Source organism: Gadus macrocephalus, chromosome 22, assembly GCF_031168955.1.
Source record: "Gadus macrocephalus chromosome 22, ASM3116895v1".
NCBI lineage: Eukaryota > Metazoa > Chordata > Actinopteri > Gadiformes > Gadidae > Gadus > Gadus macrocephalus.
In genome coordinates, this window is record NC_082403.1 from 3,975,321 (window position 1) to 4,038,329 (window position 63,009).

Sequence of the window (63,009 nt, forward strand, 5' to 3'; positions counted from 1 at the left end):
CGGGAGAATCATTGTTGTCGAGTGCCCTGCCAGAGTACTTGGTGCTGTTGCAGTTAAAATAAAAAAAATGCAGGAAAATGCAGGAAAAAAAAATGATGTTTTTGGACTACCAACTCTCCTCCTTTGCCTGTTTTGTGGTGTTCTCCTTAAAAGTTGAATAAAAAGGGTTTAATTGAAGGATGACATTGTGATATTGTTGTCTTGTACTGAATGTACAAATGATCCCTCTCATTCCTCTGATATCACAGTGTAAAAATTGGCTTTTTCCCCATTTCAACTTTTAAAATTTACTTTAAACATGCTTCAAATGGTAATATGTGCTGCTGGTGCGGTGTTTCACTCATTCCATGACTTTTTAATTATTGTCAACAGCAGGATATCTACTTAGTTTCTAGAACGGGAGAAACTTATCACACAGGATGCACAGCATTAAAAGACGCCTAATGGCCTACGTCACCGTAATGTGGGCGCTGATTAGGATGTTCCAGAACAATCTAGATGACCAAGGTTTAGTATAAAAGAACCAACAGTCCTGTCAGTTGACAATATAAATGATCAAGAACAAACAAATTTTTAATGGTAAGTACACCCTGATTTCGATATTCTATGTTTCGTTAAACAAGCCTAATTCCATAGGTTATTCATTCACTTGAGATTAGAGCTATGCGATTTTAATTATATTCACTAAACTTACATTTAATTTAGAATATTGGAGGGATTTGTTTTGCTATAGCCCCTTTTATGCACACCGTCTTCCGATGTGGCCGAGTTCTCTGGTTATGGATCGTCTTTGTAAATAATGCCGCAAGCTCAGGAATCAATGTGACATGAGGCAGTGCCACTCTAAAATATTCCAAATGTATTTAGATACATTAAGCATATAATAATAATACATTTAATTTAGAGGCGCCTCTCAAGGCACCCATGGTCACCTTACAGAGCATAAAAACATCATAAATTGTTTAAAAACAAGACATTGTGGAAAAACAAAAACAAAACAAACAAACAAACAAGACAGTGATCAGTTAGACGTTGTGTGCGAGTTTGAACAGGTGAGTTTGTTAACTATATATATAGTTTGTATATATACAGTTTGTTCAAGGGAAGATCATGCCCCTGGCATGAGGAGTCTAAACAGTTATCGTCCACAGCTTTAGAACAGGCACTGAGAGTTTCAGTGCCAACAAATAAGGGTGAAGTAAAATGGACATGTACTCAGAAGCGAGGAAATATACTAGCATACACTGTCTTGGAAGAGATGACACATAAGTGAGGTACAGAAGTTGAGAATGTCCGGACAAGGACATTGATAAGTTAGATTTTTTAAGAAAATTATTTGTAAACAATTTTTCAGTACCGTTTCTTCTCTACTTCGATTGACTTAACTCAAAATGGGATTTAATAAAACATGTCAAAAATCCTCAAGAATTATATAAGAAGTCAGTAAATAAAGTCAATCATATCTGTTTCCATGGTAGGCATATACAAACAATGAACATAATAGCGAATATATTAAAGATAGATAAAATATGCAAGATTGGCCCTATAGATTTTAACATACTTCTTTGCAGATTACATTATTATTGAAATGTCTTCACTATTGGAACAATCAACATTATTTGAATTTCTTAATAAGTGTTGCTATTATGGAAACATAATCTTATCTTATCTTTGCTTATCTTTTAGATGTAGACGCCAATAATGCGGTATCTACCCAGGGAAATGTTAAATCCGCCTCGACAAAGCCACGTGTGACAAAGTTGAGGTTGATTCCCGAAACAAAAAAGAATGCAGGGAAGGGGCCGGAGAGCGCGGACCAACCGAAAACCATCACCATAGACAACAGCAAGAGGAAGGGGCCGGAGAACGCCAAGAACGCATCAGAGCCAGACAAATATGGACTTCTGAATATTAACAACATTAAGCTTAACGCGGATCATTTGAGGAAATTGATTTCTGTCAATGGTCTTGGCTTTATGTTAATAACTGAAACCTGGCTTGACGGCACCAATGATGATGTTTTGACCGATTCTTGTCCTGGAGGTTTCAAAGAAATTCATGTTAATAGATTAGGAAAAAAAGGGGGTGGAGTCGCCTTAATTTATTCAGAGAGATATTCAGTCTCCCAACAATCATTTGAGTTTATTTCAGTGTTTGAATACTTAGCATTTACGATCAATGAGCCAAACAAAGCAGACATCCTAGTTGTTATTGTCTATCGGCCGCCCCTAAGTAAGACAAATAAGTCTACAAAAACACTCTTCCATAGTCAATTTAGAGTAATGATGTCCGATATACATCGCGATTATCGTAATATCATTATAGCTGGGGATTTTAATTTTTCTAAACTAACAAAACCTTTCATGTTACATTTCCACAAATTTGTTCAGCATGTGAAAAAACCCACCCACAAGAAAGGAAATATACTGGATCTAATATTTGCTAAGGGTATTGAGGTTATAATTAAATCCAATAAATTAATTGAATTTTCGGACCATCGTTTTATCAGTTTTATCTCCGTTTTATCTCCACCGGCCCTCACCACCGGCTTAGAAGATCGATTTCAAAGACTTGGGATAAAGGAAAAGTAAACAGTCACTTTTCTTCTGACAAATACAAGTCCCTTAGAATAAAAGAGTCTGCTAAATGCCCTGAAAGTAAATGTGAACCAAATGTTCATCATACATTTTTAACCTGTAAAGTAGGACCTGGCAAGCAGCTCAGAAGAAATAATTGTTCCGAACATACACGCATGTTTTGCCTGTTTGTAGTAACCAAATGTTATTTTTCCCCAAACAAAAATAAAACTTTTTAAATTGAATACGTTTTGTACACATCTTTTACCATAACTCCAAAACATTTCTAGTTCATACTTTACCAAAGCACCGTTCTGTGAAGCACATTCTCTTCAACAAATTAACCAGGGTAAACGTAAAAAAATACAAGCATTAAAAAACCATTCAAACATTACAAGCATTTTATGTTTTAAAGTTGGAACGTATTTTAAATCACGTACGTTTTAAATATTCTATACTTTGTCTAGCATGTTTTAGACTCACTTCATGAAGATGGTGATGGATGATGCCCATGTAGTTAGAAACAGTCCTATTTAGGAACATGCTTTAACAACCCAGCTTCACACCAGAATGTAGTACAACTTAGTAGTTTTACAATAACGGCTCTAGAAATTTGAGATGGGATGAGATTTTGGCTTGTAACAGCTATTCACACGTGATGGTATAATATGGGACCATTAAGAGAATACACTCTTCCGTCTACTCACTCAATGTGGTAGATAAATTAGATAATTCAGGTAGATTCCACATTCCATCTTTAGAAGATAAACAACTATTGATATATGGTTCTCTATTCCTTATTCCTATAAATATGCAGCTTGATTAGAGCATGGAAACGGGTAAGGTTCGGACAAATATTTAGAACGGAAGCTCGGGTTCGGGTCGGGCTCGGTCACATCTGCACGATAAGGCGTTGAAAGTTGGCGTTGCTTTTGTGTAAACGTTAATTTTACATCGCTGGGGACGCTCGTGTTCATTTGAATTTCATAGGCTACCTGTCCTACAGAACCTCAGAACCTTTTCTATGTAATTTTATGGATTTCTTAGTTATTTTTCTGGCCGAAATGTGAATTTCAATTGGTTATGATCCTGCGCAACAAATGCACGTAAAAAATGTAATGTGAAGCCCACCTCTCCGTTGCCGATGGGAACGTTGATGACGATGTCCTGGTTGCTGGACTGTACGGGAGAGCCGTTGACTGAGATGCTGTAGATCCTCTCCTTGTGGCGGGGGACCCTCACCCCGGGGGTCTTGGGAAGCCTGCAACCACAAGCACTCATCAGACCTCCTGCTGTGCTGCTGCTGCTGCTGCTTGGTAGGGGACCGAGGACTGAGCCAATACCTTTCTAGGGCTGAACGATTTGGGGATATAACCTAATCGCGATAATTGAGACAAATATTTCAATGGCGATGTGATTTTTTTAATTTATTAAGTTCCTTATGTTCTGTATTATTCACAAAAAAGCAATAAATCATTCTTTAGTATGACCAAAAGAAAATTGAGGCTAGGCCAATGTGTTCAGATGAATTCATAATATTTATTTAACAATTGGATTGTATAAGAAAAATAAACATAGTAATAGTAATCAGTAATGTTAACAAATCACAAAAAAATATGTATTGAAAAGAAAAAACATAGTTGTTTTATTACTGCTGCCTTTGCGATTTATTACACAGAATTGTATTAATCGTTAGCGCTAAACCTTCCCCCTGGGAGTCAAACAACTCAACCACTATAATATCCTGCCCTGATTCCACATCAGTATACACAACTAAGCGACATCTGAACAGTGTGGTCTCGTCATTTATAGCTGCAGCAGTTAGTATGCTACAACATGTGAAGTTTATAAAAGCTGCGTCTCACCTGGGGTCGAAGCGGGGTGTGATGAGCGGAGTGGCGCCCATCATCATAGAAGAGTCCAGCATGCTTCTGGCAGGAGTGACCAAATTCTTCCTGGTAGACCTGAGGCACACGTCCACGTTATTGGCCTGGGTTCTCCTTGAATTCTACTTGCCCAAAGTAAATTTTCACTGGCCCCAAATATAAATAGTTTTTTTTATTAGTGGTTATCAAATGACGACAAAGATTCAGGTAAATTGTTATATTTGATAACAGGTGGAAACACATCTGCTCACATCAGTGGCAGAGTCTGCCAGACACTGAAGTTCTTCATCAACTGACTGCAGCGTGCCCGCTATCTGCCGGGAATCTCACGATCTCGATTTTGATTGGCCGAGGCCGCATTCAAATAAAATCAAAAATCAAATAGTACACCAAGCATTATCCGAAGAGTGCAAGGGGAGGGGGCAACATAATAACTTTATCGATGATCGAAAAAAAGAAAAGTTCCAATTTTTTTGCTTGAGTCCTCCGCTTGCCTGTTCGGGCAAGCGGAGGACTCAAGCAAAAAAACTAAAAAAAAATTGAACTTTTCTTTTTTTCGATCACGGTAGCCTTTCAGCTGTATGAGAGGGACGCAGACACTCTGGATCTGTACACCTGCACCCAGAGGTCTCCTGGCGCCCCGTCCATCGCTGACATGCTAGAGTGGCTGCAGAATACAGAGCTTTACTACAAACAGTATCCTTGTGTTGACGTCCGGGTTGATAGTTACTTGCCCGACGTGGCGTTTTACTTGCCCCGGGATGTCGGCGGGGTTTTTGTTTACTGATTTTCTGATTTTTCCTAAACGGTTTTGATTTACTAAACGGTTACACGTGTACACGTGCACATCCCTAGTTGCCAGTAACTACCAAATATGGCCTTACTTCCTGCCGGTCTGCCCGAGGACCGACTGGACCCTGGTCTTCTTGGAGGTGACGGGGGGCCTCTTGGACTTGCCCTGGAGGAGAGGAGGACCAGAGATCAGACGCCAACCACCTGCATCTGGTTTTTTATCATTTATAAAAACAAACATGCTGCTGGTACTAAGACAAGGTCAAACAATGTAGTCAGAAAAGGGTGACGGTACTTTGTAGCATCACTACATATAAGCATGCAAAATGTATCCGACCCATTTACACCCTTCCTTCCTGTGCAAGGTCACCCATTTCCTGTGCGGAGTGACCCAATGTGTACTACAGATCCCTGGATTAAGTGGTTTGAACCAGACTGTGGTTTCTGTTGAATGGAGGCGTCTCCTTGCTATCCAAAAGGATTGGATGTGCCCTCGCTCGAAAAATAATCGATTCTTCGATGCATCACGATTACCTCTAGAACGATTCCGTCTATTCCGTTAATAAAAAAAGAAACAAAGTTGTTGTTTTCGCCTGCAGCCACATTCTGTTCACCAGAGAGGGATAATTTTAGTAATTTTCTAATTATTAAATTTATCTTCAGTGTGTTTTGACCAATCTGATTTGTCTTGACACGATTGCGATTAATAGCATGCAAGCAAACTCACAGCCAGCCACAAGAACTCCTTCTGAACCCTATTTTTTTTTTTACATACTTCCATATTGTTTTGTAATGCAAGCAGCATTGATTATTACATTGTTCATAGAAAGTCATATTTGTGACAAAAGCTTTTTCTCTGATAAAATATTCGATAAGTTAATTCATCCGTTGATGTCTAATGATCATCACAAAAGTAGGAAGTGATTAGCAAACTGAGTAGCAAACTCATATTTTTTAAAAATCAATCATGGAAATGTACATTAAAAAAATTGTTGCATCGAGATTAATCGATAATCGTTTTAGAATCGAATCGTTGACCTCATAATCGGAATCGAATCGTGAGGTGCCAAGAGATTCCCACCCCTACTAGGAACGTGAGCAGAGGACAGGTTGAGGGAAGCTCTCTCCTTACCTTCTTGGTCTTAGGTGCCGTGTTCTCGTCTTCTGGACTAGACTTGGCGTTGCTCTCCTTCTTTGATGCTATTGGACAGATGGGGGAGATGATGTCAGCAGCATTTGTACATACATGAGCTCCACAGACATCTGAACTCGCTTGTTGTTGTTGTTTTTTTTACACGCGATTACAATTCAGTAAATTAGAAGATGCTTGTATCCAAAGAGTACAGATGTATGTCATTGAGTAGCAGGCAGCCACTTACACTTCTGGAGCGTTTTAGGAGCGGCCATGTGGTTCTCCACCAGAATGTTCTCCAGCTCAGGAACCTCTCCTCTCTGAACCCATACAGAGACACAACAATCACAGAGTTACGGGTGGCGAGAACATCAGAAGCTTCCTGAGCTGTGGTACATGCTGAAGATGTGCTGATGTTGACACAGAGGGTCATCGTACCTTTGAGTCGTCCACCGTTGGGGATTGAGGTTTCTCTGGATCTGAAGGGAGAGGAGTAGAAACACCGTACTATTATAACAGCTCATTCCCAGAGAGCACCGCACCGGGTGGGCTGATCTACCCATCATTCATCTGGGTGACACGCCCGATGTCACTAGAGGGTACATTTTGATAAAGCTTTTAAAGGCGTACATCAGACCCGTTAGTAAAATGGGGAGGGTTTGGGTTAGCCAGTGTACCCGCTATTTCAGATGTCATTGGAACACTAAGTTTTTTTTCGAGTTTCGGTAAAGAGGGTTATCCCCATGGTTACGATCTAATGCACCTTTTTGATACTTATTTAGTACCGTCGTTGTGTAAATTAATAGTGTTATAATAAGCGATGTTGTATATAAAATCTGCCCCACACCGTGACGTCAGACTACCTCGGGAAAAGTAGTTTGACGTCGATAACACCATCTACCGAACCCCCTCTTTGCCAAGCTCCTAACCCCTTTACCGTGACCCCAAAGGTCAGCAGGTACCAAGAGTGTCCTTACTGAAGTAGAGCAGCCAGTTCATCTGCCTGACGGCCTTGGGAAGCTTGATGATGGCCATGTTGTATCTGTTGTCAATCTCCGTCAGCAGTTGCATCTGCTGCTCCTTCAGATGCAGAACCCGGGACTTCACTGGAGACGTAACACAAATGCTTGGTTATGTACGGACACACACTTGTTATCAAGTATAAGAGACATGATGGTACTTTATTAATCCCGGCCGTGAGATGTGGGTGCCACAGTCGAAAGTCGAGAACCATAGTTAAAATTAAAAAAGTACAACATAAACAATTGACACAGAAAATGCATCGAATGCATACATAGGAGTAGTGGGAAAAAAAAAAGGAAAACTATTAGAGTCGCCTGTTTGGAGCAGGACGTTATAGTATGATAGTTCAAGTGTGACTATGCACTACTGAACCGGTTCAGTAGTAACATGCACTAACTTGTTCAGTACTGCATGTTCCCCAGAGGATTCGTCCATACCTGGGTAGGGTACACCTCCTACTTAACGCAGGCCAAAGTCAACCTAGCTTCCATTTCTGGACCGTTTCCCCTACGTTTGCCTTCTATGATAGAGTACTGTGCACCCCCATTTTCAACCAGAATACCCACGTTCTATGCGATACTTTAATAGGACAGCGCTACCGAAAATAGCCACGCAAAAACCAACAAGCCGACGTTACCTTCTGCGTCGAAGTCTTCGAGGAAGGCGTCGAGTTTGGCCTGCCTAGGGTTTTGCTTGGCTTGTTTCGTGGTCCTCTTCTGAGGAGCCATGTCTGCCGAGATATTAGAACCCTAAGAGGTTAAATGTTATTCTTCACCGAGCTATGTTTGCCGATAGCGTGAAGACTATCCGACTGGCTGCGGCGAACCTCTCAACTGACGCTCCACAAAGCAATTTGAAATCTCCGCGCACAGCCAGGGAGCGACGTAGAAGCGATCAGCCAATCACAAGACCTTTGCGAAACGTAATATCCGCTTCCTGTAATGGACCAATCGCGAAGGTTGTTGACATCCGGACCCCGGAAACTGGACTAGCCAGGAGAAAGCAACGTGAGCTCGTTGTGATCAATTCCTATTATACATCCAGGTAGTAGCTACGTGTTTTGCAAACTGATTATTCAGTACATAGTATCGAAAAGTATTTTTTTTTATTAAAAAGGCATAACCGTATCCCCGTAGTCTAAATAGTGTGTCTTAAAATATCACATCGGTGAATGTCCAGTGAGATGTCGATACCTTCGTCTTTGGCTCTCCAACAAGTTTTGAGGAAAAGCTTTCAGCACTTGGAAACCAATCAGAAAACATGGCACTCTGTGTTGGCCGAGTGCACCCCTTTGGTAGGGTCTGTAGGAAATCTGGCTCAGCAGCTGCGAGCTCTCTCCAACGTGAACATCTCCAACACACCACTTCAAGCCTTCCCTGACCTACAGCAACGTCTGCATTTCAAGCTTGTCCTGGCATTGGATATAGTGCTGGAGAAACTCAATGAAAAACTGTAAGAGTTGTAACATAATAAACGAAAAACGTTTTTAATTGATTTCATAGTTTAAAGTAATGTTGCCCTAATATCGAAATGTCCACCTCAACTGTCTATTGTGTATATTCTTTCTTATTCCTTCTAGCCAACTGTCAATTTCCTGTCCCAAAAGGCAAATCGGAATTTACTTCCCTGTCTTGTAATTTTCACCGTTTTCTACTACCTCAATATGCTAAACTAAGTGTACATGGTCTCTCTGTGTATTAGGGTTTTGCTGCAGTCCGTGAGGGACTCGCACAGTAACCAGCTCACGGCAGTCTTTCAGCTGTATGAGAGGGACGCAGACACTCTGGATCTGTACACCTGCACCCAGAGGTCTCCTGTCGCCCCGTCCATCGCTGACATGCTAGAGTGGCTGCAGAATGCAGAGCTTTACTACAAACAACAGTATCCTTGTGTTGACGGCCATTTTATTGAGGAATACTGCATGTGTCTCTGTGTCTTGTTTGTTTCGTTATGATAACATGTCAATTTGACTCATTGGTCAATAGCGATTCATTCATATTCATCGGCTATTATGATTCTGAGAACTATTAAATGTCATTTTTATTTTCGTTTTTTGTTGTCCCTAAATATACTATTAAACACTCTTACTGTAGACTTAGAACCACCAAACATACAATGAAATATTAAACAACTTTCAGAAGGAAAAAGAACAAGGCCTAGTGGCAAGAGCTATGGGGGGGGGGGGCATTTGGCTCAGGAGGTAGAGCGAGTTGACTGTTAACTTAAAGGTTGCTAGTTTGATCCCTGGCTCCTAGAAGTGTGTCTTAACCCTAAGTACTCCAGACGAGCTGGATGTTGCCTTGCATGGTTGACACCGCTGTCTGTGTATGAATGGGTGAATGTTAGGCAATATTGTAAAGCACTTTGAGAGGCCACTGTTAAGAAAAGTGCTGAACGCATTCCATTCTCGTTTAGCATCTAATAGGAACAGATGGGGGTTATTCAAATGAAAACAAGTCATATTTCCTAATCCGTGTTCAGATTTCTGAAAAGAAAGACTTTGTTACACAGCCTGATGCCCGACGATCTCTCACTACTGGAATCAACTCCCGAGAGATGGGACTCTCTAGATACATCTAGTGGTGAGGAATATATTACAGGTAAAAAATAAAAACTACTTGATGCACAGTTAACAGTATCACATAGTGTTGGTAATGATGTGAGTCTTTTATTGGAACCAGAAGAGTTATTAGGTGAAAATACAGCACATTAAGGATTCATTTATTGTTTGTCCTTTTTCAGATACCCTTTTCCGGGTCTCTTTCTTTGTGGAGTCAAACAAAGGAGAGTAAGAAGAATGTGTCACCTAGGATGAAAATCTATTGTTTACCCATGTTTACATTGGTCCGAATCTGATGTGAAATTGTATTCTTATCAAAGCTGGAATTTTGTATAAGGATGGACAAAAATGTAAAAGGTCATGGGGTTTTCCGGACAATGTGAAAGGAAAAGAATTACAATTTCTAAAACACTGTTCTCGTAATTCCATGGCTGGAATAAAGTTTTTCTCAGCAAAACTGTTTCATTGCATTGTTGCTTTATTGCGTTCTGTTGGAAACAGATACTTAACATCATTGTGTATTTATGTGAGGGAAATTCTAGAACACACACACGCCACACACACCAGGATTGAAGTGGAACAAATCAAGTATTGATGCATGCTCTGGGAATCCCCGTTAGTGTAATTCCCGTTCGGGTAATTGAAGTGTAATTTAATCTTAACCAAAGTTTTTAATTAGCTGAATGTGAAGGGATAAAACAGAAGACCCTTAAAACCGAGCCCAGAGACGCTGATCAGGGGAACGAGCGTTTTCTTCTCATCAAATGTTCAGAGCACAACGGTGAATATCACAGTGAAGAAAAGGGCAACAATTCGAATAAATATATAAAAGTTATGAAGCACAACATACAGAAAACCACTAACCCCTTCTTTTTTTTATTAAATTAAGAACCCTTATGTCCAGTCCCGTTGTCCCCCTCTCCCTCCCTCCTCCACTACCTCCTCCCTCCCCCCCTCCCCCCCTCCCCCCCCTCCCCCCCCCTCCCCCCCGCCCACTAGTCCCCAAAGCGTCTAGACGTACTCCTTCATCGGCAGGCTGTAGTTGTTGACGATGGGCTTCGGGGGCTCCGGCGCCATGGCGGGCGTGTTGGCGAAGCTCCGCCCCATGTAGCCGCCGCGGCGGTAGCCCACGCTCTCCTCCGCGTGCGGACACGTGAAGCTCAGCACGGCGCCGCTGACCATCAGCAGCACGGCGGAGGCCCAGCCCAGGTAGATGGCCTGGCCCAGCTCCCGCTTGTGCATGGTGGGCACGGCCGGGTTGTAGAAGTCCTGGATCACCGTGTTGGCGATCCAGGACACGGGCACCAGCACGCACAGGCCCGTGACGATGAACAGCACGCCGCCGGAGAGGGCGATGCCGGCCTTGGCGCGGCGGTCGTCGCCGGCGCAGGTGGTGCACTTCATGCCGCAGCAGGACACGGTGCAGGAGAGCCAGCCCATGAAGATGGCCACGCACATGAGGGCCCGCGCCGCCTGGATGTCGGGCGGCAGCGCCAGCATGGAGTCGTAGGTCTTGCACTGCATGTGGCCCGTGGTCTGGTACACGCAGTTCATCCAGATGCCCTCCCACTTCACCTCGGAGGTGAGGATGTTGCTGGCGATGAAGGCCGACACCTTCCACTGGGGCAGCGTCGTCACGGCGATGGCCATGATCCAGCCGGTCACGGCACAGGTGAAGCTGATCAGCTGCATGCCCGTGTTCACCATGATGGAGCAGGGCCCTCCTTCTCTCTCTGGGGCCGGTGGAGGCACTTTGACCTTTGACACGCGCTCTACGGTCGCGGCTCCGCCTCTTCTGCTGTTAAGGGTCGGGGGTTCGGGGGTTCTCTCCTGATTACCTTTGAGCACAGTAGTCTGCCGTTCCCGGTGGTCTAAAGCTGTAGTTCTTCCAGACTACAACCCGCTCTAGCGTTGTTTTCAGCGCTGACCTTTCCCTGTAGTATTTACATCAGGGGGGGGGGGTCAGCAATGTGAGGTCAGTGTTCCTATTCTGTACTTTCCCTTTGTATCGCCGCTCTTCTCTCCACAGGTCTTAATCCTCTTGTCTTCTTTTAGCACCACCCCCTCTCCCTCTGGAGGCTGGGGTCTCTCGCCCACTTTCCCCGTTCCCCTCAAAACAGTTGAGACGGATTGTACAATAACGCAGAAGTGAATTATTGATTGTAGTTAATTATTGATCAGGCGATAGCGGTTCCGCCGCAGTCCAGCACCAGTCCCCGCTGGATCGGTCCGGTCGAGGCGTCTTCGTGGTTTACCCTAGGCCCGCTGGGGTTTGCAGCTGAAATTATTCTTTTGCCGTTTGCGTCACTGAACCGGGGAGCTCCAGAACCTTCCGCCAGCCCATCACAGCCTGTGGTCACCTGCCACGCTCTGGTCCAGCTGCGGTGTAGTCTTACCAAAGGGGACAGCTCACCGCGCTGGTAACACCTGATACCGAACTCAGGCACCGCACCAGGGGACAGGCACGCTCAGAGTTCAACAGTAGTGATGCTGGACCGTCCGAACCAAAGATAAAATGTGTTAAATGCACGTGTTAAATAATAAATCACGCACGCAGGCGCCTCAAAACACAAGTTTCCCGAAGAGCCACTAAAATCATCCTCAAACACAAAGCCTGTTGCTGGATTCCTCGCCACCGTCAGTCGAAAGAGCACTCAAGCCGTAAATCAACATCGTCTGTCGCTTTTCTTTCAGTTCACTATAATCCCGGCGAGCGGTTCTTTGCTCTCGCCGTGTGTGAATGAGGAAACCACACAATCGGTCTTCCAGGGGACGATGAGCGGCATCCGCGCAGCTGCTGCTGCTGCTGCTTCACCGGCCTCTTCAAGTGTCTCCTCGCGACGACAACAACAATCAGGAATGGCGCCCCCAGCCTTGGGGGAAGGCCACTTGAGTGAGGCTCTAGCCAAGCAGTCGGCGCACACAAATCACCCCCCTTCTCTCTCTCTTTCTCTCTCTCTGTCTCTCTTCACACGACACTACACTCGGTCCAAGCAGGTCAGTCCTTCGTCCGATCCCTGAGATCCAAAGTCTGGGGACTGGAGTGGCTCTGATGGACTCGGTGGAGTAGGTGGAACCAACGTTGTATGTTGTATCTCCTTCAGAACCCCTCACGTACGTGTTTGTGTGTGTGTGTGTGTGTGTGTGTGTGTGTGTGTGTGTGGTCAATCTGTGCATTATGGCTAGGGAGAGAGGGAGGGAGGGAGAGAGACAAAGGAGGGAGGGATGGAGGTAGAGAGGAGTGTTTCAGATCTATTACCACAAAGACCGCCTACGAGAGGGCCCCAACAATGAGGCTGACACGCAGTCACCCCATTCCATACCGCCTCACGCTCTAAATGGAAAGCAAAAATCAGCTTTCAGCCACCCAGTTCGTTGTTTTGTGCGCTAAGGTTGAAAGGGAGAAGTTACATGGAAAGTGTGTGTTTGCTTGTTTTTTTTCCTTTGATTTGGTTGCAACTAACACTGGTCACACCATGGTGAAAACTAGGAGAGAAATGCACATTTCAAGAGCCTTTGTATGCCACAGAAATGTATTGTCTTAGAAACAGTGCAATGAGGCTGGGAGGTTTGACGGATGTTTGACGGATAAAGTTTGGATATAATTACTTGTTTCAGTTTGAGTTACACTTGAGAAATAAAAATGATTACACATTATAAATGTATTTAAAATAATTAATTTTAAACTTTCTAGGTTTTGGTTCTAAATGTATAGCAATTTGTTATAAACTGAATTATATTGTAAATATACTTTACAAGCTGGATTATTTTGATGGTAATTTTTGATAATATTTAGATATTTCTCAGTCTAGACTCTGCAGTGTGTGTCAGCATCCTGTTCACTTTGGCGTGGTGATGAATTAAATATTACCGCCACTAGATACATGGTTCAGCTTTCGCTTCTTAGATCGCCTCCCCTCTCCTTGGCAACGGTAGTCATGACAACAGACCGGGACACAGGAAATGGGAGAGGAGAAGGGGTGACAGATAAAGGGGACATCGAGAAGTGTCGCTTACCAAAGATGGCGGCCGTGTAAACAAATAAGCATGATTTATTCCCTGTTAATTTGGTAGCGCGAGGAAAATCTTGATTAAATATTCTATCAATTGGCCTTGTAATTTTTACATCAAGCTTTAAATAAGAATGAGGTGTATGGATATTGGGTTTTATCACGCATTTTCCATGTGACAGGTGAACTGCTAAACTTCTCATGAAAGAGGACTTCACTAACCTTCGTAATATGTTTACCCGTCTATCTAAATCTTCACATTGCAAATATTTTAATTTCATTAAAATTAAATAACAAATATTGTAATTGTGTTAGGACAATGCGATTTAGCGTTTAAACCCATACATTTGTGTAATTTGGGTCGTATTACGTGACTTGTCTTACCTCAGGACTACCACTAGAGGCCACCGTTGCTTCACTGAAGCATGTTCATGTTGTACTAGTTCTCTTGTCTAGGTGCGGTTCGGTTTGTATAAGTCTGAGTGAAGTAATGCACTGAGTAAATGGCTAAGAATACATTTACCATTTAGGTGTGTGTGTTTATTGGTTAGTAGGCCAACATGTGTTTACTTCTGTAACTGCTTTTGCAAAGTAAATCTTTATTTGCCATGTCTAAGCTCTTGATTTTAATTGAGAAAACGCAAAGGACAAAGAAGAAAAACGTCATCAAGTCGGTTTTGATATGGGCATAAAATATCAATTTATTACTTTGCACATTAACACAAGTATTCCCTGCAGGCTAAAAAAAGGAAAAAAGTATATAACATCACATAATAGCAATAACAGCAAATGATTAGGCACCCTTGTTCAGGGGCCAGAGGAAGTCCCGCCCCTTCAAACTTTTTAAAAAGGGTTCCATTCATATAGAATCAGACCAAACAGTTCCGATTCTATTGTTCTATTGCTATTGGACAATCACACAGCGAAGAGACCACTAGCTAGAAAAACAAAAAACGGTAAGCTACAACACACCCCGAATAAGGAACCAAAAATAAGAAAACAAAAAAACAAAATTAAATTACACAATACACAATGTCAACTTACAAATCCATTAAGATATAATCATATATATCAAAGTCATAGGAATTACAAAATAAACCATGCTCTCTTTCAATAAGGGCCCGAAAGAATGTATGGATCCATTTCGTGTTCTTTTTAAAAAGGTTATAAAGAGGTAATCCTGTTCCGTAGGTGCCGTTAGGTTTTGCTAAAACTCACCACCGCCACACAAAGAGTAAGTGCATTTGTGTGAGGATGGTACATAGGTGCCAAGGACACAGGATGGGGGGGTGGGGTGGGGGGCACAAAAACCAGGAAGGGAGAGGAGACCCCTTCCTGAGGGGGGGGGGGGGGGGGTGAGGAGCAGGGGCAGATCTCGACCAGGTCCGTGTTTTTTTTTTTTTTTTTAAGAAAGGGGTACCTCGTTTGAATGTGGACGCCGGGCAGAGATCGACCCCCGCCCGCCCCTCACCCCCCGGGGAGAACCGGGCGAAGCCGGCCAAAGAACCGACGGCAGGTGTGTTTGTAGGAATCTTTAAAATACGTCGGGTCGGTTTGAGACTGGACAAATTTCGCTAGCCTTAAAACAGCCTCACTTTTAAAATCGACGCTTTACCTTAGAAAAACTGTCGATGTATTTCCTCCTTGTCGTCATAATGATCATTTTTTTTCTTGTTTTTATATATATTTTTTAAAAAGGACAAAATTTATGGCATGCAGGCGGGGTGATAAAATAAAACGGAGTCAACAGAGCCATTTCACGAAATGCACGTCCCCACTGATTGATACAAGCAAGAGAAAAGATACAAATAAAAAGTACACACAAACAAACGACAATAACTGACCGAGAGAGCCACAAAGAGAGAATAATTATAGCTTGATTTCTTCGCGTCTGAAAAACTACATATTGGAATAATATTGCTTTGCAATGTCGAGTTGAAACACGGGGAGTGATTGCTGATCCTATATCATAAGAACGTTGTGGGAGCTCGAAAAAAAAAAAAAGACTTGTGCCGACGGACGAATCCTGAAGCCTTTCGAACAACATTTCATGTCAGCCCACTCGGCTGAGAAAACTAGTGCACGTTTAAAAAAAAAATTAAAAACAAAAAATAAAAAATGTAACCACCCCCGTCTGGATTAATTTATTGCATGCAATGCCAGGACAACACACCTCTTCTTCCAGAACCCAGCGAAAAACGGCTCACCGGCCCCTCCCACATTCCACTCCTGCCCTCCCATTGGCCGAGGCCGAACGCGCACGCGCCCGGCAGGCGGGTGCTCAAACTCATCCATAGTAAACCTGCTGCTTTACGGGTGGTTTATTACAAAATGGTTTCCCGCCGAGCTGCCCTCCTGGCGAGGCGTGTGCGTCGACGACTCCCCCTGGGCGCCCTGAACTCTCTCCCGCCCTCCCGTCGCACGCCGTGGAGGGGTTGGCCACCGTCAGGGTTGCCAGATTGGGCACGTTTCTTTTCCCGCCCAATCTGGCAACCCCGGCCACCGTAGTGTGGCTGTCGCTATGGCTACCACTGGTGTTCCCAGAATTAGTTGGTTAAGTGTTTGTGTTGAAGGGGGGGGGGGGTGGGGAAGATGGATGAGTCAGTGCTAATGCTTATTGTCAATTCATTAAATACAAGGGTAAAAATGCATAAATGTACAAAAGAAACGGAACAAAAAAAAAAAAAAACGTTTTAAGAGCCTTCTAGATATCCGCGTTGTCGCTCGAAGAGGACGAACGACAATAGAAAAGAACCGTTGGTTTTTCTTAGTAGGTTTGAAGTTAAAAAATAAATCCAATTCGTATCTGCCCCACGGTTATTCTTTTTTAAAAGTCCAATCCCCTGCGCTTTACCACTCAAGACGTTCGCCGTCTCCACAACACCACGGTTGAGCCTCGACCAATCGGCGTCCCGCTCATCCACACCCGAACTAACGAGCAGGGGCATCGACCAATCAGCTGCCTGCTCATCCGCACCCTATCCCTAATAAGCAGAGGCTGACTCCAATCTTTACACACAACGGTAGCTACAAAAAAGGAGTATAAAATCAGCCATCTTGCAGCCTCTCCCTCCCTCTCCTCCTTGTCGTCACTCTCCTTCTCATGGCCAGAATGCTACCATTAAGTTTTCCAACACAAAGCTCCACTGACCCACAGGCTCACTCTAAAAGTCACTATATAAAAACTACACAAGTGGCTTTGCTACCAAACCTTAAAATGTCATCACCATAGTAACAACAAGAACAACGACACGGAACAATAACAACACCGACGGTCATCTACCGATTTCTAAACGACAATATTTTCTTCAAGAGAATGTCCACCAAAACGTCTTATATTAAACTTTTACAAATCTGTTTTTGTGTCGATTTCTTATGTATAAATGCATAAAAGGTCAGGTGAGTTGTTTGAGTGCGCTCCATTTCTGTCCCCCTCTCGCCTGGGTCAGTATCAGCGATGGCCACACACACACACACACACACACACACACACACACACACACACACACACACACACACACACACACACACACACACACACACACACACACACACACACACACACACACACACAATACAGGATGGCTAGCACCTCTATTGTGGGGGAAGAGATTAAAATAAAACAACCAATCCTCTTTTGACAGTCTTTCAACATCGCCTCAATCGGGTGATTATCAGGGCTCTGTGGCTTGAAGCCCTACCGCACTCAGACAGCGCCATCTCGTGGCCAAATCTGGAGCCACAGGTGAATGAATCTAAACGCACACTAAACCGCTGCTACATGAAAAGGCCCAAGCCTGTTTCCCCTGGAAACCAATCGGGTCACTCCACACTGCTGCTGCTATGGTAACCACTCTGGGACAGTTTCAACTGTACACAGAAAACCGTTGGTGTCGCAAGTGACATTAAAAGTCACGTTTCATTTCACCAGCCAGACAGCCAACGTTAGTAGGATACAGAGTTCGCAAAAACCCAGTGAAGTAGTATTTGTTAGGACCGAAAACGCGCAGAGTGACCAAAGAGGTTCCGCTGAATAACAGACCCGGGACTACTGCCAATACCTCCCCCTGGAGGGGGGAAAAGATACGTAATCTGCTTAAAAGTTGCTCTCATAGATTTAAATATAAGTTATATATGTCCTGTATGTGTGAATATAAAAACATCAACATCTGAGGCTTTTACAGCAGTTTTCCCTTTACAATGCAGTGGCTTGCAATGAAACGCGCGCGCACACACACACACACACACACACACACACACACTTTACCGAACTGCCATACACAAAAGCAAACACACACTTATTTGTTGCTAAATTAAGGGGGGGGGGGGGGGGGGGGGGGGGAGCAGTGGATTTGACCAAGGTCACCTCGCTTTTGTAGAAGACTGTAAAGAAACGAACCGAACGTGCACGCTCATAAAAAGGAACAAAAAATATATGCATCATATATTTAGATATTTATATATAGACATATTCTGAAAAAAAAAAACTCAACTCCCCTTTCCCCCCTGTAGCCCCCCCCCCCCCCCCCCCCCCCCTCCCCTTAAAGGAAAACTCAACCCGAGACCTTGTGACAGAGTTGTGCCCGTGTGGGGCTTTGAGGTAAAGGTAGAGTCAGAGTCCTGTCGGCTGATGGGAGCTGCCATGGCAACGCGGCGCCGCCCACCAGCGAGTTCACCCAGCACATAACGGCCATGTTGTTGTTTCGTGTTTTTTTTCTTTTTCTTTTTCCCCCCCCCCCCCCCGCCCGGTTCAAAAACAAATCAAGGTTTGAGTAACGATCACTCGGTTTGGGTTAAAAAAAACAACAATGGAACCGTCACAGTAATGGCTCGTAATGGGGTCTGTGTGTGTGTCGTCTTTTTATAAAAATCGATTGTGCATCGGGTTCCACGGTTGCCACGATTTGCTGGTTGTAGAGGCGGCTCCGTACAGAACTCTTGTTGGTGTTGGTGTTTGCGTCCCCCCCCTCCCTCCCTCCCCCCCCCCCCCCCCCCACCCACCCACCCCCAGTTCGAACAGAAAGGTGCCAGGAGGGCGAAGAAAGATGGCAGAGTTGAGGCCTCGTCAGGGGAGGATCCTCAACAAAAAGAAGGGAGAGAGACATAGATAACCGACGGCGGGGAGGGAGAGAGACACAGTGATAGAGAAACAATAAAAAAAAAGGGAGGTTTAAGGTAGTGGGGGGAGGACAGACACGGAAGAGAGAGGAGAGAAAGGGGGCGGGGAAGTGGGGAAAAGGGAGCTGGTGGCGTTCAGGCGAAGTACATGGTGTGCTGGGTGTCGTAGTGGATCTGCACCGCCTTGGCCAGCGCCTGGGGGTCCCGGCCGTTGCTCTGGCCCGACACGTGGCTGCCCTCCGCACTGTGGGGGAGGGAGGGAGGGAGAGGGGGAGAGAGGGAGCAAGGGGGGTTGCGGTCATGAGACAGGAGCAATTGACATGGCGTCGCCACTTACGGGGGACCAGACCCGCTTACAGGGACCACACGCAATTATGGGGGACCGCACACACACACACACACACACACACACTTACGGGGACCTGACACACTTTTGGGAACCCCCCACACACACACTTATGGGGACCCCACACACACACACTTATGGGGACCCACACACACACACTTATGGGGATCGGACACACACACATTTAGGGGGACCGGACGCACACTTACGGGGACCGGACGCACACTTACGGGGGACCCAACACACACTTACAGGGATCTCACACACTCTTACGGGGACCTGACACACACACACCTACGGGAGACCTGACACACACACATACGGGGGACCTGACACACACATAACACTCACACAGACCCTCTCTTTATACATTTCAAACACACTTCCGGAGCCCCATGCCTATTAAAGACCCATCACGCGGTCCTACCTGTCGTGGTCTTTGTCCACCAGGTGGTAGCGCGCGCGGAAGGCCACCAGCCGGGCGTAGTAGGCGGGCGCGGGGATGGACACGGAGCGGGTGCAGCGCACGTAGGTGTGGCACAGCTGGTAGGTGAGCAGCTGCAACTCGTCCGCCGTGAAGCAGTTGTCGTCCCACAGGACGTGGTAGTGGGAGGGCCGGCTGGTGCCCTGGGGGGGGGAGAGAGAGGGGAAGCTCAGGACTTTAAACGTCACCCAAGACGCTGAGACAAAGCCTGTCAACGGTTTACTACGGTGTTGTGGTTTTACTGTTCTATTCTTTTAAATACAGTGAAACTGATTGAAAATTCACAAAAAGTACTTTCTTTGGATAAAGCATATTTGTTTGGTGTACATTTAAAATCCACAAGGTCTGGTTTTAAGACCGATATACAGCTTGAGGGATACAGAAAGAGAGGCGGAGACCCAGGGACAGAGGGAGAGGAACAGAGATGCTAAACCGGTGAACTGCAAGGTACATAGAGGAGATGGAGATTTTGAGGTGTGTGAGATTGATTGTTGGTTGGAAACTTTAGGCAGCCATCAACAGCACACTCTCCCCCAGAGAAAAAGGGAGACGGTGATACCAAGAGGAGGTTCAGAGCGAGGGCCAGTCCTCACCTGGATGCCTGCATGGCTGCACAGGTAGAAGTCAAACTCGGACGGGTGCGTGATGGTGCTGTCCACCGTGGTTCCTGCCGGGACGTTGCCGCTCTTCCCAACCTGTGGCCACAAGCCAAAAAAAGGAACATGGATCACACCACCGGAAAAACGGGCCCAGAGGGCATCATGGGAGTTTGAGTTTAAATAAGCAGTGAATCGTAAAACAATTTTTTTTTTGCACAACCCCGATCCAGGCCAAGAAAAAGCAAGATTAACTTGATCTTAGGTTTAAATAGCTTAATTATTGATAACAGAAACACTCACACTTGGTACGTTAAAGTACATGATTGTAGTCATTACATATTTTACTACAGGTTGCCCCGAGTGGGAATAAAAACCCGTGACCCTGGCGGTCTTTAACGTCACGCTCTGGTTAATTATACACGTCAGGCCCTGTGTAACTGAACGGGTAAAGAGGCACCAGGACTCGAAGGCCATGAATAATGAAGGTAAAATCCATAGGAATGCAGACGGAGGCGGTGCGCACCCTCTCGGACTTGTCGGAGCAGAAGAGGCGGGTGTGATGGCGCTTCTGGACCACGATGTAGGTGATGCCCGGCCGGTAGTCCTCCTCCAGGCTGATGCACGCCTTCCTGATGGCGATCAGCTCCGGCCACGCCACCTGGGAGACACGCACACACACACACACACACACACACACACACACACACACACACACACACACACACACACACACACACACACACACACACACACACACACACACACACACACACACACAGTCAGAGGTGCTCACCTAAAGACCCGTTACCAGCAGACCAGACATAACATGATAGAAGGACCCGACCAAACTCGGGTTAAAACCCTCACTGTCCAGGCTTACGGCCTACGGTGGCGTGGTACAACGTGGGCACAACACGTTTACATTTTAGCAACACGTGACGCTTTTATCCAAAGCGACTTACAATAAGTACATTTTTTCCGAAGTAGGAGAAACAACAATATGTCGCCGTCGGTACAGTCAGTGGTACATCCCCCCGTTGAGAAGGGACCTGCGGTTACTCCTTCGCCCGGGCTGTCTGTGTGCACGCCCCTCCCGTCGTCGGGTCAAGGTTCAAAAGGGTCAAGGTACAAAAGGTCAAGGGGTCATGGGTTCGCCGGGGGGGGGGGGGCTCACCTGCTTCATCTGGCCCTCGGACACGCCCCCCCGGTAGTAGATGATGCGGGTGGGCTTGAAGCGCGTGGACTTGTAGAACTGGATGAGGAGCTCCCGAACCATGTTGGTCAGGTCCTGGATCACCTCCTGGCTGAACAGCTGCTCCTGGTGGGGGGGGGAAGGGGAGCAGAGGGGGTTAGGAGGAGGGACTTAGTACAAGCACAACCTTATCTACTTTTTAAACCGTTAAAAACACATCTTTTTAGGTCAGCTTTCGTTTCCGCATCCTGATTTCTACCCGTTTATTTGCCCTGTTTTTACTTGTTCTCATCTCTACATCTGGTGTAGACTTTACGCCCTATGCATTGTTTGTTTTCCCCTCCGAGTGTCTCTATGGGTGTTTTTCCCTTTGTACCTTGCATCCGTTCATCCTGTGTCAAATCTCCGTCCTGTACGCTTGCTCTCTGACTGTCCCTGTCTGAGTGTATAATGCATATAGTGTCAGTGTCTGATTGCTTGACTATATGTACTTTGTATTGACTTTATGTATCTTATATGTACAGTGCCCTTGGGTACCTTGAAAGGATTATTATTATTAGTCGTAGTACCGGACCAGAGTACTGGAGGTCTGCGTTTGTTTGTTGAGTAAAACCGATATGACACTCTTGGTTTGTGTCGTGCCACACAAATGGATGCTATTCCCAGAATGTATGCTAACAGCGCCGGTCGTCAGTTCAGTTGTGAACGGCAACGACAGCTACTAAAAAACGTAGGGTCATAGTGGATATGAATACCATCCGAAATCTTCAGCTGGGGAATACATCTGGTAATGATCGCAATAAATTGTCGGATCGGTATGAATTAGGGCTTTGACTCCGAACTTCGTCATTCGAATATCAAAAAATAAATCAAAATTCGAATTAATATTAGGCAGCCCTTAATATTCGAACCTGTTATGGGCAGGCCAAGAGGGAGAGACGTCGGAGAACCCAACGCAGTCTATTCATAATATTGTAATGACCACGGAAGAGGCAGTGAATGAAGTATTGATTAGACAGCGATTTATCAGAAACCTAATAAACCGTTGGAACACGCAAGACCATAGTAACCATAGCAACGCCGGTAAACAAACCGCAAGAAGCCCAATCCATGTCTTACTGAAGGAAGTTAATGGTCAAATTATTAATAATAAATATTCGGATATATTCAAATATTAATAAACAAACAAACTTCGAATATGATTTTTGGGCAAAGGTCAAAGCCCTAGTATGAATCACAAGACACACACGCATGTCTGTTAAAGGGGCGCCATGTTGCCACCAGGTGCGAGTGTGTTTATTGCCAATTCGAAATCCCTCCTCTATTGATATCATGAGAAGCCACCCAGATGTATGATAGACAGATAAGCCTTTTCAACACCACACCTGGTGGCAACATAGAGGGCACTCTAAGAGTTTGTTTACATTGTTCGCTGTGGAAAGTTTGAAAGCAACACGCTTGCATGTTTAAAAAAAAAAAAAAAAAGTCATGGCCTCATTTTTTGAAAGGGAACGTTTTCAAAGTCAGACCTGAAAGAATAAAGCGGAAAAAAATAATCATGCGTTCATAGCACCCTTGACCCCGGCTCTACACTGGGGGGGGGGGGGGGGGGGGGGGGGGGCACGGTCCTTACTTGGGACAGGTCCTGCCGGGACGTCTGGACGCGGACGGTGGCGCAGTAGCGGCTGGGGTGCCCATCCATACTGCCCACCACCGCCGCGATGGACGGCTTCTTCCCGTCGCCCGCGGGCGGGTGCGTGACGTCCGCCCCCAGGAAGATGACTGGCTGCTGGAACACAGAGGGCCTGAGGGGGGCGGGGAGAGAGAGGGGGGAGCCAATGAGATGGTTTTATTTATTTAGCTTGTTTTTATTGAGTTAAAGCTGCACTATGTAACTTTTTTAATTGCAGCTATTTATTCCAGGACAAAATATATCCGAACTAGACTGTTTCTCAAGAATAAACCACAACCATCCCTGAGAATTACTATAATTCTCTTACTACAAATGAAGCTACAGTCAAGCTACTCGAGTTTGCTGAAGCACGCAGGTTTAATATTTTTACTAGTCTAATCTTACGAGTCAAGTCCTTCAAGAGAGGCTTTCAGAGTAGCCATAGGAACACAGATTAGTGCCATTATAAGCCGTAGCTTTTCTACTGCAGCTGTGTGTTCCACGACAATAATATCCAAACTAGACTGTTTCTCAAGAATAAAACATACCAATCCACGGGAATTGTATAACTATGAGTTGGGCTACAAGTCAAGCTACTAGAGGTTGCTAAAAGGGTAAAAAAAACAACTAAATTTACTTCCAATGTAAGTCCATAAGGATACCCCTTTCAGAGTGGCTATAGGAGCCATTGAAGGTCGCAGCGTGAGGATGCTGACCTCTGGTGCGGCACAAGGACGTTGTTGATGCCCCCCAGTTTGGCGTTGATCTTCAGGCAGAGGTTGGACAGGGTCTGGGGGGAGGTCTTCACCACGTTCTTCACCTGGACGCACTGGGTGGCCATTCCCAGCAGGGTGTCTCCCACACGCTTCACCTCCGCTGGGGGGGGGGAAACATCACGTCATTTGAGAACCAGGATCAGAAAAGGACTTTTCTGTGGTTTACTGGTGCAGAAAATAGGAAATGGATCGGAAGCGTCCGTGACTCCCAAAGGGGCCGATAATGTGAACGGGGAAGAAGCTTCTTTGTTTACAGTATATCTCAGAGCCATCACTATCCATTCGTAACCCGAGCATGAGTCTTGTGGTCGATCTATTCCACATTAGTGGAGGTATCCAATGCCAAGTGGGCAATACCAAACTCCCCAAACGCCGCTCGTACCGGACACGTTTAAAACCCCCACTCATGGGGCTGTGCAACTTTGTACTCGCATAACTCTGTCTCACACACATGGACTTGTAGTCAATAGATAGAAAACTACAAGTCCCACACACATGAACTTGTAGTCAATAGATAGAAAACTACAAGTCCAACACACATGGACTTGTAGTCAATAGATAGAAAACTACAAGTCCAACACACATGGACTTGCAGTCAATAGATAGAAAACTACAAGTCCAACACACATGGAATTGTAGTCAATAGATAGAAAACTACAAGTCCCACACACATGGACTTGCAGTCAATAGATAGAAAATTACAAGTCCCACACACATGGACTTGCAGTCAATAGATAGAAAACTACAAGTCCCACACACATGGACTTGTAGTCAATAGATAGAATACTACAAGTCCCACACATGACTTTGAGTCAAGAAAATAGAAAACTACAAATCTCACACATGGACTTTTAGTCAATAGATAAAGAACTACAAGTCCCACACATGGTCTTCTAGTTAATAAAACGGAAAACTACAAATCCCAACGGATAAAAAAACAACGACCTGTCCCTACCATAGACGGGGGTCTTGCCGGGCAGGATGACCACGATGAGCTGCAGGCCCACGTAGGACATCTTGAGGTGTTTGAACATGGGCTCCACGCTGTCCGCCCCCTGGGCGTATTTACAGAAGCAGGGCTGGCCCTGGATGGGCATCCCCGCGTCCTTGGAGATCTTCCTCAGCTGGTCCGTGAAGCTCCTGTCAGAGGGTAGAACGGCCAATCAGCATGTATGGTGTACAGAGAGTGTTAACTCAGCCAATCAGCATGTCTGGTGTACAGAGAGTGTTAACTCAGCCAATCAGCATGTCTGGTGTACAGAGAGTGTTAACTCAGTCAATCACAAGGTTCCCTAAGAGATTTACACAGCCCCGTCGGGTCATGAGTGTCGAAGTATAGGGGGGTGCTAATGGGCCCGCCTGATGTCGCAGGAGATTGCCGACATATTCAATTACGTATTTAATGATGCATTTCAGCCAAATTTAAAAAATAAAAGGTCTCATAGAGGTCTTATAAAGCAAAAACTACTGCTCATCCCTTGGTGTTTAGCAGAGCGATTTGATTATGGTTTGGAAACATTGATATCACCGGCAGATGTCGATCGGGTAAGAACTTCTTTTGCATGGATCCAGATGCACTAAAGTTAAAGTTGGGCTTTTCAGAGCTAAACATGTGTTTGACGTGGCAAAGGAGGACGGGAACCACTGGTCTAAGACCTTGGGATACAGGGGTTCAGGACACAAGGGGGTCTAGGTTTATTGGGTCAGAAGGGGGTCTAGGACAACAGGAGGTCTAGGTTCATAGGGTCATCAGAGGGGGGGGGGGGGGGGGGGTCCAGGACTCACTTCAGCAGGTCCTCCCGGCACTGTTTCTGCGGCGCGAAGCAGGCCACCGCCCACACTTTGATCTCGATGCCGGCGTAGAACTGCTTCCCCCTCATGTCCCACACGCCCTGGTTGGGCGTGGCCACAGTCTTATTCTGCGGAGAGAGTCCCTAACCCCTTAGTTATCCCCCCGGTTTGGCGAGTCGACACAGCAGGTGGTACCACAGAAACCCCAAAGCCCCCCCCCCCCCCCCCCCGTTCCCCCACCATAAAGCGTGATGTTCATTATCCAATCCAAGGCCTATCTATTAGTGATGTGAAAAACTATAGCAATTAAAGTCGTCACGAACACCACCTATTTGTGACATCAGAGAATCTAGCCATTAGTGACATCACAAAAATCTAGCCATTAGTGACATCACATAGTCAGCCCCTTAATGACATCACAAAACCGACCCCCCGATTAGTGACATCACAAACGCTTTACCCAATTAGTGACATCACAAAAGCTATCCCCCATTCGTGACGTCACAAAAACAACCCGTTAGCGACCTCACAAAACCCCGACCCCCCCATTAGTGACATCACTAAATCGACCCGTCTGCGCCCGGCGTGCTGGCCGCCCTGAGCCCGGCCCCCGGCCCCCGCGCGGTACTCACCCTGCCACAGTCCCGGCCCGAGTCGCTGCCGACGCGACCCCCGTACTGCAGCATGGGCGCGGGCAGCACCCGGCCCGTCACCTCCGTCATGTCGTTGTGCACCACGATGCCAAACTCCTTCAGGTACGGGTCGGGACCCCCCACCATGCTGTTGCTCTTCACCTGGACAACGGGGATAGAGAGAGGACGGCGTTAGAGCCAGCACGCGGTGAGCGTCGACATGTAGCTCGTTACCGTGGGGACAGTGGAACAAAGGTGGCGGCTTGCCCTCTTGAACGAGGGAGTTACACATGAACGTCGTTAGCGTACGGAAGTTATGGTACATGTTGGAAAAGGTCAAGTCTTGTAGAAACAGTCTGTTACGTTTGATTAAATGGTAAATGGACCGCATTTATACAGTGCAGTTTTAACCAGTGACTCAAAAACGCTTTACAATATTGCCTGACATTCACCCATTCGTGCACACGATCACACACCGACGGCGGCGTCAGCCACGCAAGGCGACAGCCAGCTCGTCGGGATCAGTTAGGGTGAGGTGTCTCGCTCAGGGACACCTCGACATTCAGCGAGGAGGAGCCGGGGATCGAACTAGCAACCTTCCGGTTACCAGCCAACCCGCTCTACCCCCTGAGCCACATTCCACATTCCGATTAAATAAATTGAATTTAAACTAATAAAAATACATTTCTTATACAAATAAATAGGTTGTTGGCAAAAACAAATGGCGAGTATATAAATGTATGCATGACATGTAAATACAATTGTTATTATTTATGGGAATATATACTGCAGTACCCACCCCTGTCCAGAGGAGGGCGCCGTCACTCACCAGTCGGCTGATCTCCTCCTGCCTGTCCGGGGCAGAGCGGGCGGTGGCTTTGATCATGGTGGACGTCTGGTTGTCTGTCAGCTTCTTAATGCAGCGCTGGCCGGCCACAATGTTACACACCTAACACACGCGCACACACACGCGCACGACAAATGGATCAGGCTACAATAACTGGAACCTCCAACTGGACACTCGTGGAGAACGAGTCGAGTTCAGGTTGTATCTGTGGTGCAACGGGGAGGAAGTGATTCAGGAGAATATCTTTTCAAATGAACTCCTTCTTCAAAGTTTTTATTGTTATTTTTTTTTAAGTAAATCATTATTTGTTGTTCTTGCTGCGGCGTGATAAGTGGAGAAAAGAGAAAAAAATACGGAATTATACTAAGTAAAAAAATAAATTAAATAAAAACGAGACACACTTCCCGTCATGAATCACAAAAAACTCCACAATAAAAGCCCCGGGCACTGGAGGCCTCTGTGCTCACCTCGAGGGGCAGGTAGGTGTGCTTCTGCTCCTGCCCCACCTGCAGGCAGGGCAGGTGGGGGTACTTGAGCTGCAGGCTGTACTTCTGCTTGAAGTACTGGGCCACCGTGCACTCCATGGCTTGGCCGTTCTCCAGCTGCAGGGGGAACCTGGGGGGGGGGGGCATCACCGGGGGTTCACACGCACGTCAAGCTCCCAAACGGGGGGAGGAGGGAGGATGGGTGGGGGAGGTTGGGGGTGGGGGTGTGTTCGTTGCAAGTATGGTTAAGGAGGGGGGGGCGGGGCTTACGTCTGGTGGCTGGCAGGACGGCGGGTAACGTTGCACACACGGTACTTCCTCTTCATCTGACCGCAGTGTGTGACCTCCACTTTAAGACCTGCACACACACACACACGTGTTCACACACACACACTTGTGACAAAGCCACAGCCAGTTTACCACTTTCCACTTTGAGAGAAAGTGTGCGAGAGAGAGAGAGAGAGAGAGAGAGAGAGAGAGAGAGTGTGCGAGCGAGAGAGTGTGCGAGCGAGAGTGTGCGAGCGAGCGAGCGAGCGAGCGAGCGAGAGATCGAGAGAGAGAGAGAGAGAATATATGCGTGTGAGAGTGTATGAGAGAGAGTGTGAGAAAGAGTATGCGTGTGAGAGTGTATGAGAGAGAGTGTGTGAGAGCGAGTGTGTGAGAGTGTGTGTGCGTGTGAGAGTGTATTAGAGAGAGTGTGTGAGAGCGAGTGTGTGTGTGAGTGAGTGTGTGTGTGAGAGTGTGTGAGAGTGAGGCAGACCTCGTATTTCCTTGGTGAATTTGACGCGCTGGGAGTCTGTGAGGGGCTTGGTCTGCTCGTTGATGTTCTGGATGTCCAGCACCTCACACATGAACTCTATGACCGGCTGGGCCCGGTAGAACGCAGTGGCCGACACTGGGGAGAGAGGAGAGAGGCGCCGTCAATACACCAATCGGTCAAGAGGAGAGCTGAGAAACACTTTACGTGCGCTCAGTCGGGAGGTGGGATTAGCATGAGACCGATCGAAGATGAAAGACAATTAGGCTCATTAACCGATCAATAGATTGACACTCTTGACATTGGATAGCTGCAATGTCCTGGATGATTACCAACGACAACATCCTAAGAAAATCATTCTAATTATCAACTAAAAAGGCAAAAGTGTGTGTGCTGGTGTTGGTCCAGTCATGATGCGACACAGTATAAGGCCAGCGTCGCAGTTAGCTTAAAAAAGGGCCAAACTGGTGGGTGGTCTTCAATGAGATCAGCAATCAATCTCCCAATTAATATTGATTGTATTGACGAAAGAGGCTGTGATTAAAGTGTTCTTCCAGAGGGCTTTGGCCGGCAGCACAGATTAGGGGGAGCAAGAGATCAATCACTCCGGTCACTAACGACCTCCCTACCCAATTAACATCTACTCAACAGCTCATCAGCACCACCACAAAGTCGAATTAGTGAGCTGGCGGCACACGCCGTGAAATCAGTTCAATGCCCTGAAATGTAAACGACAAGCCATCAATGGACACAACCAGTAGCTATTCATCACTTCCCGCTTCATGTAAACATTGGCTCAATACTTTCTGTAGTGTTATTGCAGTCATTATTCTACTTCCCTTAATTGTATTGTTTTTTTTACATCACTATTTCTCCGCCTCGTTATGTACGGCCAGATTGGGCCAGATTTCCCACCCAATCTGGCCGCCGGATTGGGTTTGAAATCTGGCACCACTGTCTGGCATGTAACATGTAAATAAAGTTTTCCCTGCGCGTCTCACCGTCGATGTTGAGCATCATGTTCCACATGGCAGGACGGACAGACTGATGGAAGCCGAACCACACCTCCCTCCCCCCCCCCAGGGGGTGGTAGTAGCCCTCTGGGGGGGAGAAAAACGAGCGCCCCACAGGAGTGTACCTGGAGTCCCCGGGGGGGGGGGTAAGAGGAAGACAGAACGGACCATGAGCTTCAACACAAGGTTCTAACCCAGTGCACCAAACCCAACGAAGACACAATCAAAATATTTATGGTACTTCCTCACATTCTTTCTTTACACTCCTACCAAGCATATCTTGTGCATAAAGATATATTTAAGAATATGCGTTTGGTTTTGCATATTGGTAAAGATAAAATGTTTTTGAAAAAAACATACATTTTAAGTTTTTAGATATTAAGACGTCAAATCTTGAACAAAAAGTGGTGTGATATATAGAATTAATAAATAATTTCAAATCCTAATAGTTGAATGGGACTCTCCCAAATGAGGGACGGGAGGAAGGGGGGAGGAAGGGGGGAGGAGCTGACCTCATGGAGGGCAGGTGTCGCGTGATGACGTCCAGGGCCTGCACCGAGTCTTCCGGGACCTCGTTGAGGTGCCCCGACAGCGCCTCCAGCAGCATCTGGAGACTCACCACGCACACCCACTGCAGGGACACCTTGAAGGTCTGGTCCTTCCCCTCGCCGGGCAGGGTCACCTCCAGGTCCACCTGCAGAGGGGGAGGGAGGGAGGGAGAGAGAGGGGGAGAGTGGAAGTTAGTGGGTGGGCAAGTGACCGAAATAGATAAAAAAAAAAGACAGAGAGGGAAGGTGGGAGTGGGAGGGAGTCAGAGAGAGAGGAGCGAGAGAGGAGCGAGAGAGGAGCGAGAGGAGCGAGAGACTGAAGGGAGGTGAGAGAGCCCATGAGAGACCCAGTGTTTGAGTAGGGAAAAGGGAACATTAGGGAGGAGAGATGAAGGATGAGAGAAAGAGGATAACAGAGGGTGAAAGATCAGAGGTGAAACGGATAGAGAGATTTAGAGGAAGAGACAGATGTAGAGAGAGAACGATGGACGTAGAGAGAGACGGATGTAGTGAGAGAGAGACGGATGTAGGGTGAGAGTGATAACAGTGAGGGAGATAAAGAAAAATACGAAAATAGCACCGTGAGTGGGATGAGACAAGAGAGAGAAAGGACAAAGGGAGAGAGAGGCAAGAGGACATAAGAAAAGACAGTGGGGGAGAGAGAGGAAAGAGGAGAAGAGAAATAAAGCGGGACGAGAGAGGGGAGGTGAAGGAGGCAGGGAAACTAGATGATATTATATAATTAATAGAGAGACGGGTAGGAGTGAGCGATAGAGGAAAGCAAAGGTCAAACGGACGGAGAGAGTAAGGTGTGTGTGTGTGTGTGTTTATAATAGATGAGCACAGGGGAGATGGGAAATAAATAGCAGAGGGAGAGAGTGAAAGAGAGAGTGAGGGAGACAGAGAATCATCACTCATCTACTTTCACGTGTCCTACCCTTGACATGGCCCAGACAAGCATTTTAATCATGTACCGTCTGCTAAACATGCAGCAATTTGGATTGAAGGTTCACAATGTCATTTAGCATTTAAATGTAATATTTGTCAAGTTTATGGTCCTTCACAGCAGAAGCACAACATTTATGCATAGTTTCTAGCCACGGGAGCACGGCCATATACCTGTTCTATCTAATACTTATTTAACTGAGAGCAACCCAGTATAGCCACAGCTCTTTGTGGGAATGTCAGGCACCGTCATGGGAGAAATAGTTTGCCTACAGTTCAAATATTTCACCCTTGAAAATAATAATTTTAACTTCAATCAGAAATTCAAGGGTAAACATCTATAGCTTAAAGAGGTCCCCAATCTTGGGTGACCGCCATTGATCATCAGGTGGCCCTGCATGGTCTCTCGAACCACCACTTGGGTGACCGCCATTGATCATCAGGTGGCCCTGCGTGGTCTCTCGAACCACCACTTGGGTGACCGCCATTGATCATCAGGTGGCCCTGCATGGTCTCTCGAACCACCACTTGGGTGACCGCCATTGATCATCAGGTGGCCCTGCGTGGTCTCTCGAACCACCACTTGGGGACCGCGGGGCTAAGACACAGTACTGGCTGGTGAACGGTGGGCGGTGTGGGGGGGGGGTACCGACCCGGTCTCTCCCGATGGGCAGCGGGTGGGCCGTGTACATGTTCCTCTTCCCGTCGTAGCCCGGCTGCCGGTCACCGAAGATCTGCATCTTGAAGTGGCGAACCATGGTGTCCACCACCTCCCTGGTGGATCACAGAGTGGAGCGATCAGACGGGACTAGGGGAGCGCCGATAGCGGTGTTCCACCGATCTTAACTAGCGATCAGACGGGACTAGGGGAGCGCCGATAGCGGTGTTCCACCGATCTTAACTAGCGATCAGACGGGACTAGGGGAGCGCCGATAACGGTGTTCCACCGATCTTAACTAGCGATCAGACGGGACTAGGGGAGCGCCGATAGCGGTTATCCACCGATCTTAACTAGCGATCAGACGGGACTAGGGGAGCGCCGATAGCGGTGTTCCACCGATCTTAACTAGCGATCAGACGGGACTAGGGGAGCGCCGATAGCGGTGTTCCACCGATCTTAACTAGCGATCAGACGGGACTAGGGGAGCGCCGATAGCGGTGTTCCACCGATCTTAACTAGCGATCAGACGGGACTAGGGGAGCGCCGATAGCGGTGTTCCACCGATCTTAACTAGCGATCAGACGGGACTAGGGGAGCGCCGATAGCGGTGTTCCACCGATCTTAACTAGCGATCAGACGGGACTAGGGGAGCGCCGATAGCGGTGTTCCACCGATCTTAACGAGGACAAATCGATTCTGATCACATCGCCCCGCAATGTTTTTGTAAGAACAACTAGAAGACGGTCGGTTTTAGAACAGATGTAAAATGTTTTACTGAGAGTAAATCAAAGGATAAATGGGTAGTACAACTCATGTCCATCTTTATGGTTGAGAGACCACGGACAAAGTTTGTATGATAAGTAAGACAGACACACACGTGCACACACACACACACAGTGACCCACACACACGCGCACGCACAGTGACCCACACACACACACACACACACACACAGTGACCCACACACACACACACACAGTGACCCACACACACACACACACACAGTGACCCACACACACGCGCACGCACAGTGACCCACACACACACACACAGTGACCCACACACACACACACAGTGACCCACACACACACACACACACAGTGACCCACACACACGCGCACACACACAGTGACCCACACACACACACAGTGACCCACACACACGCGCACACACACATAGTGACCCACACACACGCACACACAGTGACCCACACACACACACACACAGTGACCCACACACACACAGTGACCCACACACACACAGTGACCCAGACACACACAGTGACCCAGACACACACACACACACAGTGACCAACACACACACACACACACACTGACCAACACACACACACACACACAGTGACCAACACACACACACACACACAGTGACCAACACACACACACACACACACACGTTACCTGTTGACCCTCCGCGGCCGCTTCTCGGGCTTGATGTCGATGTCATAGTGGTACACGTCGATCTTGGGGATCTGCACCTGGAAGTGGTTGGCCAGCAGGCGGATGGGCTTCCCCACCGTGCCCAGGCCTGGCCGCCGGGGGGGCTGGAACGGAGAGGGAGCCGGGGTCGGCGGGCCTGGAGGGGGGGGCGGAGAGGGTACTACACTGTGATTTAGCAGAAGCCCGCGCGCCGAGCCGCCGCCGCGGTGGGACCCGAACCCAGAACCTCTCGGCTGGGAGTCAGGCCCACCTGCCACTACACTACCCTGACCTTCCCCACCTGCCCCAAGCCTCCGCCTCGGTGGGGATCGAACCCAGAACCGCTCGGCTGGGAGTCAGGCCCACCTGCCACTACACTACCCTGACCTGCCCCACCTGCCCCAAGCCTCCGCCTCGGCGGGGATCGAACCCAGAACCGCTCGGCTGGGAGTCAGGCCCACCTGCCACGACACTACCCTGACCTGCTCTCTCCCCCCCCCGCTCCAGGTAAGGCTAACTACCAGGAATAGTTAGGTGACAGCTCACTAATGCACGTAGGCGGTCAGGTACAGGATATATAAGCAGGAATAACAACTTGTTGGATTGAAGTGTACGGGACAAACTTGAGGCCAACAAACCATCAATGAGAACGACCCTACACACACACACACACACACACACACACACACACACACACACACACACACACACACACACACACACACACACACACACACACACACACACACACACACACACACACACACACACACACACACACACACACACACCTAGCTAATGCTTCTGGCAGAGGCCGCTGCGATACATTAGGGAGCGCCACAACAGGTGGGCAGAATTGATGACTGGTAGCAGGGTTAGCTCGTTAGCCCGGCCGCCTGCGCTGAAGTATATATAGTGTGACAAACCCCCGCCAACGCGTGAAGAGTGCTAGTGGAGAACGTTTTGTTCAGGGTGTTAGCACTCATTAAATGAATCGCCTTTAATAATAGTATAGACCATCAACAATGTCGTGTCTTTGCATAATCATTTAGGGCGTTTAGCAAACGCTTTTATCCAAAGCTTTTATCCAAAACAATATATCGCTGTCGGTACAGTAAGGGTTTTCATAGAAACAGGTGCCACGCAATAGTAATTGTTAGGTTAACCCATTCCGTATGCAACAAAGATAGCTAGGGTAAAGCTGCACAATGCTTCGTACTATTTTAAAGTGCCAAGACGTACAACATACAATAAGTGGGTACATTAAGTGCCAGGACGTGCGACATACAATAATTGCTTACATTAAGTGTAAGTTAAGTTAGGTACACTGTATGTCGACACATTCATGTTATGCTAGGGCCAACCCTTCCCCTATAAATGAACTCTGTACTCAACATTATGTACACGTTAGTAGTACACCAATTAAATTCAAGCTTTCCACGATAGCATTCAAAATGTGTTTATACAGCACGGCCACTCACTTGGCTACAGACAGACCTGGCTAATATCAAGTACATTTAAGAGTCCAAAGTAAACAAGCAGATGGCCGCTTAATGACGAACCTCGTCAAAAGCAGAACATGGATTCCCGCCACTTGTTGCCCAACACCCTCTCCTCCCAGCGCGGTCATTTCGTCTTCCTCCTCCCAATCCCTCCACCCTCCTCCTCCCAACACCAACACACGCACACCCTCCCAGTCCAAGACCCCGTCGGCCGAACACAAACCTCAGCCTGCCCGCGCCCCGCGCACCGTGATTGATCCGGGGCCCTGGCCCCTGACCTAGACGGGTCAACAAGGGCCCCTCAAGACAATGGCGCCCCCCCCCCCAATTACCCAGGGGCCCGCCCCCCCAGCTCCACCCAGACATACAGGGGCAACCCGCCCACCACACCCAGACAAAGGCTGGGGTCTGCTCCCAAAGACAGGGCTGGGGCTGGGGGGGGGGGGGGGGGGGGGGAAGGGGGGTGGGTGATGGACACACAATGCAAACAACTTGGGATTTCCGTTACGAGTGTACATAATATAAACGTCCCACCCCCACGCACACACGCGCGCACGGAGGCAACCTATGCACTGTGGCGTTGGGCCCGTGCGTGCGTTGTGGAGCCAACAGCCTGCAGGCCAAGGGGTTGGTGTTATTTTGGATTGAAAAAAAAAATGTTGTTATTAGATTAGATTAACTTTATTGTCCGCCTCAGGGATCAAAGTGTGTAACGACACGAGTGTGATCAGACGGTTAAAAGGGGAAACACACACACACACACACACACGCACACACACAAAGTGTGTGTGGGTGTATACAGCTTCATACGAGCGTTCTGCAACGACCACTCTGTTTACGTTTTCATGTGCAACCAACGACCATTTAACATTTTCCTTTGACCAAAGCAGAACAAGAACCCCGGACAGATGACCTCATCGGCCCGACTTCGGCCAAGAAAATAGCAGTGCCCGCCTGTCCCCCCTTTAACCCAAACAGCCAGCACGCACGGCTGGGTCGTAATCGCGGTTATTTACATAGCCAGCCACCTAAGGAGCCTCGTGCGTGCACACCTGAGCACCAGCATGCATTAGTCATGATGAAGCAACATAGCATGTAGGTCCGCGAGCAACGGCACACACACACACACACACACACACACACCCAAAGAGATATCCATTCACGTTCACAATCACTACGATTTGTTCCATTAGAAAAAAATGAATAAAAACAACATTTGCATATCGCAGTCGTCGCGCTATGAATATGCATGATGTTCCTGAGGCGGGTCGAAGTAAGTAAGAACCGAATTGATCATTCAGGATTCTGGCACATCCATACGCTGGCTTCGTCTTCAAGGGTCTGGAGAGCGAGGGGGGGGGGGGGGGGGGGGGGGGTCCGGGCGGGGTCAAGCCGTTTAATGCTATTGTCAACAGACAGCTAGAGGGCCATGGTGCATGAGCACGCTCCAGTTATCAAGTGAAGCGCATGAACCACAGACAATCACGACCCCCCCCCCCCCCCCCCGCCCACCCAAAGGAAAACACTGCTGTTCCTTGGACACACACACACACACACACACAACACGTATTGTAGTGCAAGCAACTTTTGCTACCGTTTGCAGATGATGACGAAGTGAGCGCCGTGGATGCGTGGTGAAGGCCACCTCCTCCGAGTGCTTCAGTCACAAGTCGCCCTCTGCGTTTGCAGTCGTCGAGTTTGTGCAACCGGTTGCGAGGGGGGAGTACAATGAGACATCACAATTTAAAGGGACCGCTCTCGTGGTTTACACATGTCGCAAGCACACAAGTTCTGTACGCCGCACTATTTCATTCATGGGTCCGTACCATCTCCATGGGTTGCATAATCTATTTCACACACACACAAGGTTTACCCGTCACAACAAAACATGCATATCACGATTCAAAAGAATCAACCTCTAGTTCAGACAAAACCATTAGACTGGCCCTTTGACGACAAACACCGATATACAGCGCCACTAGTCCTCTCACATGAAAGCAGCGATTTTTTGGTCTTAGTGCATGCACAACTTCCTGGCGTTCAGGAAGTTGTGCATGCAAACGTACAGCGCAGAGATTCCTATCGTCCCGTTCTCCACTTTCACCAAAAACAGAACGCTGCCTAAATATATCCTCTACAGCTGCCACAGCACCATCACCAGATCTCCCCATGTGTGAGTGTGTGTGTGTGTGTGTGTGTGTCTGTGCGTGTGCGTGTCTCCTACCCACTATCGCCCCACATGTCTTGACACAAACCAGGGCTTGCCTTGGACTACCTGCACCTTTCAGCGCAACCAGATATCCCGAAGCATTCGGTGCATGCTTCTTGGTGCTGGCTCTCTGCCTTTACCCACAGAGATTTGCTTTATGAACTTTGCCAAATCGTTCTAAAATATGAATTGGGACGAATACAAAACCCCCCAGAAGACAAAGCATTAAGTACAGGCATTAAACAAATGGACCAATGCCAAAGAAATTTGGGCCCAGACGGGAGATAACAAATTAACGGTCATAATTTTTGTTATTAATAAAGTGCTGTGTTATCATTGCACGTTCTACCAATTGAGACACAGACAAAACTCCCATGTTTGCAGTGCACGATCGGAAGGTAAACAACAACATGGTAGCCAAACTGTACAACCAAAACAAACAACAAAACAACTCGGGTTTGCCTTAAATCGTTAGTTTTATAGAATCAATTTTGACAACAAGACACAGAAGAACAAAGCCCCACAGCAACATAAACATTGTCAGTCACCCAACGCTACAAAATAGGCTGCAGGTCACATGGAAAGCAGCGAGGAGCCATGAAAGGCTCCGTCACTCAGACCCCGGGGCCCAAACATCAGAGGGGGGGCCCTCATGCCGAAATCCTCAAAGCTGGTCCCCCAACTCATAGAAGCTTTAAGGTGGGATGGAAGCAGCAGCCTATACGCGCATACATATAATGCAAATAAGGGGGAGCATGCAATACTTCTACACAGGGAATGGCTTTGGTATTTTCTTGCCCAGGGGCCCCAGGACTTAAGAGGGCCCCTTCATGATGCAGAGGTTTGGGGTAAGGACAAGGACGAATGCAAGGACGGGTCCATCTGTGAGGGAAAAGTGTTGCTGGCAGAGACCTAGATTGCCATCATAGTAGGCATCTTGAACATGCGTCTCATGCATCTCATTCCTCAGGGCCCTGGAGATGACGTGATGTCAACACTGTATCGGAAGGCTCTGCACATGATGCAGCCAGCAGGTGGACAATAATAAACAGACCACACTTACTCTGACTTTCAAAGAAATACACGACGCATGCAAAGTAATCCATTACCGATCCAAGAAAACTCCCAACTTCGTTGTGCCTCATCATCAATAAAGTGATCAACCCTAATCAAATCCTTTACATCGTCCTTCTAGATAAACACACTTCTGTCATGGTAGGTTCACTCTTGCCGGTGGAGGATTGGGTGCAGAACCAACCCACATCAACACATCAACACCTCAGTAGCCTCCTCCCAGAGCAGCTCCCGTCACCACCGTGGTGGTGCGGTGCGGACAGTTCCTGGAAACCATCCCCTGGTTCCTGTCCAGCCTCCGGTTCGTGGCTGGTCTCTTTTTCACAGCAGCACCGACAGCTACTGACTCAAGGGGTCCTGGGTCCGTGGTTATCATTACAGCAAAAAGGTGCTAGGTGGCTGTATTAATAGCACAACAGCAAAGCGCCCAACAACAACAATCAGAAATCCCCAATGGCAAAACGATCAAAAAAGGGGAGACCACAGCTTTCCTGGGTTCAGGAGAACCTGCATGTTGTGAGTCGCGCTGGTCTGTGACTTTAACAACAAAGGAAGTGCTCGTCACAGAAGGTTAACGTATAAATGCCAATTGCCAGACGGACAATACAGCAGGGGGGAAGAATTTATCATTTCATTGGGGGGGGGGGGGGGCGGCCATAACAAAAAAGACTGATCGTGGATACACCGCAACCTTCTCCTTTGAATGACCAGAGTACTGAGGAGGAACAGTGGGTGAGAGCCTATTCCAATACACACACACACACACACACACACACAGGTCATTAGTACACATCTTGACGTATCCCATTGTTAACACATACAGGCAATAAGGGGTAATGTTGAATGACCTGCCTAAAGAAATTAAAATGGTATAATAAAAAAGGTGTTTAGCGAAACCACTTCTTTCTCATAGTACACCAATACACAATGCAGCTCAACAACAAGCAGATTCAGATTCAGCGAACCTCAGTGTGTTGACGTTACGGTTCACACGTGCAGAACTCTCCGGGCCTAAGCCCAAGCCATGCCAGGCACACACACACACAGAGACACAGAGCTGCCAGAGGAAACTAGGAGGATTCCTCAGTACTGTGGCATTACATATTATCTTCACGACATGACAGAACAGCCACCTGTTCAGAACCAGCAAAACGATTTCGGCAGCTATGAAACATAAATGTCCAAATCAAAAACTTGAATACTCTGCTTAAAAACTGGGTGCCATACCTTATTGAGAGACGCTGAGCGTAAGCCAACCACTGGGAGAGGACGGGGTCAACCACAGTTTAAAGCATTCAGCAGTTTAGGAACTAAAGGGTGGTGTACTTAGACCCAACCACAACTGAGAATGAAATGAAGCAGTGAATACAACTGGAGTAGATGTATGTCAACCAATGACGAAAGAGACCTAATTAGTATAACCACCACATATAGGCCAACACAGCAATATCACACAGACAACATCTCACACACACACACACACACACACACACGGAGAACAATGCAATATTTTGTGAAAAATATTTAAGTTTAGGTCTACATGACACATTTCTGTTGGCGTAGGTACAATTGACCGTTTTTATTTATGGACCTTCAGATTGACATGCGAAATTACTGTAATAAAGCCCTAACCTCTATAAATATCTGTGCCAGCATGCTATTGCATGCATAAGGCCATACCAAACGAAGCTTACATCTAATAAAAATCGTTAAATAAAAATAAACGGTTAAGTCGTTGTGAACAATGCATGCAACGTGTATTTGTTGTGCATCCGCTATTCCTTGGACATCCTTATAAGACATACCTAAGGGGGCTACTACCGCTTAGCTGCATAGGTGCCTTTGTTACATTAACGGAGCACAGATCAGAATCCCCCCACCACGATTCCGATCGATGAGAGCGCCATCCCTACCGGAGCCCTCAGTCCCGTGTTCACCGGGAGGGGGGAGAGAAGAGAGGCTCGGGATGGCTTCCCGGGGAGAAGCGAGGATTGCGCGTAAAACGATGACAGAAACATGAATTATGCAAGCACACGCGATGAGTAGATTGCAAAAAAATGTGTCGCCTTCGCGTGTTCCGTGATAAGTGGGGGGGGGTTGTGCCGTGCAGGAAACCAGTGTTGGGTCGCCCACCACCATCCCTCCAGGAGCAGCACAACACGACCGAGACACCGCTCCCGATGACGAACGTTGAAATGCGCTGTAGCACACACTAGTCACACACCCGGGCGCTGATTTATCCACGGAAAATACCTGATCAAGATCGGTGTGTTTCACTGTCACACGTCGTTGGTTTCAGGTGCGAACGGCGTTCACATATATGAATGTAAACACGTCGTACGACGCGGAAGGAAGGTCCTAGTTAAATCCCCACACACACACAATGCCAGCCCCAGCGCTACGTGCTTCAGAACCATCAACAGCCGAGTGGGCAGCTATATCCGCCACACGAAATCAATTATCTACACCGCTTGCTGTACAATGTGCTATTCAAGACGAACACTAAGCTTGTGCTCGATGTAAATAATGTGTCACACATGGGGCTAGGGCCTAATCTAAAGCTTTCGTTTGTCTTTCCCCTCCACCTCCCCACCACCTCCCCCTTCTAGGTTGCTTGTCTTGTCGTTCAAGGCCTCGCTGCAGCCACGGCCCCCAGTGAAGCGATGTGTGTGCGCACACGCTCTAAACACGGGGCGCCTGCGGTCTGAGGTGTCCTCTCTTACCGGGTCCGAGCGCTTCCATGGCCGAGGGCTCTCTCTCCGTCTCTGTCCCGGCCTGGCGGCTCCGTACCGACACTGAAATTGGGGGCGGTATCGCGAAGCTTAACGTGGCTAATTTAAGAAAGAGGAATATTGATGCGTAGTTGACCAGCGAGCTCTCTCGGATGTGTTGTCTACTGACTGAGTTTGTCAGGGGGGGGGGCGGGGGGGATTTCTAATGTGAGCATGCGCCAGGCGAGAAAGCTTGGGAGTCGTCGGTGCGCCTGCGCAATTCGCTGGCGTTTTAAATTGGGGGAGATGGGTCCAACAGTTGTATTTATGTGAAAATGCTGGATGGTAATAACGTCTTTATCGTTACTCTCTCCTCAATTTGAGCGTATAGATATGATCATTTTATTTGATGATTCAGGTATTTTTCAGCCAGGGATCAGTCAATAATGTGTGTAATTTGATCCCCCACTCTTAAACAATAAAGTAGAGAAATTATTTGATTTGTGAATCATAAGGTCTAAGTATCCAGTATCAGTAACAGGAAATGAACTGAAATAAAAATACTATATTTATCAGACGTAAACAATACATACACCAGATATGCTGAGTGTATATTTTCTATTTCTCATCATATAGATACTCAAAATGTACTATTTACCAAGCATATTGAAAATAGGACATGTAAGCAGCCCTCAGAAAAAATAGCGTCCCCTATGACATAAAAAAACGAGGGAAAATGCCACAACCAAATCTATCTGTAAGAATACCTACTCACCAAGACCGCTCGTGGGATATATTAATCACTTTATCAATTATTAATTCATAATGTATCATTTCCGCCTTTTCCATCGAACCACCGGCCGTTCCCCTTGCATAAATTATCCGCCACCAAAAACGTCATAAATATGGGCCGAACCAAGTCGACCCGCCAGCCAATAGGAACGCCTGACGCAGTCGAGTGACACATCGGCAGCGGGAGGGTTGCCCCAGCTGTCACAGAGCGCGAAACATTGAAAATTCTATTCAGTGGCTAACAGGCGGGAGGAAGGAACTAACCGTCCGGGGCTCATGCACTACTCTGAACGACAATTTATCAACACAAAGTAGCTATTTTTGTTTCATAGTCACTCTGACAACTTAGTTTGTCCGCTGCTGAGGTCCATGAAGTGTCTTCTCCGTCGTGCCAGGCTTTCGTTTACCCCAGCAGTGAGCCCGGATAGAGGCGGACAAAGATGAGCCTCGTCCACTCCTCGCAGGTGAGCGCATGCTAACATGCTAAGCCAAAAATGAGGTTATTTAGGCGAAATAAGTGAATATATCAGGTAGGAATGGGTTTGTGCATCGGTGTATTTGCCAAACTACTACATTTAGAGTTAGTTGGTGATGTTATGTTGGATGTCTCGTTGTGTTGAGGTCGGCGAGGAGGCCACAGCTACAGCTACAGCTGCACACACACAACCCCTATGTCCTGAGTTTACAGAGCTCTCTTGGTCGGTTTTAACTTTATTAACGAGTGATTTAAGCTCCGTACATGGATGGATGTGATCTACAGGGACGTTTTATCCTGGTTAATGATTGTTTTACAAGACTAATAGCAACTTGCTCGCTACAAGGTACTCGCTAGCTGAGTTTGCGCCTGCGCCGATTCATTGTGTGAAGTTGGCGCTACTAGAGCCACCATTTGGCCACCTTGCTAGACTTTCAACAAAGTGTTGAATACTACAACTACTCAAAACTTGACATTATTTAGTGAAACATTATTCTAGTAACCTGCCACAACGTTAAACTACGTGGTGTAACGCCACGCCACCTACATGTAAATCACAACAAAGTATGGTTTGACTCGTCAAAGTAGCCACAGCATCCGACATAACTGAAGGAAAGCCAGGATTACTTAGAATTTAATAAAATGGCCATTATGGTTAAGATCTTGCTTAAAACATTTCTGCCTCTGATATAATCAAAGCGTTTTCCATGAATCGTTGGTTGTCTCTACAGTTGCCGTCAAATGCCAAATTCATCCTAACCACTCAGTTAGCAATGAACATTTTATTTAGAAAAAGTATTGTCAACCATTGTTTGGTAGAACATTTTTTTCAAACTAACTGGTAACTTCAGAGGATCAACAAGTCTCATTTGGAGCCCTGGGCTAAAACTCTTGTAAGGGACATGGTGTGAAAGAGCTTAGTACTTCTAGTTAAATATTAACGGTCTGTTTTGATTTGTCCACCAGGCAGAAGTGGTATCTGCAGTGCTCCAGGCGCCTGGGGAAAGTGACTCAGACAGCGGGATGGGCTCTCCAGCCGAGGAGGTGTTGACCCTGATGAGCAGCAAAGGAGAACAATGTCAAGGTAAACCACAGGTCTAGGAAATATTGGATAAACCTCAGGGAAAGATGCTGCGGAGTTTGTTCCGGCTATTGTTACTATTTCGTAATTCATCCAAAAAAAGATGTTGTTCCCTGCTAAACAACTTGGTGTAAGTTTCTTTAGATGCATGTCATTAATGAGCACCAATGTGCGGTGCCAATGTTATGCATCTTGCTGAAGCATCCCGTCAGGTATTGAGGTTTTAACCCAGGACCTTCTGCCTTGCAGCCAAACACCCTAATCCATAGTCTATCCTGCCCTTGGTTTATAGATTACTTAACAAGGGGATATTTTTTTTAATGCATGGCACTTGATGCCCTTTGTGCAAATATAAACAATGGTGTGGCCAGATCATTCATTGTTATGTTACAATGTTAATTATGTGACACAACAAGCAGGTAGAGCTGAGTGTAAACGCTCAACGGCAGTCGGCAGGCATGTCCTATTGATACTCTAAAGTGCTTTGGTATTTCAACAACCCCCTCCTACCATTCTGCTATTCACCGGTGTCTTCTTCAAAACCGTGTACCCTAGTAAAGAAAGGCAGGCTCTGTAATTTAACGGCAAGGTGCCGCTGAATACCCATCGTCCATTTTGATGTTTTTCCAGATTCTGACGGTGATGGAGATGACGAGATCGTGGTTCACAGGAAACCCCGCTGTCACAAGGCCATCCGAGACAGTGACGAAGAAGAAGAGGAGGAGATGGAGACCAGTGTGAACTTGGCGGAGGCTCTGGTCCTGTCTGAGTCAGATGGCGAGCAGCACAAGGAAGAGGAGGCCGAGTCCCAGAACATCAAAGAGGAGAGCAAGAAGAAGAAAGGCAGGAGGATATCGCGTGCACCTGTCGACAGTGAGGAGAGCGACCTCGGGGAAGGAGGCGCCGAGAAGGAAATGTTGGCGGAGGTGAAGAAGGACGTGGGATCAAAGGAAGAGAAGCGAGAGAAGAGCAAAAGGCACAAGGAGAAGAGGGAGAAGCGCAATAAAGCCATGGAGAAGGTGAAGACGACGAAGAAGAACAAGAAGGAGAGGTTTCTTGAAGTGGAGGAGGTATTTGATTTCACTAGATCCTTTGGCCGGTTCTAACTTTATTTCTCTTGTCAGTTGTAAGGGATGAGTAATCCTGACAGTACAGTACAGGGTTAACAATCAGATTTTTGTTGGAGCATCTAAAAAAAAAAACTGTACGCCGCTACACACACACACAAGTGAGTTGAAGAGAGGGTCGTTTGTGGTAGCTCTGGTTATTCTGGAGGAACAACCACGGCAGGGTGTAATGCTTCACTAATTGTGCACCAGTTGTGATTTGAATTATGGCGGGAGTGTCACCATCGCCACCCAGTTTGTAACATTCGTCATGTTATAAATACCAGTGGCCCAGGGCCTTCACCGGTGGCCCATAGGCCCAATCACCATCGTGTTGCCTCATACGGCCACAGAAAGCGAATTAACCGATTTGTTAAAGGACACATTTCAATGTGCACCACACAATCGTCTCTCCTGCCAATCAAAGTTCTATCAACAACTCTCCCCTCTGAATCTGTTTCTTTTTCCCAGGATGCACCTCCCCCTGTCCCGTTGAATGACAGCGGTTGTCTCCTTGGAGACACGGACCTGTTTGACACCGGATTGGATGGAGACAGTGAGGAGGAATCTCTGGATGCCATCAGGGCAGCTGCTAAACACAAGTTCAAAAAACACCAGGTAACCGATGGGATATGATGCAACAGATGCATGTCAATATATCTCGGGAAGGTCTACTGCGTATGTCTCCCAGTACGGGGGTTCTTGGATACAATCAACAATTTCCACCTGCAGGCATATCTAACCCTCCCTGATCAATGATGACATGAATCTGTGTGAACTAAAGTAGCGTTTGATAAAATCATCTGCTAAATTACTAAATGGTAGAGGACAAAAGGGTAAATGTGTGATCCATTGAGATTATTATATTACCGTATGTTCTTTTTCACATTTTCCTTGTATTGATACATTTAATTTAGATGGGTTACTAAAAGGCTTACTATACTTTTGTGTGCACAAGAATCTTGGATGTTTAAACAGGAGGCGGATGCTGATGTATTCTTGTAGATATTTAGTTCACCGTGTCACGTGGCATCAGATTGATCTGCGTTAGGCCGTGTCAGTGAGCTGTGTGGTTTCTCTTTCAGGAACCCCTCTTCAACGCTGAAGGTGAGGGGGAGGAAGACGAGGAGGAAGAGCCGTCGGAGAAGCCCCAGCGTGTGGTATGTGACACTTTGCAGTGAGGGGGGGGGGGGTGGTTGGGTGGAGGCACCAACCCTCCCGTGTGAATCACATCATTTGATATGCGTCTGTGGTTGGCGACACCCAGCTTACAAAACCAGAGACAAAAGTATTCGAAATTCAAAGTGTCAAAAGGCCACAGCCAGAGGAGAGTTGCTGGTTCCAAGTCTCTAGCTCCATCCTGTATTGAAGTGCCCCCCTGGAGCCAAAAAAAACGGTTCAATCTTAACAGCTCCTTAAGAGCTGGCCGTGCATGTGTTGTGGATGTAAAGGCACTCGTATTAGCATTGTGCTAACCTTTCTTACTTTGATGCGGTCCCATGTGTTATTTGAATGCAGTGTGCTGTTAGCATTTGGCCAACCCTTCTCTGTTTTGGGTACTGTCCCATGTTTTGTTTGACGCAGTGTATTGTTAGCATTCTGCTTACCCTTCTCTGTGTTGGTAGGAGAGGAAGGCTGCCCGTGCTAGCAAGGAAGCTATGAAGCAGATCCACAGTGAGACTCAGAGGCTGGTCAGAGGTGAGTTTGATTTTTATCTAACTGTTGGGTCTGTCAAGAGACCTAGAAGTTTTAGTTCTTAGTGCACATTTTGTTGATGCAGTTCGAGTTAAAAAAACGTGCATGCATACAAAATAATTCAACATTACTTTTTATAATTCTTGGTGTTCCATGTACATTGTGTCAGGGATTTATAGATGACACATTTTGAATGCCACAGCATTTCCCATAATGAAATGCTAAGATTGATGATAGATCACGAAGGTGGGGGTTGTAATTTGGTAATCAATAAACAGATACTTTTGGGGATTTCCTTCTGATTGACACGATCAATATCTGTTAACCATGGCTCTTTAAATGGTCCTCCTCTGTGCTGTGGAGGGTCGATAACTCCCCCCTCACCCTGTGACGTGTTGCCCTGCCACCCACAGAGTCCTCCCTGGGTCTGCCCTACCACATCCCCCAGCCCAAGAGCATCAACGACTTCTTCAAGAGGAGAGCCCGACCCGAGGGGCAAGCCATGGCCCTGCTCAAGTAATCCAATCATTCAGCGTCTTTTTTTTATCCCTCATTAAAGGCACCCAGTGCAACTTTAGGTAAACATTCAATGAAAAATAAACATTCAATTTCTAGTCTTTTTTACACGTAGTAAGTTTCAATAACTCCATACCATTACATACCGACATTCAAGGAGCAAAGATGAGACGTCGTTGTGTGGTGAGAACTGATAGAAAATCGTAAACAACAACAATCGCCGGTGGGGAGAAGCCATTTTTCCATTGACTGGAAGCCTGCTTTATTTATTGTAGGTTACAAAAAATAAAGAAAATGGCGGCATTGTTGTTGTTATCGATTTTGTATCAGTTCTCACCACACAACGACGTCTCATCTTTGCTGCTTAAATGTCGGTATGTAATGGTATGGAGTTATTGAAACTTACTACGTGTAAAAAAGACTAGAAATTGAATGTTTATTTTTAAGCCTCGAAAGTTGCACTGGGTGCCTTTAAGACATGTCGACACAGAGTTCCTAGACACGTTATAAAAAGTTTAACATCATGGGGGGGGGGGGGGGGGGGGGGAAAGCATTTAAGAAAAAACATTGAGACGCGGTAAATTCCTAACTTGTTTTTTTTGTCGTTGTAATTAATAGCGGTACTTGATGTATGCAGGAATGTAGAGTTTCTTCTGTGGTAGTTTCTCTGGCAGCGTCAACTGAAATCATTCAATGGTGGTGTTGAATCTGTCAATGAAGTCTCCCATCGTGTGCCAGACTGATGAGGTTTAGCGTTCTTCTTTGGCTTGATTCAGGCTGGCTGTGTGAGGCGTAGTGGCTGTTACTGACGGTTCATGTTGTGCAATGTAAACCTGTGTGACCGCGGAAAGGTTATGGAAGATGTCCTGGGATGCACCTGGTCAAAACGAGCAGGAACGTATAACCATTTCATGAACCACACTCTAACCGTCCGTCGCTGTTTCTCGGTTAGATCTTCCAAGTATCAGAAGATGATATTGGAGGCGACCCCAGCCCCACCTCGTGTCCCGGCCAGCGAGCCACAGAACCCGTCCTCTGACCAGGACCCCCCCCCTGCTCTGGACCTGGGCTCCAGCCAGCTCCAGGCCCTACCTCATCCCGCCGCCACCTCCTCCCCGCAGCAGGAGGGCCTCAGCCAGGGACCCACCGAGGCACCATCCACCCTACCTCAGGACCAGGACCAGGACTCCGGGCCCATGCTCTTCCTCTCAGAGAGCCTCCAGGAGTCACCGACCACAGACAGCCAAGACCCAGAAGCTCTGCCTTCAGAGCTGGACGGGGCCGAGGGTGGACGCGGCGCTCAGACAGGGCCGCACCAGACCCCGGCCTCGCCTGGTCCTCAACCCCAGCGAGCAGAGGCTCTCCCTGGGGCCAATGAGCCGGCTATAGCGCCCCGGTCGGATGCGTGCGTGGGTGTTGGCGAGGGCGCTGGAGTCCTCTCAGCGTCTCAGGCGCCCGCCCTCAAGCTGAAGCCCAAGAAGGACAGGCTGGCTCGGCTGAGAGAGCTGGGGATGGACCCCCCTCCTGTCCCCAAACTGTGTGCGGACAATGGGCTGTTTGTGGACCTGGAGCCCCCTGCACCCAACCCTGGTAAGGAGACCCCGACTCACGGCCACGGATGCAGGGCTATGCTAATGCTGTAGCACAGCACTGGATATAATGAAGCTGTCGTTAAGGTTACAATTTGGCGAGCCTTGCAATATTTGTGATCAAATATTTATTTTATGATTTTTGGTCGCTTGGTGAAGGAATGCCTGAGCACTCCACATTGCTAAACACAGATCCATCATTTCTTTACTGTTATGTGCAGTTGACTCATACTTAAACAGTTTTATCAATATGCAGCGATCTTCACTTCAAACCAAATGGCTCTATGCATGGAGTTATTTATAACTTAGTGAGCCATCACTCGGAGCAGAAGCTTGGTCGGTTTGTATTATATTCCAGTCAAAGGCTGCATGGGGCAAGACTCCAAGACGCTGGAAAGATTCCCATTACCATAAAGACAAAATAGTTGGGTTAGGGGTACGTTTTTAATTCATCACTTGGAAGCGAAGCTTCCTGGAAGGCCTGACTCTTCACTGCAAAAGAAAACCAAACCCTAAGACCCTTTTGAATAGCAATGTAAGTGGGATACATTATCAGTGATGTGGACCGACCCTGATCCAAACTTGATAAACTCATGATGACCGGTCGCATGAATTGCGCTGTTACCGGCCATCGTCATCATGCAATACAATGCGCTTAAACTGTAAAGGGCTATTTGAGTTCATGTTATCATTATCCTACATTTTAAACATGCATGGTTACCGGCCAATAGGGGGGTTATCGAGTTAATGTCTTTCAAACGTTCATCTTTGTCACTGATATAGCCCCGCCTCTGAACGGCGGCAAAAAAATGTGCCGTGATTTTTTGTCGGTAGTGGGCGGCGACTAGCGCTTGTGAAAGTGTTTTCAACAAACCCGTGGTCCTCCTCCGTCAGGTGTGGAGGCCCTGAAGGAGCGCTACCTCCGCCACATGAAGCCTGTGCTGCGGCCGCAGGGCGAGAGCAGCGTGCAGCTCAACATCGTCCGCAAGGGCAGCGCCCCCTCTGGCCAGGAGGAGCTACAGGCCGAGTCCATCACCGTCACCATCAAGGAGGGGTCCGAGGAGCCCAAGGCGGCTAAACCCGGTAAGCAGAGCTAACCTGTTAGCTCGCTAACCGCTAACCTGTTAGCTCGCTAACCGCTAACCTGTTGGCTCGCTAACCGCTAACCTGTTAGCTCACTAACCGCTAACCTGTTAGCTCGCTAACCGCTAACCTGTTGGCTCGCTAACCGCTAACCTGTTGGCTCGCTAACCGCTAACCTGTTAGCTCGCTAACCGCTAACCTGTTGGCTCGCTAACCGCTAACCTGTTGGCTCGCTAACATGTAAGCTAACCGCTGCCACAGGCATAATGTCACGTGTTTTCTGTAGCTGTTTGGGACGGGAATCGGCAGGGACCTAACGGTACGATAGGTTTTTTTTGAGCAGCAATACGATATGTATTGTGTTTCTGTAAGTATCCATAGGTCGATAAATACAGTTGACCGCTAAGGATGCAATCAGAGAACTGTGTTGAGAAACGTAGATAGTGTCCACGGTGACAATGACGAAGATGTACAATTGTGATTGGTTAGAGTGATTTATTCTCAAGCTAACGACGTCGGAAAACTACCTTGGTGAAATAGAAAATGACTCATTTGTTTAACCACAAAACGGAAATTTTGGCGTTGGCTATGACCTGTAACCAAACCCATGAGCTGCTACTTAATTCTCCTCCCTGGTCCTTTACAAATGGTTGGCCGATCTCGACACACACTGAGGGTGTTTTTGAGTAATGTGGTTTCAGTGTTTCCCCCAGCACTGTATGGTTAAGGCATACGGCTTAACAATAGCCCCACCCCCCTGCTCGCTCCTTGACTAAGACGTTATCTTGGGACAACACTGGGTTTCACTTTCCACCTGTTGAGTAATTACATTAATTTTCCAGTGACTCGTTTAGCAACACTTTTCTTTGTCAGTGGGCAGAAGGGAATAGTGTAATGACTCCCAACGCTTCTATTGAGTAGCAACATGTTACTATGTTGAGTAGCAACATGTTACTATGTTGAGTACCAACATCTTTCTCTGTTGAGTAGCAGCAGATGTTGCTGTGGTAAGCACTCGCATGTTGCTGTGGTAAGCACTCGCATGTTGCTATTAAGAAGTAACATGTTACAGTAAGAAGCAGGCAGTAACATGTGACTCTTTGAAGCAGCTACATGTTCCTGTTATAAGGAGTAACATGTTGGTGCTCCCCCCCCCCCCACCCCCACTCTGCAGGAGAGAGGCTGAGCGGTCTGAAGCAGCGACTGCAGCAGGCCATGGCACTGCGCCGACAGGAAGAGAGGGTCCGCAAGGCCGCCCTCCATCGCCTTGACAACGAGGAGTGTGGAGAGGGAGACGAAGAGGAGGAGGAGGAAGAGGAGATGACTGACGACTCAGAGGCAGAGGTGAGTGTTGAGTGGGATCCTTTTCATAAGTTGAGGTTCAATGTACCATTATTATGATATTGACATTTACATTTATTATTTTTTGCGATATCCACCTCCTAAAATGGGAAGCGTAGAGGAAATACCATGTATGTAACAATGCATTGTTTTAATTCTTTGTTAGTTGGAAGGTTGCATTTCGGCTTTTTAACTAAAATTAAAAAAATCGAATAAATAATCTTGGTACAGAATGCTCAAGCTCAGATTGGTGTCAGCAATACGACAACATAAGATGGCAATTTATCGACGTACGTACATGCAGCCAAATGTAGGATACAACAGGGATCGAGGCATGGGAAGTCTTCCCATTTTAAAAAAACGGCCGCTGACAGCACTGGCAGAAAGTGATTGAGTGCGGATGTAACATAATCAAATGTCAATTACATTACCACGATAGCCTCAGTGTCAACGTTGGTTAGCTCCCCCATCCTTCGGTACGACCGCTACTCTCCCCAGTGTGTTCAACCACCTGTATCTCCCCAGGGTGTGGACGACCTGCTCGGAGGGGGAGGGGACGAGGACGAGGACGAGGATGATGGCAGCGTGGCTCCCAGCATCAGAAGCCCGTCGCCCGCGGCGTTCAAGCCCTCTTCCTCCATCAGGGAGCTCATGAATGGAGACGGGTCCCTCATGCTGTTCGCTGGCAACTCCTGCTCTCGCATGTACGTCCCACTCTGTCTGGGCTTTGATCTCGCCAAGAGGCGTGGGTTTATAGAAAGGGATTCAACACGACTCGAGGACGAAAGTCAGAAATTCGCAAAGAGTTGACCAGTATTTACTTAACCAAACAAAACTTGTAATGGTTTTACAACGCACTAGTCAACTAGTCCGTTAAGATGCATCTGCATGGATAGGTTTGTCTTTAACTGATGTTTCAAGAGCCTTGAATCGTTTTTTACATAAATGGAAGTTGTGTGACAGCTGTGTAACCTTGTATAGGATGTGTGTTTGTGTAGCAGATGGTATTTAATTTCCATGTAAGCTGGAATACGGTACTGAAGACCGATTGGTTGTCTTGTTTTGATTTGATCCAGGGACGGGGTCAGGAAGACGGCTCCTTCAGGCCCAGACGGCGATGCTAAAATGGGTCAGTACATCTCATCCGGAGAGTCATAACTTCCATCCCTTAATGTTGTTGTTTTCTCTGTCACGACAACAATTAGTTCAATGGATTTTAGTTTTTATTCCCTCGTTAAGAGTTTTTGTCTTTCACCGTCCGACATGTTTTCAGCTCAGTCTGTGTCTGGCTAATTAAAACAAGGGGCCCATTCTTCAGCAGTCCCTGGAGAGCTGTGATTCAGTTCTGAAGTCTAATGAATCCCATGTGTCTTGTTTTGTATTCCCTCCCTCTCTCTCTGCATCAGAAGAGGAGGACTCTCTATCCCTGGCCAAGGACAACAGTCACAACAGCAGCTTCGAGCTGCTGGGCTCCATGATCCCCTCCTACCAGCCTGTCAGTCACCAGCGTTCCACAGGAAGGGGCGGGGTCAACTCCGCCCTCTTCCGCTCCCCCTCTCCCTGCTTCTTCAGGCCCAACTTCCTAGGCTCCGCCTCCAAGGTAAGGCCAGCGATGAGCCGGGCATCGGCACTGCCAGGGTTGGGGGTCCGATTCCCAACAGGGTCGAACCAAGCTAGGAATGTATGCTCAGGGTATTGTAGGAAGTATTAGATGGCTTGCCTTGTATATATTTTTATGTTGAAGTTGTGCTAGTGGTTATTGTGGCTGACTCCCCTGCAAAAAGGTTCTGGGTTCGATCCCCAATGTGCGACGAGCTGATCCTTAATGACATCCAGCTGCAGTAATGTCTTCTAGAGCCGATATTAGGCATTTTCCATATTTAAAAAGAAATATATTTATTTATTTATTTTGGTTATGTTTTTATTCAAAGGACTTTGGGTTTCATATCTTAAGTTTGTATTTTTATACATTTTATTTATCAGGACTTTAATAATTTTTGATTTAGACTTTTCTGTCGTGACAATGAAACAATAAAATGTTTATTTTTAAACTGCATTACCTTATTATTTTAGTGAGGACTCATAAATAACTACAAAGAAAGAATGTTAGGGAAATCTGTTTACGTGCTTTGTTACGTGTTTCTGGAATTTATTTTTTAAATGCATATCGGAATATCGGATTTTTAAATCACCAAATATTTGTATCGTATCGGTCGGGCTCTAATGTCTTCATACGGGGGCATCCACCTAAACGCGTCCACGTTCCCCGACAGAGCTCAGGGAAGATGTCGGAGCCGTCCCTCTCGCTGCCCGTGGAGGACTCCCAGGACCTGTACGCCCCCTCCTCCCCCGGGGGGGACTCCGGGCCCCTGGGGGCCCCGCGGGGCCGCTTCAGCCTGGAGGACGACACCCACTCCCAGCTCCTGGACGCCGACGGCTACCTGAACGTGGGGCCCCGTACGGGGGGGCCCGCGCACCACAAGAGGCAGCTGATCCTGGACAGCCTGGACGAGAACGCCATGGATGCCAACATGGGCGAGCTGCTGGGGCTCTGCTCCGGGGCCTTCACTGGGGGGCGAGGGGGTGGTGGTAGTGGTGGAGGGATGGAGGGCAGCGCCGGCTCCACCAGGGACAGCCGAGGTGGGGGGCAGAGCCAGGAGGATGAGCTACTGGGGCTGTGCTCCGGGGCCTTCCCCTCAACACAGGCTCAGGGGGGGGAGGAGGATGGAGAGGCAGAGCTGGAAACCATGGACCAGCTGATGGGCTTCGGGTCTAGGAAGTTCCCTGATCAAGGTGAGGAAGGCTGGACTCTTCTAGGACTTGTGGGTGCTTGAATAATTCTTCCTAATTCAATTGGCGATTGTGCGAGTCTTACGTTCTCTAATGTAGTTAACAAGTCATAGTATGCTTACAACTAAAGTTTGTTTAGTTAGTCCAATGTTTTACCCCTGCTTGAAGATGGATTGTTTTGGTGCATCTAAATATTAATCTTTGTGTTCACCTCTTCCCACGTCGTTCAGAGGACTCTATGCCGTCTCTGCCCAGTCCCAAGATGCATTCAGCATCTGACAGCAGGTATTTACCGTACACACATTGCTGTTGCCTTTCTTTACTCCTTATTCAATTGGTTATATTTCTTACGAGTGTGTTTTGTCACTACATTAACAGTACTTTGAGGTGAACGTTATTGATTCCACTGTCTTAATGTGTCACAATGGGATGAATCTCCCCCCTTCAGTAAGAAGAAGCCTGTAGTGGAAGAAGAAGAAGAGGAGGAGGATGAGGAAGACTGTGAATTCAGACTCCTCTCTGATGTTGGCAGCCAGAGTGAAGATGTGAGTCACCCACGATTCAATGTGATATGTTTACTTCGATTAGAATCCAGTCAACTGGAATTAAAAGCCCTTAATGTTCACATATTTATTAATCTTATTCTTCATATTAATATTAAGAAAGTTTATTTTTAGAGCAGTGTTTTTTCTCAGTTATTTGTCTTTGTGCTGTTGGTTGCCTCTGGGGTTTCGTTTCCATCGGTTACGCAACAACGAGTGGACCTCGTCTTAAGTTGTTGTGCTGCGTCTTTCCAGGAGGACGGAGATGAAGACAAAGAGGACGACGGTGAGGAGGAGGATAAGGAGGTGGAGGAGGAAGAGATGCAGGCTCTGTTTCCGTCTAATCGGGAGGAGCCGAGGAAGAAGAAGAAGAAGAAAATGTAAGTCGAGGCGGAGTGGTTGGAAGTTTGAATTCCTCCTCAACTCCCTTAATGCAAGTTTTTTTTTTTAGTTTTTTTCCTTGTTGGTTCAATTTCACTCTTGATAAGCAACATATCACCCGGTAGAGGCATGTTATTGACGTGTCGTAGCGTTATGAAGCTGTCGTGGTTGGCCCGCCGACCTTTGACCCGTCGCAAGACTGCCATAGTCCAGAGGGACTCGAATTCTGTTGAACTCTACAGAAAGAAATAGTGCTTGGCATCTTAACCTAGCTATATTTGTTGCGTACGGGGAACGGGTTAACCTAGGGATTGTTAGTGCTTGGCCCTTGTTTCTATGAACGTCCGTGCTGTACAGAGATATATTACTGTTTCTCTTCCTCTTGACCAATGTACTTATTGTTCACCCTCGTTCACCCCGCCCCCTCTTTGGCCCAGGCGCCTGGCCCAGTACGTGGACTCGGAGGCCGAGCTGTCGGGGAGCGACGTGGGCAGCGAGGACGAGGACGGCGGCGGGGACAGCGAGTACGAAGAGGACGAGCTGCTGGACGAGCTGCCCTCCGACGAAGAGCTGCAGGACCAGGTCAACAAGATCCACATGTGAGTACGGGCGGTGGGACCCCGTGTTGAGGACCTGGTCCACGTGTCGGACCGGGATCACCCGTCTGTGTTCGGCTGCTCTAGGCAAACAAATCAAGTCCTGCGTCCGAGATGTAGACCGCAGATCCGTTTTCTTTTTCTTTTTTAATAATTCTGCACAATCATTTTTTAAGTGTTCAAATAAATGTGATAATTAAGTCCAGTGTGATCCCCAAAAAGTATAGAAACGCCCTTGTTTTAAAACTTTACAGCTTATATATTGTTTTTATTTTAGTATTTCAAATGTCACTTTTCCCCAATTGAAACCCCCCCCCCCCCAATTGGACCACCATGTCTAGTTGTTGGGTTGCCCTGGTAACCCGGTCCCCCTCGCCCCCCTCCAACAGGAAGCAGGTGATGGACGACGACAAGCGGCGGCTCCGTCTGTACCAGGAGCGCTACCTGGCGGACGGGGACCTGCACTCCGACGGGCCCGGGCGGGAACGCCGCTTCCGCTGGAAGAACGCCGGTATGACGCGCTGCTCTGATGGGGCCTAAAAAAAAAAAATTGTTTGGTTCCGGTTTCCGACCGACCCGGTCAATTTATGTGCGACCCAAATTATTTTATGAGCTTTAAATAAAAAAATAAAAAATATTCGTGTTTTTTTTATGCAAACTATAATTACGTTTTTGTACAGCTCCTCTTCATTCTATACAAGGATGAGCGAATTTTCTTGTTTTTAAATGAAAACAACCTACCTATCATTCGCTGCCGCTGGAAAAAATAAAATAAATTCCCTACCTACCCATGACCTCAACTGACAACCAACAGGAACCAAACTTTTTTTTTTTTTAGGCCTGGTTTCACTGGTCAGCGCGGAGACGTGCAGGAGATGCTATGGTTTCATCCTGGGTGACTTTGTTACAGGGGTGATGTCATGGCCTTTATTACGCCCTCGTACTCTGCTCTTGGAGTATCACGCTTTCGCATTTAGTAGTTTAGAAAACAATCCGTCGGGTGTTTTTAACATAAAAAGAAACTAGGTGTAAGAGAAAAAGGATCTCGTAAGAATCGTGGTTCCTAATTCCTTTCTTCTACGACTAAATCGATCGCGGGTTCCAAGAATCCTTTACTTTAGGCCTTTAGTGTTAACTCCATCAGTTTCATTGGAAACCTTTTTCAAACGTTGAGTCGACTCATGGCGCCCACGAAGCTAAACAGAACGGTGAGATGTTGGAACGATCAGCCCCTCTCACCGAGACCTCCCAGACGGACACGGTGGTGGGCTCCAGCATGGAGTTGGACCAGGGGTTCGTCCACGGGCCGAGAGCTCCTTCTCTAAGCACACGTCTGGTTCTCTCTGCTCCCCAACAGACGACGGCTTCGACCTGGACCGGATGGGCGGAGACGGGGAGGAAGAGGAGGAGGATGAAGACGTGGACCTGTCTGAGTTGCAGCGCAGGAAGGAGCGACTGGAGAGGGACCAGTGGCTCAGAGAGCAGGTGTGTGTGTGTGTTGCGTCTCAGTGAAGCCCCACTGTTGCATATATTAATTCAGTCTTTTGTTGCAATGTAAGCATTTTCTATCGTCCTCTGATGATTGGTTACCCCGACGCTAATGCATCCATGTAGCCGTAGCATGTGGTTGGAACACAGACTGTTAACATTCTTGTGGATGTAGCGTGATGCTACTGCATGCATGTTGCTGTAGCATGATGCTAACACATCCATGCGGTTTTAGAATGATGCTAATGCCTGCATGTGGCTGTAGCACGATGCTAACACACACATGTGGATGCAGCATGATGCTAACACACACATGTGGCTGTAGCATGATGCTAACGCACACATGTGGCTGTAGCATGATGCTAATGCATCCATGCGGTTTTAGCATGACACTAATGCCTGCATGTGGCTGTAGCATGATGCTAAATGCATACTTATGGCTGTAGCTTGATGCTAACACAGGCATGTGGCTGTAGCATGGCTGTAGCCGTAGCATGGCATTAATGCATACGCGTAGCCATGGCAGGCAAGCAGTGACGGAAGGATGCCACTGCCAGCACATCCATGTGGCTGTAGCATCATGCTAACCCGTCCGTGCAGCTGTGGGACGATGCTAACACAGCCGTGTGCGTAGCCGTAGCATGGAGCGCTGACGATGTGCATTAACCCGCCGCGGCTGTGGTCAGTCTGAGCAGAAGGGCCAGAAGGGCGCCTCGGTGCGGGACGCTGAGGAGGAGGAGGAGGAGGAGGAGGAGGAGGACCTGGGGGAGGAGGACAGTCAGTTCATGAAGCTGGCCAAGAAGGTCACCGCCAAGACGCTGCAGAGGAAAGGTCAGTACCGCTTAATCCCCCTCCGATCGGTCCGCTCCCTCACCGGCTCGTTTGCATATTTATCGTCATTTGATTGGCGTGGAGATCCGGGGTGGGGTCTACCGGGAAGGGGCAGATGTCCGAGTCCTCGGTACCGATGCCTTCATCCCCTACTGATCTTGGATTAGTGCTTCAGATTGCTTGGATGACGAGTGCTTCATGAGTGAAGTTCATTATCATGAGTCGTGTTTTATTTTATACATGGGAGTCGACCCCTTTTACCATTGACTTTAATTTAGTCAAAAGGTTAATTACCTTTTTCTTGATGGAAATTATAAGAAAAAAATATCCATTCACGATCTAGTCCATTCTTGGAAAATAGAGAAATGTTTGACGTATATGCATAGAGGTGCTTCCATTATCTGTATTCTTTTTTTCTTGCTTTCTCCTCCAAATGTTTTCTAACCGTGTATTAATCCATGATCGATCTCTCTCTCTCTCTCTCTCTCCAGAAACGCCCGTGGTATCTGCCGTGGAGAACAAGACCTCGTCTTGTATGAACCCTTTCCAGAAACCCTCCCAGCCTGGCCAGGTGAGAGACCCCCCTAACAGTCACTATGTAGTAAAAAGAAAAAGGATCGATTCTTCGATGCATCGCGATTCTATCTAGAACGATTCCATCTTTCAGTAATTTTACAATTATTTAATTTATCTTCAGTGTGTATTGGCCAATCTGATTTGTCTTGACACGATTGCGATTCAGACTACGCATAGCATGCACGCAAACTCACAGCCAGCCACAAGAACTCCTTCTAATTCAAGAGCAGCTTTTTCTTTAATGAAATAGAAAAGAAAGTAAAGAAAATAAAACGGAACCCTATTTTTTACATACTTCCATATTGTTTTGCAATGCAAGCTGTATTAATTCTTGCATTGTTCATAGAAAGTCATATTTGTGACAAAAGCTTTTTCTCTAATAAAATAATAGATAAGTTAATTCATCTGTTGATGTCTTTAATGATCATCACAAAAGTAGGAAGTGATTAGCAAACTCTGAGTAGCAAACTCAAATCACGAATAGAAATGTACACATTTTTGTTGCATCGATAATCGTTTTAGAGTCGAATCGTTGACCTCCATAATCGAACCGTGAGGTGCCGAGAGATTCCCAGCCCTACCATGTAGCGCTGCACATAACCCGTATCCGCCCCATCTATAGCCAACGGCCATCGATGGGGGTTTCCTAAAAGTTTACTAAAACCACAACCTGTAACTGCTGGCCCAATGAGTGTGAATCGCACCAATGAAATCAAAGACAGACTCTGAGAGGATCTGGTCCAGCCTCTCCTGGCTCTGACCCGACCTGGTCCTCTCTGTCCTCTCTGTCCTCTCTGACCCTTTGACCCCTGTGGCCCCCCCCCTCCCGCAGGTGAGGCGAGGCTCCCTGCTGAGCCAGCCCCGCTCGGTGCTCCAGAAGCTGGCCTCCATCTCCGACGGGAACCCCCTGGCCCCCCGCAGCACCCGGGGCTTCCTCTTCCAGACCCTGTCCCCCGAGAAGGACTCCTCCAGCGCCCCCAAGAAACAGGTGAGGTGGAACCCTCACACGTTGGTGTAATGGGGACGGGTGTAATGTTGAGGACGTGACACTAGGGGGCGACAAAGCCCAACAAACCCAACGGACGCTCCAATAACGGCTGTGAACTGCCCTATGAAGTACTGTAACAGAGCGACCTTTTTCTGTGCCAGTCTCAATGAAACCTGTCACTACTGTCAATCAAAATGGATGCAGACATATGTCATTCATTTGTAAACTAAATGACAGCAGTTGATGTAGCCTGATAGTTCAATTAAAGGATTTCAGTTTTTCTGGTCTGCGATTACTGGTAATGACATTTCCATAGGTTTTGCTATTGCTCTGCAAAACCTTTACGCTATAGAAAAATATTTTAATATATCTTAGGAATTGCGTTTCATCATTCTAGTCTCGGGAATGATGAAAAGCAATCCTAATCATATTTGTCAAAAAGAAGGTTTTGTCCATAGTGTATAGGTTTTGCATAGCGATAGCAGAACCAATGTAACTACCCTGATCATGTGGTGTAGAACGGCCTCAGCCTCCAGCACCACCATACTGACGCCCACCTGGAGATGATCCAACGCCTATCTGACAGCAGTGTTTTTCCGGGGGTGTTCTCCAGGTGAAGCGGGGGCCCACAGAGACCACTAACCCAGCCTCCAAGAGGGTGTGCCGACCCGGCCAGCCCGCGGCCCCCAACTCGTCCTCCGGGGCCCCGCGGAGCATCTTCAACTTCCTGGAGCGCTGAGAACCCCGCAACCGTAAACCATCTTCTCCCAGTCTGGACCTGCCGCCACTGGGTTGGGGTCTAGGCTTCTGATTGGCTGCTAGCAGCTAGCTGCTGATTGGCTTCTAGCGGCTGAATGCTAGCGGCTAACTGCTAGCTTTCAATTGCGCAACGTCATCATCATACACATGATGTGAGGCTTAATTATAACGAACCACCACCACTACATGGACTCCTGGGTGAGGGTGGAGATGGGGAGGGAGAGAGGGTAGGTAGAGGGGAGCCGGTCTGCAAGCTGGTGGTCTTGCTTGGGGATTTGCCAGATGAGGGGTTATTTTCAGAAATTGTTCAACTTGGAGCACAATTTGTCCCGCTATAATTTTTTTGGAGTTTTTATAGCATCTGCAGGAATTTCCTCATTCGTCTCGGGACTCTAAAGTGTTGTGTTTACTTCTGTGTTGCCGGGAGACGGACATCAGAATCACGAACAAATACAACTCTTTGTACCGCACTCCTCAGCAGATTACTGACGGCCGTTAAGATTACACGAGCAACGGGAAAAACAAAGTTCCTACTTATCTCGCAGACAACAAACTAGCTCTATTTAAAGTGTGTGTGTGTGTGTGTGTGTGTGTGTGTGTGTGTGTGTGTGTGTGTGTGTGTGTGTGTGTGTGTGTGTGTGTGTGTGTGTGTGTGTGTGTGTGTGTGTGTGTGTGTGTTAGAGTCAACGGGGCCATTCAGAATGGAACCCGGATTAATTGTTTTTTTAAAAATGTATAAAGGCCTTTCGTAACTTTTGTGTATGATTTTTCTAATATCCTGGAGCATGTAAGATTTTATGTAATTGTTTTACGATGTAAATAAAAGGTGTATTTTAAGAAAGAGGACATTTGTTTTGCTTTGGTCTACAGATAAGAGGGGAAACTAATTCACAGACAAACAAGTGATTGTTTTTGCTCTTAAGGGGTTACTAAAGCTTTTATAAAGGGTCGTTAATCAAATGACATCGCTAGAGATTCACTTACTGGCACGTCCAGACTGTTTCCCGCAGAAGGACCATAGTGCTTCATCCAAAACGGAAGTATAGACAATTGCTTCAACTAGATGCTAGGCAGTATATTGGATATATATATAATTAATAATTCATTGACTATTGAAAATATCGATGCAGAATAATGGAACATAACATTCCTGTAGTCAGTAAGGCACGGCCAGAATGGATCAATCAATGAACAAGACGTGATACGATAAAACGAGAAACTACAAAATGTAAATTACTGAATTCGACAACGAAAAAAATAAACATTTAATGTCTTTCCATTATTGTGGCGACTATTACATTAGTCCCATGTCCAGTCTTCAGAGATGTACAGCAGCACATTCTCATGATTTGCCTGCACTTGTAAGTCACTTTGGATGAAATTGGCGCTAAATGTTCACCTAATTGCCCGACATTACGATCGTCGACGACGTCTCGTCTCCTCGGGAACCGTCTCAGAACCTCTCCGAGCGGACATCTCCGGAGTTCGCCCCTCACTCCATCCTGGTCGAAACTTAATTGCAGTTTAGAGGCTAATGAATTGATAAGCGGTTAATAATAGGGCCTCGTTAGGAGAGCCACTTCTAACGAGGCCTTTCATCTTTGGCTCCATCTCATTAGTGGCCCCGGTGATTAGATGCGGGTCCTGGGGTGACGTATCGGGGCACAGTAGGGGCCCCCCCCCCACATTACACATCATTAGGGGCCGATGGCCACGAGCGCTGGGGTGTTGGAGGTCCCGGCGCGGGCGCCAGCTATAGCTTAAGTCCCCCCCCCCCCCCTGGCCCAAGGGCACGTGGCAGACTGCCTTGGTCCGGGTGTTGCTTAGTCACTCGTAACCTTTAAATGGATCTCTGCAGGATCGCGCCCTGCACTCTTTCTTCTCTCTCTCTCTCTCTTTCTCTTTCCGTCCCCCGCTCTCCCTCTCTCCCTGTCTGTCTGTCTCTCTTTGTCTGTTTCTCAATAGGACCTTGACTCGATTTTGAACTCTCCTCTCTCCCCTGTCTCTCAAGATTCAAAGGGATTCATTGCCTTGGAAAAACGTGCATTTCCATCGCCCGAAGCACAAAAAGGAAGACGAGATCCATCTCTTCTGTCTTGTGATCTCTTTCTTTCTGTCTCTCCCTCCTCTCTGTCATGCCGTCTCACTATCTGTCAGTCTCTTCTAGATCTGTCTGTCTGTCTCTCTTGTTCTGATGTTGACGTCCCTTTCCCAGTTCCCTACTCTGTACCTTATTTTCTCTGCTGAGGTTTATATAAGGACACTAAGCATAAACCGAGGGCCATTAACACAGAACCTAGGGCCATTAACATAGAACCTAGGGCCACTAACAGAGAACCGAGGGCCATTAACACAGAACCGAGGGCCACTAACAGAACCGAGGGCCATTAACACAGAACCTAGGGCCATTAACACAGAACCTAGGGCCACTAACAGAACGGAGGGCCACTCACACAGAACCTAGAGCCACTCACACAGAACCTAGGGCCAAGAACGGAGAACCCAGAACCCAGGCCCCTGTGCTCGGTGCAGAGGGCTACTAGCTGGGTCAGTAGAGACGGGCCCTGGGGTTCCTGGAGGACCATGTGCTGGCCACATAGCTCAGAGCAGAGAGCCCTGTGTGTGTGTGTGTGTGTGTGTGTGTTGGGGGGGGGGGTGTAAGTGTGTAAGTGTGGGTGTGTTGATGTGTATGCTGTGTATACATGCCGGTCACAATCCAAATATACAGTCCCCAAGCATGCAGTGGGTAAAGGATGTTACCGTTGCTGTCTACTTAACCTAACCTAAGTTTACCGGTTGTCAGTTGAGTTTTGGTTCTGGTTGGTCGTTGTCCTACTGGATCATCACTGAGAGAGAGAGAGAGAGAGAGAGAGAAGAGAGAGAGAAGAGAGAAGAGAGAGAGAGAAGAGAGAAGAGAGAGAGAGAGAGAGAGAGAGAGAGAGAGCGCTAGTTTGGCTGGGGGTCAACCGGGGCTGCATTACATCTATTTAATATCTCCCCAGTACAGATGTGTGTGTGTGTGTGTGTGTGTGGGGGGGGGGGGCGCATCTGACAGAAGGGCCAGTGGGTGTTGTCGGGCCCCGTGGGGCCCCTGTCACAGCAGAGTCTGGTGTGAGCGCAGAAGTGGGTCACAAGCCACGGGGCAAGCTTGACTCAAAACAAGGTCTTTATGTTCACTAGGTAAGGCATGCTGGCTCTCTCTCTCTCTCTCTCTCTCTCTCTCTCTCTCTCTCTCTCTCTCTCTCTCTCTCTCTCTCTCTCTCTCTCCCTCTCGCTGTCTCTGTCTCTGTCTCTGTCTCTCTCTCTCTGATGCTATGTCTATGTCTCTCCCTCTCGCTGTCTCTCTCTCTCTCTCTGTCTCAATTTTAATTCAATTCAATTCAATTCAATTCAAAAAAGCTTTATTGGCATGAGAAATATACATTTGCATTGCCAAAGCAAGTGAACAATAAAATAAACAGCGTTATAAAATAAAAGTGAAAAGGTAAGGTATATATTATAATAATAATAAGTATGAACCCTTAAATACAAAATATCTATACATATCAAATGTTAAACTATAAAAGTACTTTAAAAAGTAAAATGCGATATTATAAAAAATTA

At 47.2% G+C, this 63,009-nt stretch overlaps 6 protein-coding genes across 12 annotated transcripts in view; 3 read left to right on the forward strand and 3 right to left on the reverse strand.

Moving 5' to 3' along the window:
- LOC132451532 (borealin-like) overlaps window positions 1–8,280 on the reverse strand; it is a 10,673-nt gene extending 2,393 nt beyond the window's left edge. Inside the window, exons 1-8 of the mRNA XM_060044070.1 lie at window positions 8,047–8,280; window positions 7,364–7,492; window positions 6,825–6,865; window positions 6,634–6,706; window positions 6,297–6,454; window positions 5,347–5,516; window positions 4,442–4,540; window positions 3,708–3,837 (exon numbers count right to left, since the gene is read on the reverse strand). Coding sequence (XP_059900053.1) covers window positions 3,708–3,837; window positions 4,442–4,540; window positions 5,347–5,516; window positions 6,297–6,454; window positions 6,634–6,706; window positions 6,825–6,865; window positions 7,364–7,492; window positions 8,047–8,137 — 891 coding nt within the window. The 5' untranslated portion in view covers window positions 8,138–8,280. The remainder of the gene's footprint in view (window positions 1–3,707; window positions 3,838–4,441; window positions 4,541–5,346; window positions 5,517–6,296; window positions 6,455–6,633; window positions 6,707–6,824; window positions 6,866–7,363; window positions 7,493–8,046) is intronic.
- LOC132450927 (uncharacterized) lies at window positions 410–2,821 on the forward strand. Its single transcript, XM_060043121.1, has 2 exons — window positions 410–579; window positions 1,687–2,821. The coding sequence occupies exons 1-2, from the start codon at window positions 552–554 to the stop codon at window positions 2,589–2,591; spliced, it is 933 nt and encodes a 310-aa protein (XP_059899104.1). The 5' UTR covers window positions 410–551; the 3' UTR covers window positions 2,592–2,821.
- A 95-nt stretch (window positions 8,281–8,375) lies between the features above and the next one.
- airim (AFG2 interacting ribosome maturation factor) lies at window positions 8,376–10,429 on the forward strand. The gene is made up of 4 exons (XM_060043122.1): window positions 8,376–8,861; window positions 9,111–9,290; window positions 9,891–10,009; window positions 10,152–10,429. Exons 1-4 carry the CDS (start codon window positions 8,581–8,583, stop codon window positions 10,199–10,201), a joined length of 630 nt encoding a protein of 209 aa, XP_059899105.1. The 5' UTR covers window positions 8,376–8,580; the 3' UTR covers window positions 10,202–10,429.
- A 536-nt stretch (window positions 10,430–10,965) lies between these two features.
- Window positions 10,966–13,112, reverse strand: cldn35 (claudin 35). The gene has a single exon (XM_060043514.1). It carries the CDS (start codon window positions 11,674–11,676, stop codon window positions 10,981–10,983), a length of 696 nt encoding a protein of 231 aa, XP_059899497.1. The 5' UTR covers window positions 11,677–13,112; the 3' UTR covers window positions 10,966–10,980.
- A 1,542-nt stretch (window positions 13,113–14,654) lies between these two features.
- Window positions 14,655–40,985, reverse strand: ago4 (argonaute RISC component 4). Of its 6 annotated transcripts, none has more exons than XM_060043513.1 (19): window positions 40,790–40,985; window positions 33,264–33,438; window positions 31,838–31,958; window positions 30,204–30,385; window positions 29,680–29,816; window positions 28,682–28,816; window positions 28,192–28,279; window positions 27,904–28,051; window positions 27,419–27,538; window positions 26,590–26,751; window positions 25,952–26,100; window positions 25,122–25,306; window positions 24,107–24,266; window positions 23,352–23,523; window positions 21,701–21,844; window positions 21,050–21,184; window positions 20,521–20,622; window positions 19,871–20,070; window positions 14,655–19,341 (listed from the first exon to the last, which is right to left on the reverse strand). In XM_060043513.1, the coding sequence occupies exons 1-19, from the start codon at window positions 40,806–40,808 to the stop codon at window positions 19,233–19,235; spliced, it is 2,643 nt and encodes an 880-aa protein (XP_059899496.1). In that variant the 5' UTR covers window positions 40,809–40,985; the 3' UTR covers window positions 14,655–19,232. The 6 variants fall into 6 exon arrangements, with proteins under 6 accessions (XP_059899496.1, XP_059899493.1, XP_059899495.1 ...); XM_060043510.1 differs by having other exon boundaries at window positions 27,389–27,538; XM_060043512.1 differs by having other exon boundaries at window positions 25,952–26,085; window positions 33,264–33,462.
- Window positions 40,986–41,741: 756 nt separating this feature from the next.
- Window positions 41,742–60,089, forward strand: LOC132451101 (claspin). 2 transcript variants are annotated; one of them, XM_060043394.1, is made up of 24 exons: window positions 41,742–42,033; window positions 43,011–43,128; window positions 43,756–44,195; window positions 44,703–44,849; window positions 45,317–45,391; window positions 45,857–45,929; window positions 46,340–46,442; window positions 47,395–48,032; window positions 48,926–49,114; window positions 50,289–50,458; window positions 50,981–51,159; window positions 51,532–51,584; window positions 51,865–52,055; window positions 52,729–53,248; window positions 53,476–53,530; window positions 53,694–53,790; window positions 54,043–54,167; window positions 54,606–54,767; window positions 55,154–55,275; window positions 56,122–56,249; window positions 56,939–57,083; window positions 57,575–57,654; window positions 58,492–58,647; window positions 59,261–60,089. In XM_060043394.1, the coding sequence occupies exons 1-24, from the start codon at window positions 42,010–42,012 to the stop codon at window positions 59,384–59,386; spliced, it is 4,116 nt and encodes a 1,371-aa protein (XP_059899377.1). In that variant the 5' UTR covers window positions 41,742–42,009; the 3' UTR covers window positions 59,387–60,089. The 2 variants fall into 2 exon arrangements, with proteins under 2 accessions (XP_059899377.1, XP_059899376.1); XM_060043393.1 differs by having other exon boundaries at window positions 41,743–42,033; window positions 51,862–52,055.
- The last annotated feature ends 2,920 nt before the right edge of the window (window positions 60,090–63,009 follow it).

Bases quoted from the DNA above. Each gene is read 5' to 3' on its own strand.
- LOC132450927 (XM_060043121.1), top strand. From the start codon at position 552: ATGATCAAGAACAAACAAATTTTTAATG. The intron at 580-1,686 runs GTAAGTACACCC...CTTATCTTTTAG, and splicing joins GAACAAACAAATTTTTAATG to ATGTAGACGCCAATAATGCG.
- airim (XM_060043122.1), top strand. From the start codon at position 8,581: ATGTCCAGTGAGATGTCGATACCTTCGTCTTTGGCTCTCCAACAAGTT. The intron at 9,291-9,890 runs GTATCCTTGTGT...ATCCGTGTTCAG, and splicing joins GAGCTTTACTACAAACAACA to ATTTCTGAAAAGAAAGACTT. The intron at 10,010-10,151 runs GTAAAAAATAAA...GTCCTTTTTCAG, and splicing joins TGGTGAGGAATATATTACAG to ATACCCTTTTCCGGGTCTCT.
- cldn35 (XM_060043514.1), bottom strand. From the start codon at position 11,676: ATGGTGAACACGGGCATGCAGCTGATCAGCTTCACCTGTGCCGTGACC.
- ago4 (XM_060043508.1), bottom strand. The intron at 28,280-28,681 runs GTCTGCCTCACT...GTGTGTGTGCAG, and splicing joins ATTCACCAAGGAAATACGAG to GTCTTAAAGTGGAGGTCACA. The intron at 24,267-25,121 runs GTAGGGACAGGT...CCCCCCCCCCAG, and splicing joins CGGCAAGACCCCCGTCTATG to CGGAGGTGAAGCGTGTGGGA.
- LOC132451101 (XM_060043393.1), top strand. From the start codon at position 42,010: ATGAGCCTCGTCCACTCCTCGCAG. The intron at 44,850-45,316 runs GTAACCGATGGG...TTTCTCTTTCAG, and splicing joins ACAAGTTCAAAAAACACCAG to GAACCCCTCTTCAACGCTGA. The intron at 52,056-52,728 runs GTAAGGCCAGCG...GTTCCCCGACAG, and splicing joins TCCTAGGCTCCGCCTCCAAG to AGCTCAGGGAAGATGTCGGA.